The sequence below is a fragment of the Adiantum capillus-veneris genome, chromosome 13 (genome assembly GCF_014529385.1).
Source record: "Adiantum capillus-veneris isolate H3 chromosome 13, ASM1452938v2, whole genome shotgun sequence".
Classification (NCBI taxonomy): Eukaryota; Viridiplantae; Streptophyta; class Polypodiopsida; order Polypodiales; family Pteridaceae; genus Adiantum; species Adiantum capillus-veneris.
This window is the reverse complement of record NC_140943.1, coordinates 131,529,681-131,601,769: the sequence shown is the minus strand read 5'-3', so window position 1 is coordinate 131,601,769 and position 72,089 is coordinate 131,529,681. Positions and strand designations below refer to the sequence as shown.

Below are 72,089 nucleotides of genomic sequence, written 5' to 3'. Positions count from 1 at the left end.
CCAACTCCTCAGGAATAGGATCAACACGGATTGGTGGTTTACGGCCACGACTGGTTTTGGGTGCCATTGCTGTAGCTAAGAACCTCCAATTCGGAGAAGAGTGTTCCAGTCAAGAGCTTCAGCTCTAGCCACCGTGATTGCCAAAATGGAATTGGAGCTGATCTCTTGAGATAGCTAATTCTAGTGTTAGAAGCTTACAGCTACTGGTGATGTATTAGTTCAGACAATAGACTGGACAAAGGAACAAAAACTGAACAGGAATACATCTAATGGAATAAGAACCAGACTAAGTACTGAGAATGATATTCAGATTCAGACTAAGAGTCAAATTCAGAGTAATTGAGTACAGAGTAGGTATAACTGGAATATACTGCACTGCTGTAATTGGAATTACAGATGAAGGATTACAATGAAGATGATGTGGCTTATGGACCAAGAGATAAACAGAGTCATATTATTCCACAGCCACTTTCTGGCTGCCTTCCGGTCATAACAGAGTACAGCCGACAAATGATTTGATGCCCGTAACTATCGACCGGAAACAAAGATAAACAAAGTACAACCACATTTTCGCTGGAATATTATGACTGGAAGGCGGCCAAAAAGTGGTCGGAAAATGACCGGTCGGTTGGCCGATTAACCGGTGGCTGGTAGTCAATGGCCAGTGGCTAATGGTCAGAAGTCAATGGCCAGTGGCCAAATTCAAAAACGGACTTGTCTTCTCAAGGGCGGCCACACATGTGCGGATTGGAGGGTCCGATTTGGATCTGCACAAGGGTGGCTACACATGGTTGCCTCTCATGAGAGAGGGCATCCCTTTTGGCCTATAAAAGGAGGCCATTTCTACACACATTTCATAGTGTGAAGTTGATGCAACAAGGTGAGTGTGAGGTGGTGAGAGTGAAGCAAGGCGGGAGCTCTATTAAGGGTATAATCCCTTTGTAAACTACTTTTTGTTTTGAAGTACTAAAGCCATTGAGTGGTTGCTTTCCCGTGAACGTAGCCCACATTGGGTGAACCACGTATATTGAGTGTCCTCTCTCTCTCTCTCTCTACTCTATAATCTCTTGTGTGTGAAATATATCTCTCTCCATTAAGTAATCTACTCAAATATCTATTTAGCTACGTCTTATTTCCTAACAGAGGCACCCCAAGTATTCTATTCTATATACACAAGCCCCACCAAAGATCCACAAAGGATCAAACTCTTTTTCCGAGTGCCTAGAGTCAGAAGTTGGGGAAGCCATTAGCAGATCTTCATAGCATATTCTCAAGAAACATCCAACCTAGATTAACTACCCAGGCTCACTCCACCGAGAGGTCAACCAAATGAGGATTATATGCGAAAGACCCTAAGTGAATCAATGGACATCTTCAAGAAATACCAGATTTGGCGTGAATAATGTTTATCAAGGTTGCTAAAATGATGCTTACATGCATTCACACATTCCATCATGTGGAGAAAAATGATGCACCTTGGATGGCATTCTTGGAGGGAAAACAAGGGTTATGCTGCAACCTCTCTAGCTATCTCAGTGACAAATTTCTCTATGGACTCTTTGCAAGAGTCATGTTTCTCCCATGTATTATATGCATCCTTTGAAGAAGCTTTCTACACTAGCTTCTTCACTTTCTGCTCCTGCATTTTTGCTCCTTTGGTGGATAATCTGTGAGCGTGTTTTGTGGCATACATAGCCATGGAGCTCAGCCATCCCATCCACATGTAGTTCTTGACAAAAGCAGATAAGAAGTTGTGCAAAACTTATTATGAAGCCCTTGAGGCTCTAAAGAAACGACAAAAAGTACAAAAGCAGGACTACTTCTCGATTTCTTGAAGCTGTGCCACGGACAACCCAAGCTAGGAGGGGGGGAATGTTAGTTGTATAGCTAACAAAGAGGCTCTGAAGTCTAGCCAGGATGTAATATTTCACTTTTTCATCAATCTGGGCAAATATAGCCACAAGACTTTGTAAATTATTGATTCTTAAAACAAGGCAATGTAATTAAAAGTTGATTCTAACGGAGCTATAAGCTTCCAGATTGTAACAACTAATCTCTAGGTTGGCTGAGACTTGGTACCTCACTTTATTTTTGACCTAAAACCTTATGGCAAGGTATAAAATCCAACTTTTGAATTATTTGTAAAAGTTCACTTTGGATAATGAATCTACATGGGATTACAGAGAACACTCTGTATTCTCCCTCTTTCTTCTAAAGCATGTATCTCTCTTAGTTGTCTGTTTGGAGTTTCGTTACTTCCATTGCATTCTTAGGGTGAAAGCTCTTACACATTGTAAGTTTCTCGCAATGACTCTATGAATTTGCTGTGACTAAACTCCTTCTAAATTTTCTCAAAACTCACATTTCATGTATCAAAACCTATGCATTTTATGCATAGAAGGGGTGTTGGGGCATCATTGCTACGCTAATGGGTGCATTCGGGACCAAAAATAGTTAGGTCAAATATGCCTTGTAGCTAGTAATCACAATTTGGCCAATGGTCTTAAGAGGGATTTGAGAGATAGGGCTTGTACCTTTAGGTGTTTCCAACCCTACCTATAAATTTGGTTGTGTTTGGACTTCATTTTGCTTGGTGAAATGATGAGATTCCCTTGTGCTGTTGTAACTAGTTTTTGTTGTCTGACATGCAGTTGCATGTTACTCAAGTAAGTAGGGATTGAATGTGTTTTCCAAGAGAATAACAATCTCTTGAAGACTTCATGCACTAGCCGGATCAACTCTGTCGCACAATATGACATTTATGTCTGTGGTTCTTGCTATCTCTACAATAAGATGGTTTGGCTTGGCAAGCAAAGGGCCCAACACTTGCAAAGTGCATTTTTTATAGTGAAAAGGAATATTGATTGACCCTATTCTCACAATCTGACTCCATTTCAGTAGTCCAGACCTCTTTTAATGTCTATTTCAACTCTCTGTACTTTTCTTTCTGCTTGGTTTTAGTCATTGGAGGTTCTTTCCCCTTAGTCTTGTCAGGCTTGCTCAATTTTTGTTTTGTTTTGGTCCGTTGATCCGTGTTTTTCATGGCTGGATATCTTCCTGTTATTTTTTCCTTGATGCAATCCAATGCATCTATGATTGTGATCGTCAAGAATTGAGTTTTGCTTTTGATCGCTGATTTTTACTATTTTCTTTTCATTTTATTTTCTCATTTTCTGTGGAAAGTCTATGATACTGATTTGAAAACTAAAAAAAAAATTCTCCTCCTCCCCTCAGTAACAGCTTGGCACTTACATGTTCTTTTTCAAAGTCCCTTCCCTCCGTTGTGAGTGTCTCCTACTCTAATTCAATGTGGCATCATAATGATGATCCAAAATAACATGTTGCTCCTTGATCATTTCAATAGATACTACCTGAATGGAAACTATGTCGTAACACTCCTCATCACAAAAATAGGTGGGTGTGGATTTGTCAACGCATACGTCCATAGTAGCCAAAATTTGAGTGCACTCAAATGGTTCAATTAGATGTTCAGGAAAGGAATCATTATGTATTTTGTGTTGTTTACCTCTCGATATAATATGAAATCTTCTCTTTGTAAACTACATGCATCCAAATTGGAGTGTCTTTACGTATCCATGATGACATTTTAGTTTCCGTTGAGGTTTCGGAATCCAACTCCTGGACTGGTGTCCTCATAACATTCTTGTAAGAATGATCCTTCAAATTTACATAAGTAATTGTCCAAACTTGTTTCAAGTAAAGATAATCACTTCCCCAATCTTGGATCAATTGCATTTGTATCATGAAAGGTCTTTCTAGGATGATTTCATAATTAAGTTTCTTCCCAAAATCTACAATGGCAAAAGTGTGCTGGCAATGAATTCATTAGGAGAGGTGACTATCACATTTTCCAGTAATCCCATTAGTTTCTCAATATGCACATATGCCAATTGCAATTTCATGAATGTTTTTATAATTGCTTGTTTTCCCTAAGCTTCCCAAACAAACAACTTTTAGTTGCTATGGCTACACTTCTCCCACTATCCAAAACATCCATCGTCGTTACATCATTGTAATGTATCGGAAGGATCATGTTTTCTTTTTTCCCCTCACAGTAATCTCCTAGTTTGTTCATGGACATGCACTTGACAATTTCAACCCACAATTTCTCTTCTAGCAATTCTTCTAGGTTTCCTTGGGTTACCCATATTTTTCATAGTAACATGCAGATCCTTCCATAGATGTGGTCTTATCTTAAGCATCTCATCCAATGTGATTGTGCATTGGATAGGACTCAACATAAGTGGCTGTAAATTTTTCACATCTAAGGTTTGCTTTGGTCTATTCAATTTTGTCGTTTTACACACCAAGGAGTTTCCTTCGTTTTCACCTAGGTATGAAGGTAGTGTCTGTAGTGTTTGAGCTTTTAAAAGACTTGATCGTTTTGATCCCCAATCTCCATATAAATATTGTTCATCTAGTTCCATGGGTGGTTGATTTAGCCATACCTCTTCAATTGGAGCTAATTTTAGAGTCAAGCTATCGTCTTTCACTTCCCTGACTTGTTATCAGAGGTGGTTTGGCCATTCTTCCTCAACTAAGGGAACTCCATCTAGCCTCTCCTCACTATCAGAAACTATTAGTTTGGGTATATCAGTGTCTGTTAGAGTTTTCCTCAACTCTTCATCATCTTGTGTTTTTTCCTTAATGAATCTAGTTTCAATTTTTGCTAGTTTTTCTATGAATTTCAGCTGAGGCTTTTGTTTCTCCAGCATAGAATGTGTGATTTGCTCTAAGTTTTTGTAAGCTTCAAGTTTGGCGGCTTCCATGCCAGGTGTTGGGTAGTTTTTCCATTTTGTTTGTAATGTCTCTCTTGCTTTCAATCCTGCTTGGAAAGCTTTCAAGGCTACATTGATTGGTTTGTATATTTTGTATATTTTGGTAGGATCCATATCTATCACCATGGATCCTGCCGATCTTGGTTTTGATTCTTTAGATTTTGGACATTGTCTATGTCATTTCCTTTATCTTCTTTTGAACTTTCTCTTCAATCTCCCTTTGTTGCTTTTGTCTACTAAGATTGTATCGTTTGCGTCATTCTTTTCTGGAGTCTTTTGATGGTTTGATGGGTGTGTCTGACCTGCTTGTATTTTTTTTTTCTATTACCCTTAGCCTATGCCCTAGTAACCACACAAATCAAAATTGTGGGATCCCTCTCTGATGAGCTACTTGGCACAACTTGAACTACATTTCTGGCGGCCGTACCTTTGCTCGCTAGATGCCTTGGAAAATCATCTAGAAAATGTCCGCCCTTTCATGCCTACCCCTCTTATGACAAGACTTGATTACCAACACTTCAAACCGTATGTGATTTCACAATTGTGAACTTGAAGTCATAAAGTATCTGACAGTTCCTATCACTAATCATTCGATGCACTCAATGAGCCAAAACCTTGTTTAATTTTTGTGCAAGCTATCTTAGGCGTACCAAATATGTATACATCCCTTCTGAGAGATGAAATCTGACTTTGCTCACTTGAATGGGGTTTCTAGGATCAATGCAAGCTAACCCTGATGTCAAATTAACAAAAAATCACCCTTCTAGTAAAACTTCTATCTTCGGCAGGCCAACGATAAAATTTTATTATTTAAAGATATTTTTGTCCAATATGATTTTTTAGGGTTTTTACATGTAATTTCAAGTCTCTATCCTTAGTTTCACAAAGTTTGGATTGTATGTAAGTGTTTTACCACCCATTTCTGAAGGTTTCCAACGATTTTGATATTTCCAGCCTTTGCACAGCTTCAAAGTTGTTCAAACTTGCTAAAAGTCTCTATAATGTTCAAGTGAGGCTCTGTCGATGAAAATTTTGCCAAAATCACCTCTCCGGTAGACTCTTTGGTAGACTCTCTATCTTCAGCGTGCCGAAGATAAAATTCTCCAGAATCTAATCTTTTTGCAATTTTGTTTCTTAGTTTGATTTTCCCCATTGTTTAAAGCTTACCTATGCTCTGGTTTCAATGTTTGGCCACAATTTGACTTACTTTCCCCAATTTTCTTACAGATGGCAGTTTTTACCAAATTTGAGCACAACAAGGTTCTTAAATGGTTCAAAACATACCAAAATCAATACGGAGGGTTAAATAAAGTTGGTCTATCACCTTGCAAGTTCATTTTACCAAGTTCAACCCCAAATAGCCCTAGTTTATCTTTGGTGCACAAAAAATAACTTTGATAATTTTATGGTGTATTTTTAAAGCACCTCAGATGAGATGCACTACTAAAAATTTTCTACTTACCCTACTCCTATTGAACATAAAAAAGATTGTAGTATGTGGGAAAAACTCAACTTTCAGTACCTGTTAGCGGGTCGCCGCGACGGACGTCCGCAACATAGCTCTTTTGCACTAACATAATGTCAATATGCAAGGAAGCGACTCGGGGTGGGGCACGGAGACTTAATGAGAGTGTGAATCTCACCAAAGTGAACTCAAGGGCTACTCATTCTACGACAAAAGAAAATCAACCACTTCCTAGTGAGACAATCAGTATGCGTCCAATCTCAACACTCAACGTCATCACGCCTTTTCGGTATCCAAACGAATCCGGAATGTCACAAAACTTAAGGAGAGGTATCACAACACTTATGGACTCAATCCTACCAAGTTCTGTCACCCTCTGGGAAGGTACATAAATCACGATCCATCACAAAAAATGTGCAAAAAACTCAAATAGAAGTACTTGGAAAGATCTACCTTAAGAATAGAAACACTTATCCATGGTCAAAACATCAAAAAACAACCATTTTAACTCCCAAAATCAATTCATTTAGCTCACAAATGGTATGTCGTGAACCACTACATAATTGGAAATGATTACACTTAGATTGTAGAGCAAGAGACAAGGAATGCAATGTGCTATTCGAATACAATTCTGATTACCGTTTAGGAGAAAAGAGGATTACAAGTTGTAGTCACAAGAAGCCTCCACAGTGCACGTTTCTTTCTTCAGCTAATGATAATTTCTTCTTCAAAACTAAGGGTTTTGACTTTAAAAGTTATGGGGCTTTCCCATGGCCATCCGGCCTCTTACAAGGGTAGACTCAGAAAATAAAAAAGGGTATGGTCTAATCTCATCATGAGTAAAACTCATCTTAGGCTGAATTACAGGATTTTTTTTGAAAAAATAGAGTGTCCACCGGGTTTCGTGTGCATACGCCTGTATGCGCCCGTATCCACCAAACATTCCCCCCTTCCTATTCATTGCATGCCCTCGTGCAAGCTGTCTCTGAGGGAGTTCACTTTAGTGCCTTATTTCGAGCGTTGCACTGAGATTGCTGAACTTCTGAGCTCTGGCTTTGATCTCGACTTTCGTTGCCAACTGTTTGAAGGATTATTGCTGATGGTACTTTGGTAGGTGATGTCGCTGGCTGGCAGATCTTTCGTCATTGGATTGACTATGGAAGAGTCCACTTCAAAGAAACCTGTCATGAAAGCTTCTTTGAAGGTTTTCATATAATGAGAGGGCAGAAACATGACTCTTGCATATAATCCCATGATAAAATTTCTGCTAGGGATTTCGATCTCCATATTCCAGCAAATACCCCACGGTCCCTCAACAAAAACCTGCCATGGATGCTCTGCTGCTTCAATAGCTGTAATGCACGTGATGAGCATTTTGGCAATGTTTACCAGCATCTCACAAGCGAGATCTGGGATCTCTTTCATCATATTGATTACTCCTTTCAGAGTTTGCACCATGTAATGCTCTGATGGAGGGTTGTTATTAAGCGGCTTGGTAATTACCAAGTAGTTCAACACTGCCGGTCTTTTGCTTTGCCAACTATAAAAAATGTCCCAGGATCGTCGTATGTTGATGGGACAGTAAGTGGGGTCAATCTTGAGATGTTGGGGGGCATTCCTGTAATAGGTTTCGTCAGTTGGTTGTTGATCGAACCATTTTTTTCTCCAGAGTGGTTGATTGTCGAGGATGGTTTCAATTTGAACGGCCGTAATCGAAACCTCTCTGTAGTCCCCTCTGCTGTTTGGTTCAATTTCTGGGAGCATCTTTTGCTGCCATAATCGAACTTCTTGCCGCATCAATGGTAGTGCGGTCATTCGTGTCCATGATTTTTTGCTACCTCATCTGAAGTGATCATGAGGAGGGCAACTGATTCTAGCACTTTGAGTTCATATTGCATATACGCCTTGTGTGAAGGGTCTTTGACTTTTGAGATCTAGCACTGAATTTCATCTTTTGCCGACTCTGAGGTGGATGTCGTGGCTCGACCTGCAAATTCCTACGTGCCTTTTCCAGTGCTCGTAGTGGGAATTCTTGTTTGATGAGTTTCGAACGCTCATTGTTTGAATCCTTCACCCTGCTTAAATTCTCCTGGGTCCTGCTGATGCTTTATTTGATTTGATTTCAGATCCTCGACTTCCTTTCTTGCCTCAGCCAGTTGCCTCTTTAAGTCTTCAATTTCCTCATCCTTGGCTTGTTGTAGGGCCCTATGACTTGCTGTCATGATTTGTCTGTCATATTTTTCTTGTTTTAGGGCCTCCTTTAACTCTTTCATTTCCTTGCTCAAGGAAGTAGAGCCTGCATTCATAGTTGACGAGGAGGGTCTCTCCTCTATGGCCAGGAGATGAGTGAGAGACCTGCTAACCACTACATACGAGCCTTGTAGCTTCTTGTTCTTTCCTTTTCTCTGGTTAGCTCCTCCTCGAGGCATTGCTGTTCGATCTGTAATGCAGAGTTTGCCTCGTTGAATTGTTGCACTTCTTTATGATAGTATGTTGCATTTTCTCGTTCTCTCTGCAACTCCGATTGCACCTAGACTTGTGCATTCTTTAGTGCTTCGATTTGCTACTTTAACTGCCAGGATTCTGCTGCTGCTCTAGATGCCTCCTTTTTGTTATCTTCTAACTCCAGCTCCTTGAAGTTGTAAAGATCTCTTTGACATTGGAATTGTAGTTTGATCTGCTCTAAGTGACCCTCAATGTCAAATGAGATGACTATCTCCACTCCCTCTCTTATGGCTGCTTGTGTGCGCGGCATTCTTGGCCCATGCTGGTCCTTTCGGCTTTGATCCATTTGCTCAGCCACCTTAGCTTATTTTTCCTTTTGTTTCAAACCCTCTAATGCATAAGAGGTTGTGGCAAGCTTTGTCTGTGATTTTTTTTGTTGATCCATTTGCTGTTCCGTCTGCTTTTCGTCGACCCTTTGCTCTGACTGTCCTACACTTTCTCCTTTCTCTTGTTTTGACCTCTGTGAAATTGTCTCAGCATCCTTAGGAGAACCGAGGTCTTAATCTTGTTGGTCCTATGTGTCGTGTTGTCCCTCTCCTTGCGAGTGAATTTTCTCCTTTTTACTCTTTCCAGATTCGTCAGATGATTCTAGATCATCGACACATTGCTTCTTTGATTCTTCTTGCTGCCTCTGCTCCATCTTTCGCTTGAGCTCATTGTGAATTCCTTGCCACATGGCGCTAGCAATTTCTTGTTTTGTCTTCAGCTTCCTTCCTCTTTTGTTGGTTGATCCTTTCCAAGGCCTCTGTTTGCCTATGTATCAGCGGAGCATTCTCAACTTCGTCGTCTTCTTTCTCGTCATCCGCTTCTATTTCTTGGGTTTGTTGTTGATCTTTCTTTTGTTGGCGGAGCTTTTCCCTCAATGCCTGAGCCTCTTCCATTGTACTCTTGGCATGAGTAATGGGGAAATCTTCTGGCAAATGTGCAGCCTTTTTCTTCAACCGAGTATATCCCAGGGTGTATGGGCTATCCTTCTCTTCCTCCAAAGACTGGTACTCAGAAGGAGTATCTCATGGGTGGGATCCCTCTTCCTGGCTACTCCGAGCATGTAACTCGGTTTTCTCACTGTCAGAATCCCTTAGAGGTGCACTTTGCCTTGTTTGTTTGACTCCATGATTTGGCCTTGTAGAAGGTCCTGCCACTGGTCTCACAACTCTTTTGGACCGGTGGATTAGGTCTATCTGCGCTTTGGCAGGTGGTAGATCATCGATCATGACCAGTGCTTGATAGGCTATTCATGTGAGCATTGGTCCTCCGTTCATGTAAGCTTTACTTCTTTGACCGCCCTTTAGGTTTGCTGCCACAATCGTGTCAAGAAGATAGTTGTCAAGGTTGCAATTGACCACCCTGCCTTCATCTAAACCCATCACCATCACCATTGCCATATGCAACAAGGGTTCAATATATCTAGGCGGCTTCTGCACCTTGAAATGTTGTGATATAAGACGTAATGGCAGTTCTGTTTCTGAGTAGATCAGGTCTTGATATGTCAGCTTGTGGGCACATTGCTTCAAAAAGGCTTTATCATTATCGCCTGCCTTTGTTTTCTGCAATAGATTGTGCGTCCCCTGCGGCAGATGGAGGGCTTCATTGATGATTTCAGTTGTAATTTTTACCTTAAGAACTACCCCATCCTTGTCTGTCAAAGTTGCTTCCCCATTGTATTGAATTGTACTTATGAGCTCGTGAGGTCGTTTGAAATCTTTTCCCCAAGGAGGCAGTCTTAAGAAATTGTCGAGCTGTAGGCACCTGACCCCTACTTGCACTTCTAGTTTCTGGTGCAAAGTCTACATTTCCTGGGGGAAGATGGTGGTCTTTACAATTTCTCCATCTGCGGCTTGGAACCTTCCGATGAAAATGTTTGCCGGAATTGCTTCAAGTACTTGTTCGGTGAGGTGAGCTTTCTCATTTGATGAGATATCGGTTATCTCATAGGGTGCCGCAGTCCACTCCCTCAGCGCTTTCCTTTGAGGCATCCTATTGCCAATTTGCAAGTGAAATCAAGTTTTAGCCATTGATCAAAATTGTCGAAAAGTGTAAACTTGACCATAAAATAAAAAAGTAGCTTAACTCTGTCAAAACTACTCCAAATTTGATCAAATTTCACCAGTGTACCTAGGATTAATATAATCACAAAACTATAATGTAACAGATGGATTTTGGCAAAAAGGAACATGGATCACGATCCACGTTGGGAAGCATTTGAAAATTTTAACTTTGGGAAGTTGTATCTGGGATATAAGGGGATTCTACTGAGCAATTTTCTCTGGATTTAGAGCTTGAGGTACATGGATCGCGATCCATGTTGGGCAATATTTTGGAAATCTGATAATACCATCTGGTAGGGTTTATCTTGATTATGACTTGGTCCAAAAAGTTTAGGATTTGGATCAATGGTTTGACACTTGGGCTAAATTTTGGAAATTATGTACAGATTCAGAGATTTTGGCTTTTGGAAGTGGATTTTTGGGATTCAAATGGCTTGAAACTTCATGGCTTGGCTTTCTTGATCATACTAAATCAGATGGCATGGGTTTTACTTATTTTGGCCAAAAAGGTACATGGATCGCGATCCATGTTGGGAAGCATTTGAATGCAGTTCTTGTGCACATTGGTTCCTATAGGTTTTTGTCATAATAACCAATATCTAATTCTCCTAAATGATTTTCTCATATTAAACTGATCATTTAATGTGGGGAAGGCCAGGGGAGAAAAAGCTAGAATATTGGTTAAGCTAGCAGACCGGCCACAGTAGGGATCCAAAGGAGGGAAAATAGGGATCCAAAGGGGGGGCCATCTGCAAAAGAGCCATGTGCAACAATGGGCTAAAAAGACCCTAAGGTTCAGCCCATTAAGACTTCCAAAATGCTAAGGTTCCAAAATTCAAAGGTTGTGTCCAAAGGTCAACCCTAGGGAAAATTGGATGCTTTGTGTGTGCCCTAAAAGTCTTTGCACATCCCTACATGGGAGGGGGCGAGCCCTAAAGGTAGGGGATGAGAGAGAAAGCCACACACACACACACACACACAGGCTCCCTTTACACAAAGGGAATGAGGAACACATGTCAGCTCCCTAGGCCAGATGCCCACAAGGTGTGCCCAATTTCTATTGGATGACCCTTGAAGTGGACCAATGAAAATTAAGCTAGAGTAAATCTAGTTTAATTAATTTAAAAACATTTAATAAAAGAAACCAATGAGAATTAAGTCTCCTAGAAGACTATTGGGCAGTCTCCCAAGGGGTCCAATGAGCATTCCGGAGCCCCATGGCTTGCCTGATTCCTATTGGCCAGGAGGCAAAGGGGTCCAATGAGAGTTTAGTTTAATTATATAATTACCTAAATCTCTCACAAAAGGGGAAAGGGGGACACATGTCAGAAGGCTATCACTTATACTGCTTAATTGTAATTGGCTTGACTTGGGGAGGGCCAATGAGGCTTTAGGAAGAGCATTTAGCAAGAGGGCTCGCCCAAGAGAGAGAGGGGGCTGATTTTTGCAAGGCATTATCACACACACACTGACACAAGCTCATGTGTGAAGAAAGAGAAGACTATCTCTTCCCAAGCTTTAATGGAGAACTCATCACCTACTCCAAGCTTGTGAGATAGAAGCCTACATCAACACTCTCTTGGCATGTGGATGCAAATCCAACCAAGAGCCAAGCTTCAATGCATGCTCATCTCCCCTACCAAGCTAATTACTAAGCTAAGCTATGCTACATATGAGTGATTATGTGAGGAGATGTACATCTTTCTCGTAAGATACTCCTTCTTCCTCTCAATCTACTCTCATACCCTGCTAGCTCTCACCATCTTCGAAGGTGTGTGAGGTCTTGGGTCTGAGAACGGGGATAATTAAAGTTGTGTTTGTTAAGTGTTTTGCTTAGTGCATGAAGTTTCCATCTTCATTGCACTAGCTAGTCTTGAAGGAACACAAAGAATTGTATTGTACAATGTCTCTCTTGATGGGAGAAACCATAATACAAAGCCTTTTGGAGGGGGGACCGGCCCCATGAAAATCCGGTCCTCAACTGTTGTCAATAGCTTAATTTCTCTCTCTTTTGAAAGTATTGTCAATGCTATCTAACTAGGTGTTATGCTTTTTGTTGCTCTCTCCACCCAAGCACTCTTGTAATTCTAATTAGGAATCTACTCTAATGAAATGCCCACTATGTTCATGCTAATTTCCGCTACACATAAGTTATTAGGCCATTAAATGTTACATTGGTATCAGAGCTCAAGGTTTCTCTTTTCTTGCTCAAGAAGGGAGGTCCTCAAGCTAGCTACAAATGGTTGGTATTATTAATTGCCTGTGAGTAAGTAGAATAGGGATTATTCAGCCTTGCAGTGCGCCTGCCTTCGTGTAGTTAACGGGGCATCACTGTCGAGATCTATGATCTTAATAGTGGAGTCCTACGGGGCTTGCCTATGGCTTAACCACTATTGAGCTATTAGAAGCTTGACAGGAGCCGGTGCTGTTTTGGTGTCGAAAGACCCTCTCTTCTATTCCTTGCAATTAATGGTATTCGAGCCGCGGGTACAGTAGCTTGAGTGCTTTTTCTAAAGGGGTAAAGAGGAGTAGCAACTAGGGCTTGAAGTGCCAAAGTACACCTAAAAAGTTTACACCTAAAAGTTGTTAGAATGGCTGACAATAGTAAAGAGAGTGAAATTAATGTTGATAACTTTGATTTTGCTCATGAGCAAGCTACTAATGATGCTTCAATGCTTGTTAACTATCTTGTTTCTAGGCTTCAACAAGCCATGGGCAATCCATCTCTCCAAAGTGAAGTGCAACGGTAGCTCCGTGCTCACGGGATTCTCCAAGCTCATCACCATGACGAGAGAACACCTAGGAAGCCTCCTTCTGAGACTACCAAAAGAGGTCTCTCTCCAATTCGGGAAGAAGAAGAGAATCCATATGAAGGGCTCAAGAATTTACTTCTTGATGATGCATCTCCTTCCCAAAGGATAACTCAAGAGCCTCCACCGAAGGAACGAGAAAGAAGCGAGTCTCCCGCCACCTCAGCGAAGATGGCTCCACGAAGACGGCGGGCTAAACGCTCTCCATCACCACCAAAGCGGAGAAGACCATCACACTCTTCTCCATGCCATAATTCAAAGAGAGATGATAAAAAGCAAGAGAAGAAAAATGTGAGAAAGAGGACACCCTCTTCTCCATCTTCTTCATCCTCTTCCTCTTATGAAAGCTATGGTGAAGACGACAAAGATCAAGACAAGAAAAAGGAGAGAAAGAGGTCACCCTCTTCTCCACCTTCTTCAAATTTTTCACCTTCTGAAGAAAGTGATGGTGCAACCTTTGAACCATCAAAAAGAAGAGGTCATAGGAAATCCTATGCCGCATGGAAGAGGTCGTCCAAGTTGAAGAAATTCAAAGAGGGAGGGAAGAGCATCTCTTTCCTTACCTATGATGGTACCTTTGGTGCTACGGACAAAGTCTTGGCCTTTATCCAACAAATCGATGCGGCGTTTGGAGATGAGGGCTTCACGGAGTCCTCTAAGCTACGCCATGTAGCTATGCACTTTCAAAAGTCCGCCAGACAATGGTGGTCTAGCCTACGAGCCAACGGTGAAGCTCCACGAACATGGAAAGCTTTAAGAGCTTCCATTATGAAGCAGTTTTTGGCCACCGATGCCAAAGACAAAGTACTCACCGAATGGCGAAGCTTAAAGCTCTCTCCCAATGAATCCTATCCACAAATATGTAGACAAGTTTTGGGACCTACAACTCAAAGCCACTGTCTTCAAAAAGTTGGATTTTGGAGAGCAAAAGCAACAATTTTGTGCGGGCTTAACCGAAGAAATGGCGGAGTATGTCAACTCCCAAAGACCACGTACCATATCGGCGGTAATACACCACACTATGGTGGCCTCTCGAATCAATTTCCAAACGGGGGCAAAAAGAAATAATAAGCCCCCGGAAAACAAGGGTTCCAATGAGCCTAAGGGGAAGGACAATGTCCAAAAGTCTCCTAAGGGCAACTCCAACAAAGCTAAAGAGAAGGGAGTTTACAAAGGTAAGAATAAACTCTCTCCTGAAGAGCTTGAGCGTTATCGTAAGGATAACCGGTGTTTCAAGTGCGGCGAACAAGGGCATGCGTACCGTGCTTGTCCCCAAAAGAACAACCGCCAAGATCCTCCTAGAGCTTCCTTGGTTGAAATCCAAGAGGAGGAGACTCACCAAACTCACCACAAAGGATCTCCTCTATGCCATGCTTGGGGAAAGGTAAGAGAACATGATGATTTTATTCTCTTTGACTCTGGTTCTACTCACAATTTTATATCTATAGAGTTGGCCACCAAGCTAGGAATACAATCCTATGAGATGGGAGATGTCCTACCCGCAGACAGTGCCTTCAAGGGGCAAGAAGCTTCAGTCACTCCCTTAATTGGGAAATTGAGGCTTCATGTCCAAGGCTATGTGGACAAAGAGGACTTCTTTATCTCTCCTCTCAAGCAAGAGGATGTAATCCTAGGGGCACCATGGTTTGGCCGCCTGGCTGTCGATGTTAAATTTCCTGAAAGGAGAATCTCCTTTAAGTTCAGGGAAAAAGACATGTATATAGATGCTAAGGAAATGGGTAACACCATCCCCATTGTACATACACCAGCTTTCAACAAGTCAATAAAGAGCTCTATTTCCATGTACATGATTTTTGTTAAAGACTCTCAAAATGAACCTAATGCTTTAGCAAAAGAAAATAAAAGCAACCAAAAGGAATTAGAGTTATCCAATTTTCTCAAGGGGTTTCAAGATTTATTGACGACATCCCTTGTGAGCTACCTCCTAAACGAGGTAATGATGACCATGCAATTGAACTTCTTCTAGGAAGTTCACCGCCTAATAAAACTCCTTATAGAGTTTCTCAAGCTCAACAAGAGGAGATTATGCGGCAAGTGCATGAGTTAGTTGAGAAGGGTATGGTTAGGCCAAGCTCATCTCCATTTTGCTCACCTGTGCTATTAGTGCAAAAGAAAGACAGCACATATCGTATGTGTGTCGACTATAGAGCACTAAATAGGATCACTATCAAGAATAGGTTTCCCGTTCCACGGGTAGAAGACCTATTTGATAAGCTACAAGGATCGACCTACTTCAGTAGGGTTGACCTAAAAAGTGGCTATCATCAAATAAGGATAGTTGATCAAGACATTGTAAAGACCGCATTTCGTACTACATTTGGTCTTTACGAATACATTGTCATGCCTTTTGGCTTGACCAATGCACCAGCCACATTCAACCGCTTGATGGAGAAGCTGTTCAGGCCTCATCGAACCTTCACTGGAGTGTTCTTTGATGATATTATCATCTACTCTAATTCATTGGAGGAACACAAGAAACACCTCCAGGTAATATTTCAAGTTTTAAGAGAGAATAAACTTTATGTTAATCGAAAGAAAAGTGAATTTTTCTTGCAAGAGATTCAGTATTTAGGTCACATTATCTCTCAAGATGGCATCCAAATGGATCCATCCAAGTTAGAGGTAATAAAAGGATGGCCTAAACCAAGGAATCTGCATGAACTAAGAAGCTTCATAGGTATGTGTGCATACTATAGACGCTTCATAGAAAAGTTCTCACAAATTGCGGGACCATTACATGACCTAACAAAGAAAAGAGTTAGGTATACATGGTCTGCTAAGGAGAACAATGCTTTCGAAAAGCTTAAAGAAAAGCTTATCTCTCAACCTGTGCTTACACTACCGGATCTCTCAAAACCATTTGAGGTCCAATGCGATGCTTGTGGTGATTGCCTTGGAGCTGTTTTGCTCCAAGAAGGGCACGCCATAGGCTATGAGAGTCGAAGGCTCGACCCTGTTGAGCAAGCTCTAGGCATATATGTAAAAGAACTCCTTGCAGTTCTACATGCCTTAGACTCATGGAAGCACTATTTATTGGGGACTCCTTTCATTCTGCGAACGGATCACCAAAGTCTTAAGTACTTCATGACACAGACCAAGCTCTCCGACAAACAAATGAGGTGGGAAAATTTCCTTTTGCAATTTCATTTTCATATTGCTCACATTGCTGGCAAGCATAATCAAGTAGCTGATGCACTCTCAAGACGGCCGAGAGTGAATGCGGTTTCCATAGCAACTCACAATGATCTATCTTCAATGATAGACGAGTATGCTATTGATCCCGATTTTAGAGATGTGATTTCAGCCCTTGCATTAGGGAAGAAAGAAGAACCATTTACTTTACAAGATGGTTATCTTCTCTATGGCAATAGACTATGCGTTACTAACTCACTACGTGAGAAAGTAATGTATGAATCTCATGCTCCACCTTATGCGGGGCATAGAGGGATTTAGTCTACCTTAAAGGGAATTGAAACATATTTCTATTGGCCTACCATGAAAGTGAGCATACAAGAGTATGTTTCCAATGTGTGGTATGCCAAAAGACAAAATTTGATAGAGGGAAGCAACTTGGATTGCTTCAACCCTTGCCAATCCCTAATTCACCATGGGAGAGCATATCCATGGATTTTATCTTTGGATTGCCTAAGTCTATCCATGGGAATACGGGAATATGGACGATAGTAGACATGATTTGTAAACAAGCTCATTTTATACTTGTCAGAAAGACTATCAAAGCCCATCAAATGGCAACCCTCTTTATTTCACAAATTTTCAAGTACCATGGCTTGCCCATGTCCATAGTGTCGGATAGAGATCCTAGAATGACCAGTAATTTCTGGAAGGGTCTCTTTGAGAATTTAGGAACAAGGCTAAACTTCTCTTCAGCCTATCATCCACAAACTGATGGCCAAAGTGAAATAGCTAACCTAACCATTCTCGGTCTACTAAAAGCCTATGTAACGGAAGTAGATCAAAGATCCCAATGGGAGAAGTACTTACCCTTAGTGGAGTATGCTTACAATAACACTGTACATACTTCCACAGGAAAAGCACCTTTCGAGGTAATTGAGGGAAGATCAAAAAGTCCCTTGCTACTTAAGGTACATGGGAAGATCTTCGCTGCAGATGAGTATAGCCGAGACCTACAAGAATCTTTCCAAAAGATTAAGGATGCTATCTCTATCTCACAGCAAAGGCAAAAGACTGCTGCTGACAAGCACAGAAGAGCCCAAGCCTTTAAAGAAAAAGATTGGGTCTTGTTAAAGTTTCCCAAGGCTCGATTAAGGCACACAACGGGCAAGAATCCTACGGGTCACCAAAAGTACTATGCTAAACTAACAAAAAGGTACTATGGTCCCTTTCAGATTCTTAGGCCAATCAATGAGATGGCCTATCAACTCAAGTTGCCCAATTTATTGGCTCATACACAATGCTTTTCATGTGAGCCTATTAAAGCCTTACAAAGGAGAGCCACCTCAAGAACCAACTATTGAAGACCCACCGGAGATCGAGGACCAAGAAGAGGTGCTGCAGCCCGAGTCTATTCTCCGACATGAAGACAAGGTACTAAGAGGCGGTAAGACTATCCGACAATATCTTATTAAGTTTAAGAATTATCCTTTTGAAGATGCTAGATGATGCAAGGCATACAATTAAAGGATAACCTAAACCTTGTCAATGCTTACAATGCTTCCCAAGAGTAAGCAAATGTACAAAATGTTAAAAATGAACAAAATTTTTGTCTTATAAGACTCTCTTTTTCTTTATTTGTGCACAAAAATGAAGTAGTATGCATGCTTAGATCAAGTTTGCGGAGACGACGTCTCCCAAACACCAAGTAGAGCTTGTCACTCTACTATGGAAGATTGATAGGACTAATGTGCAGACATGCTTGCGGCAGCCTCAGACTCTCAAGCGCCAAATGAACTAGTCATCCATTGTGGAATGATGTCGTAGGGTAACATAGGGATCCTCTACCCGCTAAGAAAAGGACTCATGAACATGCTTTATCTTATCTACACCATAGTCGAGGACGACTATGATTTCAAGAGAGAGGTAATGTCATAATAATCAATATCTAATTCTCCTAAATGATTTCCTCATATTAAACTGATCAATTAATGTGGGGAAGGCTAGGGGAGAAAAAGCTAGAATATTGGTTAAGCTAGCAGACCGGCCACAGTAGGGATCCAAAGGAGGGAAAATAGGGATCCAAAGGGGGGGCCATCTGCAAAAGAGCCATGTGAAACAATGGGCTAAAAAGACCCTAAGGTTCAACCCATTAAGACTTCCAAAATGCTAAGGTTCCAAAATTCAAAGGTTGTGTCCAAAGGTCAAACCTAGGGAAAATTGGATGCTTTGTGTGTGCCCTAAAAGTCTTTGCGCATCCCTACATGGGAGGGGGCGAGCCCTAAAGGTAGGGGATGAGAGAGAAATCCACACACACACACACACACAGGCTCCCTTTACACAAAGGGAATGAGGGACACATGTCAGCTCCCTAGGCCAGATGCCCACAAGGTGTGCCCAATTTCTATTGGATGACCCCTGAAGTGGACCAATGAAAATCAAGCTAGAGTAAATCTAGTTTAATTAATTTAAAAACATTTAATAAAAGAAACCAATGAGAATTAAGTCTCCTAGAAGACTATTGGGCAATCTCCCAAGGGATCCAATGAGCATTCAGGAGCCCCATGACTTGCCTGATTCCTATTGGCCAGGAGGCAAAGGGGTTCAATGAGAGTTTAGTTTAATTATTTAATTACCTAAAGCTCTCACAAAAGGGGAAAGGGGGACACATGTCAGAAGGCTATCACTTATGCTGCTTAATTGTAATTGGCTTGACTTGGGGAGGGCCAATGAGGCTTCAGGAAGAGCATTTAGCAAGAGGGCTCGCCCAAGAGAGAGAGGGGGCTGATTTTTGCAAGGCATTATCACACACACACTGACACAAGCTCATGTGTGAAGAAAGAGAAGACTATCTCTTCCCAAGCTTTAATGGAGAACTCATCACCTACTCCAAGCTTGTGAGATAGAAGCCTACATCAACACTCTCTTGGCATGTGGATGCAAATCCAACCAAGAGCCAAGCTTCAATGCATGCTCATCTCCTCTACCAAGCTAATTACTAAGCTAAGCTATGCTACATATGAGTGATTATGTGAGGAGATGTACATCTTTCTCGTAAGATACTCCTTCTTCCTCTCAATCTACTCTCATACCCTGCTAGCTCTCACCATCTTCGAAGGTGTGTGAGGTCTTGGGTCTGAGAACGGGGATAATTCAAGTTGTATTTGTTAAGTGTTTTGCTTAGTGCATGAAGTTTCCATCTTCATTGCACTAGCTAGTCTTGAAGGAACACAAAGAATTGTATTGTACAATGTCTCTCTTGATGGGAGAAACCATAATACAAAGCCTTTTGGAGGGGGGACCGGCTCCATGAAAATCCGGTCCTCAACTGTTGTCAATAGCTTAATTGCTCTCTCTTTTGAAAGTATTGTCGATGCTATCTAACTAGGTGTTATGCTTTTTGTTGCTCTCTCCACCCAAGCACTCTTGTAATTCTCATTAGGAATCTACTCTAATGAAATGCCCACTATGTTCATGCTAATTTCCGCTACACATAAGTTATTAGGCCATTAAATGTTACAGGTTTTCCTAGTACACTGGTGAAATTTTTTCAACTTTGGACATGTTTCTCCATAGTTTGCCCCATTTTTTAGTTTATGGCCATATTTTTTCTGTTTTGACCAAATCTATTTCTGGCAACCACTTTTGGAGTCATGTTTTGCCTGAAATATCTCCTTGCTTTGATTTATGATGATTGAGGTTTGTAGTTCATAGCTTTGCTTGGTTCCTTGGCAATTTCCCCCAGACATTGAATTCTTTTAAGAAGGCAAATTGAATCCTGCAAGTTTCACCATTTTGCAAGTAAACTTTTGCTTGATTTTGATCCCATCACCATTCTTAGGTTACATTTTCTTGTTGATAGGCTTCGAGGAGAGTTTGAAATTTCCCAAAGTACTTTAGTAGTAATTTTGACCAAAAGACCATTTGCAAACTGAAAGTAGCAATCCGGGTGGGTTTGATGATCTGTAAAGCACTTTTTGTGATCATTTTGCAACACCAGTACTATTTGTACATTGTCCAACTAGTGAGCCACTTTTATCCTGATTTTGGCAAAAAGGTACATGGATCGCGATCCATGTTGGGATGCTTTTTGCAAAAGCAGTCATGGGGTTTTTTTCTTGAGCCTCTATTGTTGCTCCTGTAGAAATTTCTCTGTTCCAGCACCTTTTCCTACTATTTTTAGCTTGGCTGATTCTGCCAGGTAGTTGGGGTCTACTGATGAACTTTTTCTTGTTTTTGATGGGTTTTGGACTTCCTCATTGGCCCTGTTAGTTTGCCGATTTTGTGACCTTGTACTGCTTTGATTTGTTGTTTTGGCACTGTTGATGCAGTATGGGTCACACACACATGCTCTTGCAAGGTTAATGATCATACTTGTCAAATCTGGTGTAGTGAGATCCACCGAGGTGGTCGCAGCAAGCAGAAGCAACTCCGAAAACTCTATGCTCCTGTGGCTCTCTCTCTCTCTCTCTGAATGCAAATGAGCTTCTGTTGCCCTTTTTTGACTATATGATCCCAGCCTACCTAGAATGCCCCATTTATACTTACCTTCATTGCTCATATCTTGTTGGGCATATCACCTGCGGTTTAAACCGTTCGTCATTCTGACATTCGGTTTACAAATGGCGTTTGATCTACAGTTTTGATCCTTCAGAAGTTGGCTCAAAATTCATCCTGTGTTGAATTTTTCCATATCTGCCATGTTTGAAGTCCTTGCTTTGAAGTTTCAGCGTTTTCTTTCAAAAGTCAATTCTGACTTTCCTGGCTCGACTTATCAATTTTTTGTTGATTACCTATCGTTTTTTGCTTTTTTGTAAAAGAAAATTATTTACAATGATTATTAGTCGGCCAAAAATTAGCCAAAATTAGTGTCACCTCCCTTATATACATACTCTTATTCTGGTATTAAATGGTGACGATATGGCTCATGATTATGCCAACTAAGAGTCTGTCAGGCTCTGAAAAACTTGTGTTTTTTAAGGAAACGGGAAAGAAAGGAAACGAAAAGAAAAGAAAAGAAGTAGGATGATAATAATTGTATATACAAATGATACTCCAGCCGCATTTCCCTCCTTCCTAGAGTGAGTCATCCGCAACGAGCATGTGTCAGAGTGCATGGGAATAAAGCGCGTGTCAATGCATAGCCGTATAGTGTGGCTCTATGATGCTCATGGAGGAGGTGCATGGGAAAACAAATTGCTGTGCAAGAGATAGGTGCTGAACAATATGTTCAGGGGCTGTTGGTAGCGAGGTTCCTTGGAAGCTGCATGGTCCGAACAATAGTAATTGTAGAAGGCGTGCTCTGTGTTTGACTTTGACCTGCAAAAGTTTTGATGCTGCCGATGATGTCGGTTGTTGGCATTTTTTGGGTTGCCATCAAAATTTCTTAGTTATGGATCCACTAGAAGAGGCATCGTGAAGGTGATGTTGTTTTGGTTGCCATACCCATTTGAGTGTGGTTGGATGTTGAAGAGAGTGGTCCATCAGGTTAGGCCGTTTGACAACAACGGTGGGCAATTTGTGATGGCTTAATTTTTCTGTAGGCAATGTAGGTTTACGTGTATTGATTTGGCGTTTAGGTATCCACAATTGCCTAGGCTTGGTTTCCATGATTGATTTCTTAACCGATATTTTCGTGACCATGGTGGTGGATGATTGCTGAGCTGCCACATGTGGCAATGGTAGAGGTTTCCATTCATAGTCCGTTTGTACGAATGGCGTGGTGAAAGACACAATCTCAACAATTTTGATCCAATTTCAACTTTGAAAGAAGCACCTGGTTGTTATGGCCTAGCTCCTTGTGTGGTAAGATTTTGTCTCTGTTCAGAGGTACATGGATCGCGATCCATGTTGAGAAGCCAATTGAACATTGGTTGCTATCATGAGTTTTAACATGATTAAGAGGTCTTCTAGTACCAAATTTTTTTCAAATGAATCTCATGATTGGAGGCTAAGTTGATTTTGTCACTTGCCTGAGCTTCTGTCAGTTCTGAGCTGTTGGAATGGTTTCTTGCTTCCAATTTCAACTCTGGAAGGACCACTAGACTCTCTGTGATACCCTCTAGCTATGGTACTAGTTTGGTGTCAATTTGTGTTAGGGGAACATGGATCGTGATCCATGTTCCTTTGTGTCAAAATACACTAAATTTTGTCCCACATCTAGTCCTTGGCCTAGTGATGCTGACTATATGGTTTTTGAATGCCTTAAAGCTTTTTTGGAGAGATAAAAGTCAGCTTTAGGGTTTATGTCAATGCTTCCCCCCTTGATCTGATTTTTGCCACCTTTTGCCCTCTTTTTGAAATTTTCTGATAAGGGTCCTTGAGAATAAAGTGCTCCAATTGTTACCAATTCACTGCTTGTCCTTTATCAGCTTAAACTTCCAGAAAGGTACATGGATTGCGATCCATGTTTGGCAAGATTTTGGTATGACCCTTTGTGAGCTAATCACACAAGGTATGATGATGCTATTGTCTTTTTGGATTTGGTCAGTTTTTTCTAAGTGAGAAGCAGGGTTTTGTGTCTATTTTACGGTTTTTTGCAAACAACTCCTTTTTTGGTATTTTGACCAGCTTTTTTCACTTTTTGTCTATGGCCCCTTTTGGGAAAGTTGTTCAACTAGTATTTAGGAGTACTCTGGTCAAATCTCAATGTCAGATGGCTACCTAGAACATGGATCACGATCCATGTTGGGAAGCACCTGGACATGAAATTTGGTTCTGTGGATTCCTTGCTTCTAGTTGGTCCCAATTCTCATCCCTTTTGGATTTGGACAAATAAAAGTTCAGTCTTTTCTTGTTTTCCCTTTTTTCCAAGGTTTTGGTCTGCTCACTCCAATCTTTTGATTTTTATGACCTTCTAGCCCTCTTTTTCTCACCAAACTCAAGGTTCTGATGCCTGAGAGCCTGTCCTAAGCTAAGCAAATAATTTTAGCACATTTTGTCAAAAAGGTACATGGATCGCGATCCATGTTTGGCAAGATTTTTGACAGGTTTTTTCACAGTCTTTTCCGACAAGTTTTTTTATCCCCTTCTTGAAAGTTTTACTGGGTTTGGTCCAGTTTTGAAGCTGTGACCATCACTTCTTCAATTTTTCCGAGTTATGGTCTTCAACACCAAAATAAGGTTTTTGACACTTTTTCCCTCGATCCTTTGGGCCATAAATGATGGTGTAATTTTTTTCCTAACCTACTCCTATAACTGAAATGATTATGCAAACATAAGTGAACTCAACAGTACAGAAATAACAACAATGTGTGTGGTGGAACAGCCCTTTCTAAGCATGTGAAAAATCAAAGAACGAAATACTATCTTGTACTTCACTCACAGTTTTCTTTGTTCTTAAGGAATAGCACTGGCTAGTTTCAGACTCCAGTCTCTATTAAGCACTAAACCTACCTCTAGTTGCTTCACTGTCTATGGGTAAGCAGGACGGTTATCAAAAGCTTGAAGGGAGATTTTTTGTTTTTTTTGTACACTGAGTCACTCACCACCTAAGGATACATATATATACATACCCTCTCTCTCTCTCTACCCTCTCTCCCTCTCTCTCTCTCTCTCTCTCAAGAGAGGATATATATATATATATATATAAATTCACACAAAAAGTATATGTAACATAGCACGTGCATTCTCAACATAATGGATTTTGATTTCTTGTAAATTTTTAGATTCATGTGTACAAGAGGGGTAATTAAAATCCATTTTGGTGAGCGCACATGATATAAGAAAATTTTACTTAGTGAATGCCCCGGGCCTACTACCTATTGCTCTACACTCTTTGGCTCTCTTGCCTCCTCCCTTAGCTACACACCCATGCACACACCTCCTACTATCATCGACCAAACACCTTCATCCTCTGTCCATTATAGCTCATTTTACACCCATTCATTGGCATTCCCTTCCACTTTTTAGCTTGCCCTATGGGGGGTTTTCACCCCCGTACTATTCTTCCGAGAGAGAGAATGCAGAAGAGAGATAAAACAACTTCTCTTCTAGGCCTCTCACCTTGCTTGTTAACTAAGAAAGAGAGAGAGACACTAAATTTTTCTACATAGGTTTTCCCACCTATAAATTATTAATTAAGAGGTAGTTTTTACAATTTGTAAGTGCAATCACACTAAATTTAGGTTTTTTTAAGCACAGCTACGATTTGAGAGAGAGAGAGAGAGAGTGAGAGAGACGTGGGCTCCAAAACTTGAAGCGATCCATTGTACCATTAAAGTTGTCCCAGACTCTCTCTTGCTATCCATTAGGGCCACTTTGAAGCAAAAACTCGGAGAGGGGGGGGGGGGGGCACTATGTATAAATTATGTATATCACCTGCATTCAAAGACTATTTTCAAAACTCCTTATCTTTATATTTTAAAAAAATAAAATACACCCTTTTCCAATTCAATCTGTATTGTTTTTTTCCAATTCCATTTTACGGTTCCCTTCTATACGTAAAAATGTGAGAAAACATGAAATTTAATAACCCCTTCTGTTGTACTCATGTGATAGTTACATAATTTTTAAGTGACCCTCCCAAGAGTAAAAATGGGTTGCCTAAGGCTCTCAAACAGAGGATACCAATTATGGTGGTGAAAAATTTATTAAAGTGCTCACTTCTCAACATGAGTACTCTTTGGAAAGGTCTCATCTAGAGCTACCAAACACACCATTGAGCGCCCAATTTGGACCTTCCTTGTGAAATTTATGCCCAAAAGAGTGAAAAGGTTCTAGAGAGATAGACCAATAAGAAGGTGACATGTGTCCTAGAATGCCATGCTTTTGTACACAAGGCTCCATCTTATACTTTCTTGGGCCTCCTAGTGAGAGAAGAAACAACCCATTTTGGCCTCAAATTGGCCCTAATGTTCTTGGTGTGCAATCAACTTACAGTCTATTAGTGACTATGAGCCATTTTCATCAAAACCAAGTCCTCTTCCCTCTCTAGTCTCAATGTCCATTTCTTCTTCTTCTTATTCTTCTTGCGACATGACATGTGTGTGTGTGTGTGTGTGTGTGTGTGTGTGTGTGTGTGTGTGTGTGTGTGTGTGTGTGTGAGAGAGAGAGAGAGAGAGAGAGAGAGAGAGAGAGAATAATTACTGATAGACTAAAAAAGGATAGTACATGTCTACCCTATAATATTCTCTACCCCTCCCTCCTCCCCACCTCCCCTTGCCATATGAGAGAGAGAGAGAGAGAGAGAGAGAGAAATTACTGAGACACACGAGAAAAGGATAGCACATGTGTACCCTGTAGTATTCTCTACCCCTGCAACCATATGAGAGAGAGAGAGGGAGAGAGAATAATTACTAATAGATTATAAAAGGATAGCACATGTGTCCCCTATAGTATTCTCTACCCCCCCAAATGTACGGTATATGTATGAAAGTTTCAGGGGGCTGCCCCTATTGTATAGAATTATGCACACTTGCCAAAAAAAACCCCTATTGTACACTCACATGGTACTATATGGAATCGACTAGTGAATCCCCCGTGTTTAGTCCACACAATGCTTTACACAATCTACACACTAGTTTTGTCCTTGTAGGCTTTTTAGGTTTGAATTTAAAGCCCTCTAGTTGCTTCATGTAGACATCCTCATCAAGATCCCCATGAAGGAAAGCCCTCTTAACGTCCATTTGGACAAGTTCCATGTCCTCAATGGCTACTAGTCCAAGCAAAATATGCGATGTAGTCATTTTCACTATTGGAGAGAAAATCTCATCAAACTACATGCCTTTCTTTTTCTTAAATCCTTTAACAACCAATCTAACCTTATACTTAGGCTTGTAGTTCTCTACCATGTACTTCTTCTTATACACCTATTTGCAAGGCAATGCTTGTTTGACCTCTGGTAACTTTGTTAATTCCCAAGTTTCATTTTCCATAATTGAGCTATACTCAAATTGCATTGCATGCTCCCCTTCACACTATCTAGTTCAGACCAACTGGCCCAACACTCATCACACTGATTGTACCAACATTATTTATAGAACAATAAGGAGCTCTAGGGAGAAAAAGATCACACACAAAGTGTTGGTGGAGCTATCAGTGAGCATTCAAAATTTCCTCACTACTCGGTGTACTAGGAAACCTGTTGATTATATGTACGGTTGTCACAATAGCCTCTCCTCAAAACTCTTGAGGTAGATTTTCCATAGATAGCATAGAAGTGACTCTCTCTTGAATAGTCCTATTCATGTTCTTAGAAACTCCATTTTGAGCAAGTATGTATGTTGTACTGAACTACCTCCTAATGCCTCATTTTCTCTAAAAAAGTCCTTAAACTCAGTGGAAACATATTCTCCTCCATTGTCAGTGCACAAAGCCTTCAACTTCTTGCTTGACTGGCTCTCAACCATAGCTAGGAACTTCTAGAAGACATTAAAACTTCTTCTTTCCTCTTCAAGAAATAGACCCATACCTTTTGAGTAGAGTCATCTATGAAAGTCAAGAAATATAATGCCCCCCTCAAAACTTATGCAACATAGACGCACATAGATCGCTATAAACCAAATCTAGTGGATTCCCTAACTTTCTATCTATTGGTGATGAGCTAAGCCTAGTCTATTTTACGTATATGCAATGCTCACACAAACTAAAAGCAAAATAGTTTAACACAGCGATATAGCCAAAACACTACAATTGCTTCATTCTTTTTTGGTGCATATGTGTGCATATGCCAGCTACGCCACAACTCAGTAGAAGGTAGCTTGGCTACATGGATAGAGTTCTCTTTTATAGAAAAGACTAATAAAGAATATAATGAGCCAAATTCTTGGTCTTTGAGCATAACCAAGTTACACTTTTTGATAATCCACAAACTATTGCCAAACACTGTAGTGTATCCAAGATAATCAAGATGTCCTTCTAAAACTAGCTCTTACTTAGCTTTGGCATATGTCGTCGAACACCTCCCACTATGGACTCAATGCCATTACGCATGACAAATTCTCATCCCCAATGCCATACATCCCATGCTGATGATAAGAGTCACCTAGCTTAACTGAACCATGTGTAGAAGCATAACTAGAGAACCACTCCTTGTGAGGAGTAACATGAAATTGGCACTTGAGTCAATGATCCAATTCTGCACATAGCATTTTTCAAAAGCTAATAACGCCCGTGGACTCAAATCAAAAGTGAAGAGATTGTTAGGGTTCATATCACATTTGGCCAGATACCCATCACAATTGATTGTACTAACCTTATCTTTTCTATCGATCATAAAACAATAAGGAGAAGTGAGAAACTTTTGAATACTCATTGATATCTCCCCCAACACTCTACATGTGCTCTTCTTCTCCCTCACACTCTGCACACACCACACGCTCTTCAGTGAGAGGTGTTAAATTGCTTTTACTTTGACCCTAAACCATGGAAGCATGCTTCCACCTTGTCGTCATCATCAATTTTGACACCAATAGATGCAAGGGATTCACATATATGTTCTTAAAATTCAACACATAGTCCTTCATAAACTTATTGTGTTGAGCTCTATCTTTAACTATGTCTTCCTTGCCTTATTGTTAGTCACATGTATTGAGACCGAATTCTCCCATGCTTCCAGTGTAATTTATGTCATGTATATGCCCAATCATGGTATTCTCCACAATGGTAAATAACCAATATGTTGCCTTTCTCTACTCCAAGTTCCAATTTTGAAAAGCTTTCACCTCGTCAGGAGTAGGATTCTCCTCGAGCAGCACCGATGCATTGTTCACCTTCAATGTACATATAATAACCTTTACCTTTTAGAAAATTGTTCACTCTAAACTTAAATTTATGGAAGTTGTTCTTGTCGAGCTCCTCTCTCATAATGGCTTTGATTCCATAATTACTAGAAATGTTTGTAGAAAATAAAAAATCTACACAAAATTTATAGCATACCAAAAATAATATGTACCTCTTGCAACAAGTGACCACACTATGCATGCATGCACCCAAAACACTATTTCACACTACTATGTAGTAGTTGTGAAGATTGCAGCATCAATCGAGGTTCTTGCAACACCGAAATGGAAGATTTGCAAAAACTTTCTACATGCGATTGTAGTATAAGGTGTCATGTTACACTTAAACAAGCTTTATGTTCCATGGGCATATTACGCTTGTAAGAGCTCTACCCACTTACCATAGTTATTAAATCGTTAGAAAATACTCTATCTCAAGCTAAATGGAACGTTGGTATATGCGGTATATGAACATACTATTTTCGAGGGTGGAGTATTTAGGCTTACCAAAACAACATAATGAAAGATGAAAAACCTATTGCATACACAAAAATTAAATGATCAAAAGATCAAGACCAAAGGCCTCGCTGGATATAAAGACATCTGGGATCAAGCAACAAATAGTGGTGAATACAACTAGACTATTGCATATCCTTGAAAAAGTAGGAAAAGGTGCATACGCTTTATAAAATTAGTAGTATAGACGTCACATATTCCATTGCTCCTCTATACCCTATTGATTAAACAACTAGAACTTGAAATCTCAACAGTGTGCAATTGGATAGGGAGATTGTTAGAAGCAAGCCCAATGATAAGTGAAAAATGAGAGTATAAATTGGGAAGTGATGCAATGTGGGCTGCAAACTTTCAACACCATATTGTAGATGGATTAAAGTCACATGGACATTGATATGATCTTGTAAGCTTTATTAACTACTAAGGTAAATTTCTCCTATGAATTAGTTGTCAACAAATGCGAGAAGGAAACTTTTAATGTCCTTTTGTGTAAATTGAAAAGGAGACTTCGTAACTCGGGGGTTGGGGGGGGGGTAGTTAATGATTATATGACTATCATGTGAGTGCAGCAGAAGAGGTTATTAAATTTAAATTTTTCTCACATTTTTATGTACAAAAGCGTATCGTAAAATAAAATTAAAAAAATTACAAATTGAATTAAAAAAAGGGTGTATTTTATTTGTAAAAAATTTACAGATAAAGAGTTTTGAAAATAGTCCTTGAAAGCATGCGATAAGCGCAACAGAAGAGGTTAGTAAATTTAAATTTTTCTCACATTTTCATATACAAAAGGGTCGTAAAAAGAAACTGAGAAAAAAAAAGTACAGATTGAATAGAAAAAGGGTGTATTTTATTCATCAATAATTTACAGATAAAGAGTTTTAGACAGTCCTTAAAAGCACACGATATACATAATTTGTACATAACGACCCTCCAAGCTTCGTAACATGCATTATTAAAGTTCGAGGAGCTTCCCACTTTGTGGACTAGAGCAAGTAGCTATTGCTAGCAAAGTGAGGAGCTGCAAATAATATCATTTGCCTAATTATAGAAAGTAGAATAAATCCAACCATTACAGTTTGTGGCATGTCATCATACATTAGCGTCATTTGGGAGCATGAGAGCTACCAAAGGCTCACCATCTTGTTTGTGAATCAATCTTAAAGTCTAGAATACACTTAGTAATCACTTGCCAGCTAGCCATAAATATCGGCAATTGATTGAACCTTGAGCCTACAAATGAAAGACGTCCTTGCGAAGAAGCAATGAAATCTTAAGACGACGTAAACTTTGGGTGTGATACAGATTTTTGAGTGAACCCCCCAAGATCCTTTATATAATCTAGAAGAAATTTTTACAAGTCTCTCTCCTCAAGCACACCATATTCACACTTGTTAATTAGCTTCCTCCATTATACTTCTATGTTACTGAGCATGCCTAATGGTAGCTATATTAAATGAAGCAATGCTTTTGTCTCTTTTATGCTATGGCGTATAGTCTAGCTTTCCAAGCAATTCAAAGCCCATTGCAAAAGTCGTATAGCTCTCTCAAGTGTGCAAGGCTTCAACATTGGTGGCAACAAAAGCATAATATAAGTAATGAGTTGCTACTAAATTGCACACAAGGCAAAGGAGTCCTTGGAGAGTGCAATGTCATCAATTTGTCAATGTTAAGCTCTTTGTCTTCTTTTTCACAGACTTCTAAAGAGAAAATTCGGAGCAAATTTGAGGCATGCATAAGTTCTCCATTGGACAAAAAAATTAAATGTTTGAGCTCTTTGAATGAGTAAATTGAAGTTGTTAACAAAAGTGCAAGTATATTCTCAAAAATAGTGCATCACCTTTATGCTCTTTCTAGTATAGTATAGTGAGTATGAGGGAATATACACTTTTGAACAAATGAAGGCCAATTAGTTTAGACACAAAGGGCTGTGAGTTAAATGGTGATTACCAAAGTAGGGAGAGAAGAGGATTAGCAGGACCTTGACAGAGGGACCTTTTGGTGTTGAGATGCTTACAAAAATGGCTTATTTGACAGTAAAGAAAAAAGGGCAAAAGGAAAAAGTAAAAGTTAGGGGAGTGGAAAGGTTATCTAGAAAAGAAGAGGGGGCAGCGTGGAGATATCGGGCAAGGTTTGGTCCGAAAGCAAGCCAGCCCAGATATCGAGATCGCTGAAGCCATGGCGCTGCTGCATCTTCAAAGACTTCAAGCGGTCATGGTGATCGGCGCCGATTATGCCCAAATCAAGCTTATTCTGCAGGGAACGGCAGTACTCTTGATGATGATGATGATGATGATGAGCTTGATGGTGGTGGAATGAGGGATACATGGAATTATGGAAGCTACTACTACAGCAACAATGGCCAAGGGAGCCGTCAGCAGCAGCACCACACGCAGAGTTGAGAGAGCCGATGAGATCTTCGACAAGCTCGCAAGCACGCCGGTCCTCCGCCGCGCCGTCCTCAGGCTGCGCGGCGCCTGCTAGATTGCATAATTCTAGAGATGGACTTCTCATGAGGCTAGCGCTGGCGCTGTCGGCGCCAGACGTGTAGCTGTCGCTCCTCGTACTAGACGTACTGCTTTGCATGCCGGTCAGCTTCTGCACGAGAGACGGGAAGCTGAGAACGTCCGTCTGCACATACACAGGGTTGTGAATTTGCACCACCCTGATCGTGGGCTTCTTACCACTCTGCTCCCTTAATCCTTTGCTTGCCGTGTTGTTGAGTGCGTAGGTCATCTTCGTCTCCAAAAAAAAATTTAATAGGCCTTTGCACAACCTTAACCTTTGATTAAGTCCGTGTTCAACCCCTACCCCCCTTATATACCCTTTCTACCTTACCCTAACTCTTATACCGCCTTGTCCCAAACCACCGGCCCATCCCTCCCTTCTCCTTTGCGTGTCCTATCTTCCATTCTAATAGCATACCTCCCAATTGTTGTGTTCACAAAGAGCATACCTCCCAATTGTTGTGTTCACACCACCCCTCTCTTTCACACTTGCATGACGACGCAACTGTGTGTTCTCCGCTAGACACATGACCTTAGCCTCTGTCACCACCTCGTCATCAAATCAAAGCACAAAGTTGACCATGCCATCCTTTCTAGTAACCTAGATTGACAACAAACCACCTAGATTGACACCTAGGGTGCCAATGTCATGGAAGCCCACCATTGTGGTTAAGAAGATTGGTTTTTTGTTGTGGGTTTGGTTGCCACAACTAAGAACAAATCAAGTGAAAGAAGCTCATATTTGTCAACAATAGAACATTCTAGTAAATGAAGAAACCAAAACACTGTGAAGTCAAATAAAAATCAGTTGTGTTGGTAATAGCTAATTACCTTCATTGTCCAGCTCATTTGTTATTAGCAATGCTCATACAGAGGCATTGGCCGTAGTGAAAAATCATGATTTGTAATTTTTGTAATTATTTTTTTGCATTTCAACCCAAGCATGGAAAATTAAGTGATATTCTCTTTTCAACAACGTCGACTGTGACATTGAGCTTACGGAAGCATACAAGGGTGACACACAGGTAGCCCCAATGACCATAGTGATGACAAAGTGCAAGATTCGATAGAGGCATGCCAACTTTAGTAGTACGTTGATACAAAATAGAGGATGGTGTCTAAGTTGCCATAGGTCTTACCTCTATTATGTGTAAGTGTAGCAAGTGAGTTCATGGTTTTTTCAATTTCAAAAAATAAAAAAATTACATGTATAAGAGGAAAGAGAAGGGGTCATGTAATTGATGATGGAGAGAGAGAGAGAGAGAGAGAGAGAGAGAAAGAGAGAGTGGAGAAGGATTATGAAAATACCTCTGGAGCGCACCTGGTACATGTGATTTTTGGAAGGTGGACTCCTTGAGCTAAAGATGGATTAGCATTTCTTGCACACAAAGTCCTCCTTGACCCCCCCCATGAGACGTGGCTCATGAGCTTTGGTTGAAATGGATAGGTATTGAAATGGATGGTACAGTGTTGAAAATCTACCTCACAAAAATGCTATTAAAATAAAATACATCAAGCCTTCAACTCTCATTGTAATTGATTGCGTCTCTTGTCTCAACATCAAGCTCTTCACCTTTCAATATCTTTGAGAAAATCCAATTCTTTGATGCAATCATGAGCTAGGGATACATAAATGTAATTAGATCATCTCTCAAACTCTCCACTTAGTTGGGACCACCTTCCACTTTTGAGCTCAAGCACACCTTCTCAAACATACATTCTTTTACACATGTCAAGCTCCCAATCCTTGACTCACAAGAACTCTAGGTTTATTAGCAAAAGGGCTCCTTTATGCCCATAGAGAATATGTGATAGTGTAGTTATTGTACACTCTCACTCTTTCACGCAATCTTTTGACCCAAGGAACACTATTAACTATCGTATTTGGACGGGTTTTAAGCGTGGCAACGTTTACCTGCACCCACAACATCATGCTATCCTTAACCCCGAGCATTCCAAATTCACCAGTTTCAATAGAGTTAGGATTAGCATCTTTGCGCCCACTAGTTTCCTACCATTTTTGTTGTTGCAACTACCTATATTGCTAGCCTCAACCCTACCGCATATGAATGCTTTCCTAACCGGCTAGGGGCGTAGCCTAGAGACTAGGTATAGAGTACACAAGTTTTACTAACTATACTCTTTAAATAACTCTTTAATTGTTGAAATTGGTTGATGCAAAAGGCATGCTCCTCCCTATCTTTCAAGGTCAATTGTCACTTTCTCTCACGTTGTTAAAAGGGAAAACATGAGCATGATCATCGTGCCAAGATGGGCTGGTGGTTAACGGAAGGCAATTCGCATATCCTCATGAAGTAAACGGTATTGAGTTATATATACATGTATGCTGACGTCATTAGCCGCCTCCATTCACTATGAACTTAGCAACTAATGTCCAACTTCTATTTGCAAATTCTCCCTTTGTGTATGTGTTTGTGGGGGGTGGGGGCTATCAATGTTAGCTCAATTGGGAGCCTATCAAGCACCTACAATTCGGATGTCGAGAGTCCAATGCCCAAATTCATTGTGTGTGTGTGTGTGTGTGTGTGTGTGTGTGTGTGTGTGTGTGTGTGAGAGAGAGAGAGAGGGGCGGGGGCGACGGCGACGGGCGAGGCGGGGGGGGGGGGGGGTTCAATTGAGAGCTCAAGAACCTACAACTTCACGGTAGAGACCTTTAGTCTTGGGTTCATTGTGTATCCAAAGAAGAATGGTTGTAAGCCAGTTGACGAGGCCGAATAGCATGACATCACTAGAGAGAGAGAGAGAGAGAGAGAGAGAGAGAGGGAGGGATGAATTTCTTTTTCAGGAAGACATAAATTTTCAGATCCGGAGTTTTTCTTGCTTGACAAAAAGCAATCTAATCCTGAATATACCGAAAATTGAAACAAGGTGAAGGGTCATGTTGGCATTCTAAAACAATTTAGCACTAGTTGGCATTGGAAAAAATAATTTAACACCAGTCATGTAATTGGACATTCGAGTGTCCTCAGATACTAAAGTACTTTAGGTTTATTTTATGTAGATAGAAATAGAGTTTTGAGGTTTTGTTTATTGTGCATTTAGGTAATGACACGAAGAAATCTGAGATTTTTTTTGAATAAAAATAAATCGTATGCTAAGGGAATCATTAAAAGTTTCAAGGATAAAATCTCGCCAAAATTTTAAGTTGTTTTCTATAAAAGAAAGTTGTTTTCTTGAAAAAATAGTACAGGGCATATAACTGCCCTAAAAACCTTATTTTTCATGTTAATGAATTTTCTGATAGGTAATAACACTTGAAAAAGGAAAAAAAAAAATCATCAACGTGTAGTTTTCATGTCTACTACAAATATAAGTCAAAAAATTACAATTTTCAAAATGTTGAATGAAAGGTATTTTATGGTCTTACAAATTTCAATGTGGCTTTAGTACAAAACTATGATCTTAAAGTGATTCAATCAAATACATATTTTTGTGGGGATTCAATCTTGCACGTTAAATTGTCAAAACATTGGTAGAAAAAAATTGTCAAAACATTGCTCCAATTGGTTTTTCAAGAGGAATTTGTTATGATTTATTGATATGGACAAAAAAGGTATGAATTTATGTTTATTTTGATAGCTATTATCTCTCATGTGCAAAACAAGCATTTTCAATGTGTGCAGTTTTAGAATGTAGAAAAATCTCCTACTTGTAGTTTACACAAACATCATATTAAACAGCATACATGTTCACAAATCTCCTACTTATAGTTTATACAAACATCATATTAAATAGCATACATGTCTACAAACAAAGCATGATGCAACTCAAAGTTATATAAGTAAAAGTTTTTGTTTTTCGAACTCACGAAAGTGAATGATGTTATATTAAGCAAATCAAAAAATTACAAGACTAGCCATGCTCACAATCAGAGCCAGGGCATCCACAAAACCAAGTAGATACAAGAGGGGGCTCCAAATGCATGCAAATGACCCATACTATCCCTAGCTTACCAGCATCTCGTTGATGGGCCAATACCATTGATCAGGATCTTTGTTTTTACCAAATGAAGCAATCACTTCTTTACTTTCTTGTACGACCCTTGAGGAGCCGGCACATGATAGATCGTTCTCAAAGACCCGATAATTCTTTGCCTTCCATATTTTCTTAAAGTAGCAAAATCTGACAATTTGTGTGCAAATCAATAGCACTTGGGTTTTCATCCCCCTACCGCCCAGGATTAGGTCATTCTTATAGAACCCAATCTTCTAGGCCTTTTGTATCCATTTGCACGTCTTCCCTGCCAACCCACGTATAGTCGGGCACTCCTTGAAAAGGTGCACAAGGTCCTCACTTACCACTTTGCAACCAGAACACCTATTTGTTACCATATACATGTGGTAGTGATGTGTGTGAACACACTAGGACCGCCGGGGCATTCCCTCTTTAGGAGATTTTTTCCCACGAGCATTGTATATACGCCCATCACTCTAGGGCTATCTATCTTTCCATTGCACACTAGGTAACACACTCTCTATTGTGTGCCTTGAGCTTCCTTCGTCTTCTCCAAGCTGTGTGTGTTTCTCTGCAACCCTAATTCCAACAATTGGTATCAGAGCAGGTTGCGTCCTCCTGGGCTTAGTCGTCAGCTGCTCCAGCACACGCCTGCTCGCTTTCTCTGATTTCAGTGAGGTTTGGCGAGCGTCCGTAGGTCGACAAATTTTTTGGATACACTACAACATAACCCAAAGTTATCGACGTCCTATATATCGACGCCCGTGCCTTTCCACGTCCATATCGACGTTTTTATACTCCGTCGATATGTGCGTCGAAAACTGCGTCAATATGTCCGTGGATATATGTATAGAAAGGTAAAGTTTTTCACGCGTATATCGACGCAGTTATCGACGCACATATAGACGCTAAGAATTTGGGGGAGAAAAGCCGAACCCACGCGAAGGGGCCATTTTCGCCCTCAACGCGCGCGTTCTCAGATCTTGGCCGAAACCTCCGCAGCAGGTATTATGGCACTCTTTCCCCCCCCCCCCCCCCCCCCCCCCCCCCCAACCCCTCTCTCTCTCTCTCTCTCTCCACATCGTGTGTGTGTGTAGGAAAGAGAGAGAGAGAGATCTCTCTCTCTGAAACCATCCGTAGTCCACTAGGTAGTCTTAAAGCAATGTCAAGAGCGTGTATGGCAAGCAGTAGGTCAAACGGATAGAAGAAACGCCAAATACACAAGCTGTAGGTCAAATCCGGTTACGGTTTTGTATGAAAAACGCAAACGGACTTTGGAAATGGCTTCTATGCCTACTGAAACCATCCGTAGTTCATTAAGTAGTTTTAAAGCAATGTCAAGACCGTGTATGGCAAGCCGTAGGTCAATGGGTTTGAATTAACGCCAAATACACAAGCCGTACGTCAAATACCACTACAAGAGGTTGTGTGCTCTTGTGACGCTGTTAGCGACGGAAATACACTGGGTTTTTATAACCCCCGACGTCGCTAAAACCGTCGCTAATAGCGTCGCTACGAGAGCGTCACTATAGGCGTCGCTATAGGCGTCGCTACATGCGTCGCTATAAGTGTCGCTATATAGAGACGCTCATAGCGACGCTCATAGCGACGGTTATAGCGACGTTTACACTGAAGACTATAGCGACGCTCATAGCGACGCTACAGAGCCATAAATAGCGACACTCGAGAGAATTTTTTTTTGGTGACAGGGCATTGAATGCCCTGCCACCCATCAACCATATTGTACTTGATTCACTTTTTAAAAAAAGTGCAAGGGTAGATAATAGACGTAAAATAGTCACCCACAAGACGCATTGTTTGCAAAATTGACAAGCGTAAAATTGACAATTGTACACATCATAGGCAAAATGAATTGATTGGCAAATGTAATAATGACAATTGTACAACATCATAGGCATAAAGAATTGATTGGCAAAATGAACTACGGTGACAAATGTAATAATATACATGGTTCAAAAAGACGTATAAAATCCGTCTCATGATACATAAGCTATGAGAAACCCTAAACTAATGCTATCTAGCTACGGCTAAACTGACATCGTCTAGTGAGACGTCTCATCACGTCCAAGCGGCGTATCTGTCGGATTCTGCAAAAAAAGACAATAAGACAGCTTTCAGTAAGTCTAAACATATAACGACATTTATAAAACAATACAAAAATAGAAAAGAGTAAACCCTAATACTAACCATGCCGCCGCGAGAACTGAGAATGTCCATCAGGGCGTTTAAGCCCTTCTTGCCTGCGTACTCGCGCTCGTACGGTGTGGGATCACGTCCTGTCATCGACCACTGTCAAAACATACAAAGATTTCATTATGTTAGAATTAAAAAACTCATAAACCCTAAACTATCGAACATAATGAGCAATGCAAAAACACTTACAAAATCGGCCTCAAATGATGCCCATCCACCGCTCCCCAAGTGGTGCGAGCTCCCTGCCTCTACTCGCGCTCTGGCTGCATCCTTTTGTTGCTTCCACTTGTCGGGATTCTCGCGCGCTGCTTTCTTCGCATTCTTCCAATCTTCTTTGGCCAGCCAATCTGGCCTGTTCCACCTATGCTTGATTGCTTTTTGCACTTTGGAACGCTTGTGTTTGCAGTATTCGCGCATTCGAATCTTCATCAGGTCTTCATTGAAGCGCTGATCCCGTGTTGGAACGGGAAACTCATCATGAAGTATGCTGATGACTCTGTTTTCTAAATCACTTGGTACTTCACTCCATTTGTTTAGTATGTAGTGTCTAAACAGTTGAGAGCAAAGACCACGCATGCGCGAGATCACCTTCTTGCCGTCATCATCCATGATGATGCCGCCGCTGAAGTCGACGGAGTAAGGCAAGCCCTCTGGCCGGTGACGCGTGAACCTGGGTGTCCCGGCAGGGGTCTCTAGCGGCGTGTCGATGGGGGTACGGGCGCCAGGTGTCTCCACCGGCGTCTGGGCCCCGAAGCGAGGAGTGTCGAGTGGGGTGGCTCTTGGCAGAGTAGGTAGAGGTGTGTAGCTGCTAGGAACAGTCAGCCGCGCAAAACCTGGCATAGATGGCGATGTTGTGGCTGGTGTGGGGGCGGGCACATTTTATGCCAATCGTGTGACTTCAAACCGGTAAGCTTTCCTTCTTTAGTAAAACACGTTCGGAGCGAGTGCATTACGCCAGTGGGGGTCCGCAAAGATCGAATGGTCTCTTTTACTTTGCGTTCTTGGGCTCCTATGAAAATCCATGGTGCTTTAGGGAGTTTTATCGATCCATCAGACGCTGTTTGCGGCCAATATTGCTCCATACGATCCACATTTCTAAGGTCAACTCTGGCTCCCAAAGTATCTTTCTTGCCGGTCAGATGGTCCCATAGTAGATTACCCACATTCTTGAATATGTGCATTGGATCGAGCAAGTGATTGATCATGAGTCGGGTCCAGTATGGTAACTCGTACCATAGAGATAGTCTCTTCATCCCTGGAGGCAATCCGTCATCGCACATCTCCTTCTGCTCTAACCATGCTTGTGCAGACATCCTTGGTGGCTCTCTTCCCAAAAAGCCGTCACGTAACACATGATTCTCTGGAAGATACGCTTGATGACCTTCGTAGACTTGCTTCTTCAGTGAGGGCGCCCTACGTGCATTCAGTCTAGTTCCACATGTGACACATGCTCTGTATCCGCTTGTTTGAAGCCCTGCATGTATACACATGATAATAGATCAACTATGGGAAAAAACAAGATTTACAGTGTCTGAGTGAGGAGTGTCAATAGATCACATGAGCATTCTGTTAGCCCGGGATAGTCATGCATGGTCCACATTAGAATGCCTCTGATCAAAGCATTCCGTCGTCCTGTGTGTCGGCTCATATCCACCACCTCTATGCCAATCCACAATTGTTGTAGCTCTTCCAATAGTGGACGAAGATAGACATCCATATTCTCCACTTTATATCGCCCTGGCACAATCAAGATTAGCCATAGGTGCCCCTTCTTCGTAGTCAACCACGGGGTAATGTTGTAGTTGACGATGACAACGGGCCATACACTGTAAGATGTTGATCTTTGACCAAATGGATTTACGCCATCCATAGCCAGGCCTAAGCGCAAATTTCGAGCTTCCTTGGCAAAATCCGACCATGTTCCATCTATATGTTTCTAGGCTACGCAATCTGCAGGAATTCGTAGCACACCATCCGAAGATTTATTCTCCTCATGCCATGATGCTAGGGCGGCCATGGACTTACATTCAAAAAAATGCTTGATGCGAGGAAGCAGAGGAAAATGTCGCAAAACCTTTTGTGGAATTTTTGTCCCGTGGAGATCTACTCGATATCTTTCGGAATCACATTTCAGACACTTCTCCATGTCTATGTATTCCCCTCTGAAAAGAATGCAGTCATTAGGACAAGCGTGGATAGAATTGTAATCCATCCCCAAGTTTCGCAAAATCTTTCTTGCTTCATCTCGGGAATCTGGCATCACATTGTCAGCTGGTAGTATGTGCTCTTTAAGCAATCTACACAACATAAAAATACGATACAGTCGTGTAAAAATCTATCAGATCATTATACATTTAGAGTTTTATTAAAGTAAACTATTTGTAATAGATCACCTGAAAAGCGCTGTGACGCTAGTGTCACTCCATCCAAACTTTGCCTGCATGTTGAGAAGAACCAGGAGTGCTTTCAATCTAGACATACGTGCTCCATTATACAATGGCGTATCGGCTTCACTTTTCATATCATCATAGATAAGCCTTTCTGAATCCATGATCGTCTCAATCATTTCATCAATCTCGGGCTCAAACATTGCCTCGTTGGGAATGTGCTCTGCATGATCATCCCCCGAGCTATCAGAGGCTACATCTTGTGGCCTCACAGATGCTGCTTGACCAAAGCGCCTGCGAACACGTCTATTGGGTTGCAAGATTGCTGCTTGTTGGCCAGCGTCAGAGTCCGACGAGTTATAATTAGCAACAACTCGATCTATAATAGATGGATCGAACTCGCCAAATTCGCGAACGTGCTGCAAAGAAATGCGTCTTCTCCGTCGCACAGCATGCTTGCATTGATTACAAGGACATAAGACCCTCGTTGAGAGATAGGTGTTTCGGTTGGACGGTCCCACATCCTCGTCACTACTCATAATGAGGATAAAAATCTTATAACCTGGACAACAAATTTAATATTCTATTGGCATTCTTCGTCTTCTCTCTCTCTCTCTCTCTCTCTCTCTCTCTCTCTCTCTACCTCACATTCTCTAGTCATGTCCAATCCCCGCACACCTCGGTCTAGAGGTGCACGGAGATCAGAACCACCGGGTTATAATCTCGTCTTTATTGGTCAATACCTATATTTGTGGGTACAAGAAATCTACAGACCCACGTCTACATGATACTGCATGTAGTGGACAAAACCCCTTTGCCTCTTCTCTAGCTGTAGCACTTCAGAGCATCTTAACATCTTTTCACAGTAGATCTTTTCACTATTCGTCTAACTCTAAACCCTAAACCGTAAGTAATTCTAGCGTGGACTCGATCTAACGTAAATAAGCGTAAATCTAAATAAACGTAAATCTAACTAAAAATAAACCTAAATCTAATTTAACGTAAGTCTACATCTAACCTAATCTTTAACGTCTTTTGGGATAGTTTCCTACGACGTTAAAACTCTCTTCTTCTTGTGTGTGTGTGTGTGCGTGTGGGGGGGTAAACCTAAATAAACCTAAGTCTAATCTAATATAACATAAATCTAAATCTAACGTAAATTATGTTATATTAAAAACAAAGAACTAAACTAACAGGGATTATAAGAACCTTAAAACCGATTTAACACATAAGTTTTCACATAACTCGGCAAGAGTTGGCATTCTCATCACTAAAGATGTGAGAGTTAACTTCCGGCGGTGACGCTGCCTCATCTCCATCCACATCTGACGACAGCAATTGGCCCTTTGGACCGTTCTTGCTCTTGTTACTAACTTCGAAGTTGCTGTTGAATGACTAGAGGTTGTCTAGATGGTCATTGTCGGGGATGTAGTGACTCTTGCCGCCCTGAAGATCCACCTTCTTCCCTATCTTCTGAAGACATTTCACCAGTACTTTTGGATCGACGGACCCACCATGAGTGAAGCAGCAATACCCTATATTCCATTGAGGGCTTTCTTCACCTGCTTCATGCAGGCATCGCAGTCTATGGAGACCTAAATCTAATCTAATATAACGAAAATCTAAATCTAGCGTAAATAAACGTAAATCTAACTAAAAATAAACCTAAATCTAATCTAATTTAACTTAAATAAACCTAAATCTAATTTAACGTAAGTCTACATCTAACCTAATCTTTAACGTCTTTTAGGATAGTTTCCTACGACGTTATAATTCTCTTCTTCTTGTGTGTGTGCGCGTGTGTGGATGTGTGTGCCAATAAAAAGAGATAAATGGTATAACCTTTCTATCACCCATGCCAAGTATGATGGATTGGTTATGCCATTTCCCTCTTGAATAATAGGTCTTGAGTTCAACTCCTCGTCGGCTAGATCTTTAGGTCTTTTAATTTTAATTAGTTTCCTACGACGTTAAATTAATTTCTCTCTCTTTCTCTCTCAATGTGTGTGTGTTTTTTTGTTTATGCATGTTTTCTCTCTCTTTTCCTCTCTCAATGTTCGGTTTTTTGTTTATGCATGTTCTCTCTCTCTTTTCCTCTCTCAATGTGTGCGTTTTTTGTTTATGCATGCTCTCTCTCTCTCTTTTTCTCTCTCAATGTGTGTGTGCATTCTTTGTTTATGTATGTGTGTGTGCGTTTTTGTTTATGTTTGTACTCTTTCTCTCTCTCTCTCTCTCTCTCTCTCTCAAAAACACTATGTGTGTGTGTGTGTGTGTGTGTGAGAGAGAGAGAGAGAGAGAGAGAGGGAGAGAGAAAGAGGGGAAGGGAACATGAGAGTGAGGAGAGGGAAGGAGCATACCTGGCTCTCCTTCCTCTCCTCGTGTGTGTGTGTGTGTGTGTGTGTGTGTGTGTGTGGAGAAGAAAGAGAGAGAGAGAGAGAGAGAGAGAGAGAGAGAGAGAGGGGGAGAGCGTTACCTGCTCCTTGCTTGAGGGCGCCGAAAAACTCAGATCTGAGATCTGAGTTTTTGGGCGCTCTCTGTTATTTTTTTTAGCCCAGCGGGCGTCGCTATGAGCGTCGCAAATTTACTTGTAAATTTGAGACGCTTATAGCGACGCTCATAGCGACGCCATGATTTTTTTTTTTGAGCGTCGCTAATATGAATAGCCTCTTGTAGTGTACGATTGCGTTTTTCTACGGAAAAACGCAAACGGACTTCGGAAATGACTTCTATACCTATTGAAACCATCCATAGTCCATTAGGTAGTCTTAAAGCAATGTCAAGAGCGCATATGGCAAGCCGTAGGTCAAACAGATAGAAGAAACGCCAAATACATGTTGGAATTAGGGTTGCAAAGAAACACACACAGCTTGGAGAAGACGAAGGAAGCTCAAGGCATACAATAGAGAGTGTATTACTTGGTGTGCAATGGAAAGATAGATAGCCCTAGAGTGATGGGCATATATACGATGCAAGGGGGAAAAAACCTCCTAAAGAGGGAAAAAATGCCCCGGCGGTCCTAGTGTGCTCACACACATCACTACCACATGTATATGGTAATAAATCCCCCCTGGAGTGATGCGGTGAACGAGAGCTGGAACATGAGTAAAGGGAAGTGCCATGCGCTGAGGACAGGATCAGTCCACAAAGGGGAGTAAGCCCAAAGCTTTGCGGAAAGCTTCAAGCTTCTCACGAGACAATGCCTTTGTGAAAAGATCTGCAAGGTTGTCCTGTGTTGGCACATAAGCCAAGCTGATCTCTTCTGCTGAGAGCCTCTCTCTGACATAGTGCGAGCATGAAAAACTGGGTTCCTCGCAACTGCCAATGCGCTCTGACTGTCAGTGTAGATAGTGTTGGCAGTGTCCTGTCCAACACCCAAATCATCCATAAGGCGTCTGAGCCATAAACACTCAACCGTAGCTGTGAAGACTGCCCTGTACTCAGCCTCACAACTCGAAGTGGCCACAGTAGGTTTCTTCTTGCTCAACCATGATATACATGAACTGCCAAGCATGAAACAAAAACCACTTGTGGACACTCACGTGTCAAAACAACCAGCCCAATCTGAGTCCGAAAAAGCATGTAAGTCTAGCGGCAATGATCCCCCCTTGGGATAAAACAAGCCAAGATGTAAAGTGCCACTAAGGTAGCGGAAAATCCTCTTGACAGCCTGCCAATGCTTAGACCTTGGGCTATGCATAAATCTGTTGACCTGTGAGACTGCAAACTGAATATCCAACCTCGTGTTGCATACATAAATGAGGTAGCCAACAGCAGTTTGGTAAAGAGTGACATCAGCAGGATCACTAGCATCATGTAGAGTCAACTTCAAACTTGTTTCCATGGGAGTGGCAATAGGTTTGCAATCCTCAAGTCCAAACTTACATAGCAACGTCTCTATGTAATTTTTCTGACACAAGGCAATACCACCATCACACTGCTTAAACTGTATACCCAAATAATGATGCAACAGCCCCAAATCTTTCATCTTGAAAGTAGCATTCAAATCAGCCTTAAATTCAGCAATATGTCTCTCATTTGGTCCCGTGATCAGCAAATCATCAACATAAAGAACCACAATGAGAAGTACATCACCCTCACGCTTTACATACAATGTGCTTTCTGTTGGACTATTACGAAAGCCTTGTTTGAACAAATGAGTGTGAGCTTTCTCATACCAAGCACGAGGATATTGCTTCAACCCATACAAAGCCTTGTTGCATTTGCACACTTTTTCCTCTTGTCCTTTTATGACAAAACCGCCAGGTTGCATTACATAAACTTCCTCAAATATGTCACCATTCAAGAAAGCAGTAACAATGTCTGATTGATGTACATCCCAACCAAAATGAGCTGCCAATGCACATAGAAAACGCACAGTAGTCATACGACAAGTGGGAGCAAAAGTCTCTTCATAATCTATGCCTTTTTGTTGTGCATAACCCTTTGCAACAAGTCGAGCCTTATGGCGATCGATCTCACCATCCAGCTTGCGTTTCAACTTGTAAACCCACTTCGTATCAATGGCCTTTTTGCCAGGAGGCAAATCACATAAAGTCCATGTGTCATTTTCTATAAGTGCATCATATTCTGATTGCATGGCAGCCATCCAATTTTTTGAATTTTGTGCTTCATCAAAAGTCAGAGGCTCCTCAACATCATGTAAGCTAGACACAGCCAAAGCATAACAATATGATGCATAAGATGCATGGAGAGAGCCTGAACGAGTACGACTAGACAAAGGTGCATACAATTTACTGTCACGCAAAGTGTGCACCAGCCATTTTGGCATACCTCTAGCCTGCTCATTTTTTGCCCTTTCCTCATCAAGTACATCATGTACATCTACATCAGTAATAGGCTGATCTAGAACATTTTCAGAAACCCCCATAGGCTGTATATTTTTCTCATTGGAACTTACATTCGTATTTCCACCACTGAAAAGAGACAACAAAGTGTCATAAATGTCCTGTGAGCTTACATTACTGTCTCTAGTACATGACAACAAGGGCTGAACAGAATCTTCCACAAACACTACATCCCGAGAAACCAGAATACGTTTTGTTTGCGGATGATACAACCTGTAACCTTTGCTTTCAGCACTATAACCAACAAAAATACATTTGACAGCCTTATCATCCAATTTTCTGCGCTGCACTTGTGGCACCAAAGCATATGCCAAACAACCAAAAACACGCATGTGCTCAATAGAAGGTTTTCTATGATGCCATGCTTCATATGGAGTAATAGACTACAAAGCTTTCGTAGGACACCTGTTAAGTACATAAGTGGCACACATAATGGCCTCAAGCCAAAAAGAATGCGGCAAAGCTTGACTTTTGACCATACATCGTGCCATTTTCGTCAATGACCTGTTTTTCCTCTCAGCAACACCATTTTGCTGAGGTGTATAAGGCACTGTACATTGGTGTTTTATCCCACGACTAGCCATAAATGCATTAAATTCATGAGACATATACTCCCCCCCTCGATCGGAACGGAGGGTGCCCATAGTACATTTCGAGACATTTTCAGCCATAGTCAGAAATTGTTTGAAGCACATAAAAACTTCGGACTTCTCTTAAGCGGAAATACCCATGCATGCCTGGAGTAATCATCTATGAATGTCACGAAGTACAGGTAATTGCCCAAGGACGGAGTTTGCATGGGCCCACAAAAATCACTACGTACAAGCTGCAACCTGCATGTGGCCCGAACTGAACCATCCTTTGGAAATTTAGAACACTGCATCTTACCCAAAATACAGCCTTCACAAACATGTTTGATAGGTGCTTCAAGAGGCGGCAAAGAAGCAACCATATCAGATTTCTGCAAACGCAGCAAACTGGCAAAATTCAGATGACCAAAACGTGCATGCCAAAGTTTTGCATCTGAAATAGCCCTTGAATCTGCAACAGCATTTGCAAAATTTTGTCCACACTTGTCATACAAAGTAAGCTTATACAGCCCACGGCACAAAAGGCCAGATGCAACAATTTCATCACCAAAATTGAGATCATGAACTGTACATCTGTCATCCACAAATTTGACTACAAGTCCAAGTCTAGCAAGTGTGGATACAAACAAGAGATTCTTCTTGATCCCAGGTACATAAAGTGCATCAACAAGTGTAAAGGAACTGCCATTAGCAGCAGTGAGCACAATCTTTCCAACTCCATGAACTGGATAAGAGGCATTGTTGGCACAAGTGACTGAATTCCCATGAGGGACAGACTCGAGAGAGGTAAACAATTCACTATGTGAGGTAATGTGCTTTGTAGCACCACTGTCAAAATACCACACATGTGAATCTGCAGCAACTGACAAGCATGCATCATGGACAGCAAGATTGTAAGTGCACTCTGCGCTAAACGCCCATTCTGCATCAACATCAGCAACACAGTCTCCTTTCACAGAAGACTCAACAATGGTTGCATTTGTAGTGGAACCAGCATTTGCAGTGGAACCACCCTCTTTCTTCTTAGCCTCTTTGGCCTTCAACTTAGGACACGACTTGATCAAGTGATCATTGGCTTTACAATAATGGCAACGCATCTTCTTTTTGCCCTTATCACCAGAATTTCCAGACAAAGTGCTGCCAGTAGAAACATTAGGAACAGAATTTTTGCCACTCGCAGCAGAACCATAAGAAGTGGCTGCATTATTGTTACCACCCTTTCTTTGAGAAGCAATAAAAGCGTGTTCAACTGCACGCTGCCTAGTCCTGTTTTTTTTGGAAAGTGACTCTTGCAACAGCAATGTGCATAATGCATCAAACTTGACAACTTCAGGATTTCCTTGGGTCATAAGTCTCCAAGTACTAGCAAAAGTCTGGTAGGAATCTGGTAAGGCATCAAGAACAGTCTGCACAAGGGAACTATCTGAAATGACTTCACCTGCAGAAATAAGCTACTCATTGATATCCTTGACACTAGCAAGGAAAGTGTCCATATCATCTTCCTCATGCATAATCTTTGACTCCAGCTCTTTACGCAGCAAAGCAATTTTAGCCTCATTGCGCCTTGCATAAAGACCTGCTAGAATATCCCAAGCCTGTTTTGCAGATTTTGCTGAACGGATGTGAGGAACAATGGTGCACTTCACAGACAACACAATCAATGCATGAGCCTTCACATCCTTAACATCCCAAGGAGCTTGTTCTGCCGTAGGCAAAACAACTCTAATAGCTGCAATCCTTGCAGCAAGACCTGCAACATCCTCAACATCGCCTACATCCTCAGAACCAGGACGTACATCAATGCCTTGCACAATGTTCCAGACACCCTTTGACACAAGAACATGTTGCATCATATAAGTCCACATAGGGTAGTTGTCCCCATCCAACCTGTCCTCAGCAGCAAACATCTTGAACACATCTGTGTTGTTGTTGTCAGCCATGGTAAATGCTGCACCTGATGTGAAAATTGCCCGAAAATAGGAGAAACATAGCGGGAAAAACCTGTGCTATATAGCACAAACCGTAGAAGACTATAAGGCACCTGTTATGCAGAAAACGGCATTGACAGAAATTCTGCACAAAATGACGAAATAGCCTATGCAGTACTGCTTGTAGTGGAAACGGAGGCCGAAATGAGCCCAAATCAAAATTCTGAGCAGACCAAGCTCTTCGAGCTTGCCCAAAATTGTTGTCAACCTGCGAACGCTCACCAAAGCTCACTGAAATCGGAGAAAGTGAGCAGGCGTGTGCTCGAGCAGCTGGCGACTAAGCCCGGGAGGACGTGACCTGCTCTGATACCAATTGTTGGAATTAGGATTGCAGAGAAACACACACAGCTTGGAGAAGATGAAGGAAGCTCAAGGCACACAATAGAGAGTGTATTACTTGGTGTGCAATGGAAAGATAGATAGTCCTAGAGTGATGGGCGTATATACGATGCAAGGGGGAAAAAACCTCCTAAAGAGGGAAAAAATGCCCCGGCGGTCCTAGTGTGTTCACACACATCACTACCACATGTATATGGTAACAATACACAAGCCGTAGGTCAAATCCGGTTGCATTTTTCTACGAAAAAACGCAAACGGACTTCGAAAATGGCTTCTATGCCTACCAAAACCATCCGTAGTTCATTAAGTAGTCTTAAAGCAATGTCAAGAGCGTGTATGGAAAGCCGTAGGCCAATGGGTTTGAATTAACGCCAAATACACAAGCCATAGGTCAAATTCGGTTGCGTTTTTGTACGAAAAAACACAAAAGGACTTCGAAAATGGCATCTACGTCTAGTGAAACAATTTGTAGATGATTAGGTAGTCTTTAGGCAATGTCAAGAGCGCGTATGACAAGCCGTAGGTCAAACGGATAGAAGAAACGCCAAATACACAAGCCGTAGGTCAAATCCGGTTGCGTTTTTCTACGGAAAAACACAAACGGACTTCGGAAATGGCTTCTATGCCTACCGAAACCATCCGTAGTTCACTAAGTAGTTTTAAAGCAATGTCAAAAGCATGTATGGCAAGACATAGGTCAATGGGTTTGAATTAATGCCAAATACACAGACGTAGGTCAAATCCAGTTGCGTTTTTGTACGGAAAAACGCAAACAGACTTCGGAAATGGCGTCTATGTCTACTGAAACCATCCGTAGTCCATTAGGTACTCTTAAAGAAATTTCAAAAGCGCGTATAGAAAGCCGTAGGTGAAACGGATAGAAGAAACACCAAATAGACAAGCCATAGGTCAAATCCGGTTGAGTTTTTCTACGGAAAAACGCAAACGGACTTCGGAAATGGCGTCTATGCCTATCAAAACTATCCGTAGTTCATTAAGTAGTCTTAAAGCAATGTCAAGACCGTGTATGGCAAGCCGTAGATCAATGGGTTTGAATTAACGCCAAATACACAAGCCGTAGGTCAAATCCGTTTGCGTTTTTCTACGGAAAAACGCAAACGGATTTCGGAAATGACCTCTATGCCTACAGAAACCATCTGTAGTCCATTAGGTAGTCTTAAAGCAATTTCAAGAGCATGTATGGCAAGCCGTAGGTCAAATGGATAGAAGGAACGTCAAATACACAAGCCGTAGGTCAAATCCGATTGCGTTTTTCTATGGAAAAATGCAGACGGACTTCGAAAAATGATTCTACGCCTATCAAAACCATCGGTAGTCCATTAAGTAGTCTTAAGGCAATGTCAAGGCCGTGTATGGCAAGCAGTAGGTTAAACGAACAGAAGAAAAGTCAAATACATAAGCCGTAGGTCAAATCCGATTGTGTTTTTCTACGAAAAAACGCAAACGGACTTCGGAAATGGATTCTATGCCTACTGAAACCTTTCGTAGACGATTAGGTAGTCTTTAGGAAATGTCAAGAGCGCGTATGGCAAGCCGTAGGTCAAACAGATAGAAGAAATGCCAAATACACAAGCCGTAGGTCAAATCCGGTTGCGTTTTTCTACGGGGGTAGCCGTTGGATGTTGAAGAAACTATGGAACTAAAAGAGGCAAAGAGATTTTTCTTGCTACGTGCATTGCCATGTACACCTGGGAGTGCACGCATGTGTCTACCCATATAGGATTTGACCAATAAAGACGAGATTTTGACCCGGTGGTCCAGATCTCCGTACACCTCTGGACCGAGGTGTACGGAGATTGGGCAAGACTAAAGAATGCGAGGTAGTTTACATTGTGAGGAGTATATATATTAAAACAACATTCATAATCATTGTAGATGGCAACGTCGTCAACTAACATGGAGGAAAAGATTGCATGCTCGTGCACGCTCTACAAGTATCAAATCCTGCGCAAGCGTAGGATATGTAATGAGCACGTACACAAGTACGGAGAGTTTGCTAAAGAAACCTTACAGAATTTACGATACGACTCCTACGGAACGGATTTTTGCGACATAGCACCTACATTTGAGAGAGAGAGAGAGAGAGAGAGAGAGAGAGAGAGAGAGAGAGAGAGAGAGAGAGAGAGAGAGAGAGAGAGAGAGAGAGAGAGAGAGAGAAAGGATTATGCGTGAAGGTCCGACCAATATAGAGCCAAGGATGGAAGCAGAAAAGGACTTACAACCTCCCGCCGTGGCTTGCCATCAAGAAGGGTCATTTGATATTAAGCTTGATTGTACCTGGTAAGTTCAAGGCAAAAAACATGGATGTTTATCTATCTCTACTAGTTGACGAGCTTCAAGAGTTATGGCATGGGATCGACATAGCAGACGCGGTTGAATTAGTAGGACAACAGCATGCAAGGATTCATGGACTTCTTATGTGGACTATGCATGATTGGCCAGGATACGGAGAATCTTCTGGTAATGGTTCTTGATTTACCAAATTCTCGCTATTCGCAAGCACTTTGCCTTGGCCTGATTCATGCTTTAATATATGCAGGGCTAACAACTTCGGGATACAATGCATGTCCAATTTGCGGGCAGTCTTTGGATATGCGCTATTCTGCCTCTCTTCGAAAGACAATTTATCAAGGCCACCACCATTATCTTCCAGATGTCCATCACTTGCGCAAAGGTCAGCTTGGTCGCATCGAATGTTGTCCTTGCATGTACAAGAGTGCCGTCGCCGATGGGAGCAACATGAGCGGCAACCTGTTCCAGGAATGAAACGTTTGTCCATTCTCCATACGTGCCGTACTGGGGTGATCTACTAATTAACCATTTGCTGGATCCAATGCATATATTCAAGAATGTGGGAGAGCTCCTCTAGAAGACAATCATGGGAATGAAAGACAATCGAGCTTCACGAGATGATTTGTAGTCAGTTGAAAAGATGCCAGAGCTGTGGCCTTTTACCAATGCAGCTGGCCAAACAAAACTTCCAAGAGCGCCATGGGTATTGCTAAAAAATGAAGAGCGACAAGTTAAAAGGGTGATTTCAGAGTTCATGTTGAAAGGACGCCCTTTCAACAACGTTTCCACAAAGATTCCACATGAAGATGGTGATGAAGTAATGAAGATGAAGATGGATGCTGCAACATGAAGATACGAGTTCATGGACGTCATCGAATATCCCGTTATTATTATTTTGAGCCATTACGGCCACTTTTGTAATGTTTACAGGAACCTCATATTTTCAGTCGGCACTTGTATTTTGGCCACATATGCTTGTATAATGAGTAAAGCCAACTCAGTTTCTTGTAATTAAGCTGTGTAGAAGCCTAGGGACAATTCAGGTCATTTGGCCGGACATTAGGTTTGAAGGCTTTGTATATAAGCTGAAACCTAAGGCTTTGTAAAACACATTACGTTATCTCAATTAATATACAGTCGTGGGTTCTGCAGCACACAGTAGTGAGCTTCACGCACACACACCGTCGCGCACACTAATCACATATCAGATATGAGAGTAGAAGCATGTTAGCATCGAGGAGCTCTCCGCGTCGACGCAAACAATGCAAGCCGAGGACCACATCGCGAGCCCACCTGGTACGAGCTATATTTGGTCGTAAGTACCTCAAATGACATCCGTTCTGAATGATCGAGTAGTCGTTAGAATCAGGGCGAGAAGCTCTTCGTGTTGATGTCTTTGTAGATCAATTCCGGACACTTTGAAAATTGTTGTTTTGAGTCTATCGCGATAGCGATTAGAGGTCTTACAGTTATGGTTTTCAGGGTTTAGCTTTTTGGCCACATAGGATATGTCCTTGTGAGTCTTACCCTCCGATTTCGAGTCATTCCGATATGATTTGAGACTGTTTCGAGCTTGTAGTGTTTCATAGGATGCGTTGTCTGTTTCTTTGCTTTATGGTAGTGTTGTGGTAGGATTAGTGACTGTAGAGTGTTGTTCATGTTTAGCTCAGGGTTGACAACCCAGAGATTGCCTCCATGCCCTAGTCGGGTCAGCTACGTCCTCGGATTGACAGTTTGTTGGTCTGTGTTCTCGCTGTGCTCCATCGTCCGTCGCGGCGTACCCGCTAACATTGGCGCCGTTGCCGGGGACGAAGCGCCTAAACTAGCGTAGACCGCATCACTCGTGTTTGATAGTATAGCATTTCTCTAGAGTTTTCTAGAGTGTTGTCACCATTTGCCTTCTTAGTGGGAAGTGAGAGAGCGGATCTCTTGACTAAGGGATAGCCAGGGAGCCTGCGTCTCGCCGAGGTGGTCCACCATGAGGTTAAGGTATGGTTATATTATTTTTTTGTGTGTTTAGATTAGTTTTTATGGTTTGTGTGTTTGGTTGTGACTTATGGTTGTGAAGAACTCAAAAAAAAGAAAAAAAAACGCAAAGAAAAACGCAAAAGGTAAGCCGGAGGCTGTTTGCTTGCCAGAAAGCGAAAACAACCATTCAACAATCCAAAGTAGGACTTTAGGTAGTGTAGGACATTTGATGTTGATCTAGAGCAATTTTGACATGAAAATGTGCTTGAAAACACAAAAGGCGGAATTGTGCTGATTATGGTAAAAGTGCTCTAAAATGGTCGTTTGAAAGCCGATTTGAGTGCTTGTTTTTGCATTGGAGACCTTAAGGTAGGGGGAAAACACAGATTTGGTCCAATCCAAAAAAAAAACTCTAAAAAACCCAAAAAACAAAAATCTGAAACCAAATCTGCAATTAAAAAAAAAAAAAGTTTGACCGCAAGACCTTGTTTTGCATATGCTCTAGAGCTTGTATGTGAAATTTCAAAGCATTTGCATCAGTGCTGTGCATCTAAGTGGGAATTTGCTTTTTCTGAGTGTAAGGAAGTGAACTGTGAAAAGATTGAATCCAAAGGAAAAGAAGTCCAAATTGAATGAAACTTTGGGGATAAGCTTCTAAGGGCATTGGGAACCAAACTGTCCAAAAACAGAGAAAAAAATCACTTCCCAGTGGCTCTCTGCTTAGTCTATCGCGATAGACTGGTGAATTGGAGATAGACTCACAAACAGGCAAAACCCCTCACACCACAGGTAAAACACATGAATACAAGGCTGCTCCCAAAAATTGAGTGTACTTGGACACCTGCTTGACCACCAAACCTTAAGTCTGGTGTTTAGAGTCTAAGTTCAGAGACACAGTGGTAAAAAGACCTTGACCAATAGTCCAAACACTGCACAACTTTGTGTATTCACTATACAGAGGATAAGGAAACTAGTTGTGAAGAGAACTTTGTAAAAAGACCAAAACTGGGAAACTTTATGAGCCTATCGCGATAGGTTGGGGATATTTAGCTGTGGACCTTATTTTGCAAATCCCTCCTAGGGATAGCTTAAGCAGAGCCTACATAGCATACACACCAAATTTCAAGGTGTTTGGATCACTAGAAGTGAATCTAAAGCCCAGATAGAGATTGAGGTTCTGACCAAAATACTAAAAATGGCCCGAAACACAAACCAAGTGTCCAAATTGCATGAAATTTGAGGGATAGACACAAGAGAGTAAGGGGAATCTAAAAGTGAAGTCACAATTTTGAGTTGACTTTTCCTGCACAATCTGTTGTGTCTATCGCGATAGACTCATGACATTTTGAGTGGGACACTTCTTGGAAATTGTGACTAGATAGCTTGAATCCACTCCTCACCTAGACCTTAACCATCATTTCAAATTTGAAATTGGACATCAAGAAGACCACTAAACCTCAAGTCTGGTGTTTTGAGTCAGACTTCAGAGACAAATTGGGTAAAGGGACTTGACCAAATTTCCAAACCTTGTGAAACTTGGTATACATGATCTACAGAGGGTAGGGAACACATCTGTGAAGAGAAAATTTGAAAAAAGTGTCATGTTAGCATACTTGATGAGTCTATCGCGATAGACTAAGAACCTAGTGATAGAAACTGAATTTTTCAAAAACCTCTGTGGCATAGCTTGGAAAGGTGCTATCAAGGACACATAAAAAATTTGAAGTCATTTGGACATCAGAAAGTGGGTCTAAGACCATTTGAGAGGATTCAACTTGTAGAAAACACCAGATCTGGTCTAACTGACAAAGTAAAAGTCCAAACCACTTGAAAATTGGTAGGAGGACTAAGGAGAGGTGTTGGAACACAATGGTATAGTCAAAGTCCAAGTTTGACCTATAAAAGGAGTACTTGCTGAGTCTATCGCGATAGACTCAAAGCAGAGTCAAAGAAATTGAAATTTTCAAAACCCTCTGGAGCATAGCTTGTTTAGCCTCTCAAGAGCTTACACAAAAAATTTGGTGGATTTTGGACATTGGGAAGTCATCCTAAGTCTATTTTCTAGTGATCAGATAGACTCAGAATTCTAGAGTTGGAGTTAGAGACCTAAGAAAAACTCCAAAATAAGTGGAAATTGGTGAGCAAGGTGTACAAAGCATAGGGAACACACTGGTGAAGAGAAATCTGGAAAATTTTCAAAATTGAAGAATCTGTTGAGTCTATCGCGATAGACTAGGGTTTTTTCACAAAAATTAAATTTTTTGAAAACTGACCTTAGGGCCTTGTTCTACATGTTGTTGTGAGCCTATGGTTAAATTTTGAGTAAATTTGGAGTATTGTAAGTGCATCTAAGAGGATTACTTCACAAGATCAGAAAAGAGATTGTTGTTTGATGCAAGTTACAAAGGAAAAGTATTCCAAATTGGTTGAAACTTGGTGAGTAGTATCTCAAGAGAAGGGGGAACTCAAAGCTATAAAAACAGTTGAAAAACTGTATCCCAGTAACACTCTGGTGAGTCTATCATGATAGACTCAGAAATTCACTGTAGAAAATCAAAATTCAAATCTGACTTTATATTTGGGTTCAGAAGGCCCATTATACCCTGTACACAAAGTTTGAGTGCATTTGAACAGTTGCAAGGGGTACTTGGTGAGTCTATCGCGATAGACAAGTGAGGAATTTTTTTTTGAAACCAAGTATACCACTGGGTATATCATTGCCTAAGGAGTGCACACACCAATTTTGGGCTCAAACTGATCACTTGCAAAAACATCAGATAGAGCAACTTTCCAAATTACATCTCATTGTTTTGGTCATAACTTTCACATACGGACTCCGATTCCAAAACTTTTTTTATGAAAACGTAGCTTGAGAGCAACACTACAGATCGTAGAGCAAATTGACCAAAATAGTTGCCAACGGCATACATTTTGGTCAATTTTGAAAAAAAAACACTGTTTAAGGCCTCAAAATGCATCCGGAAGTCAGGGGTGTCTAAAACCGATAATTTGAGAGAATTGTGAGAAAACGCTCACGGTTTTGGACATAGTTTTGGATTTTCCCTGACCAAAACACTTGAACACACTGAGAGAGGTATTACTACAGCAAGCTAGAGCTATTAAGCCTAGAAGTCATGTCTACATCAGACTCAGACTCAGCTTATACAAGCACATGGATTGCAGGGATAGATGAGCACCCGCCCAGAATAGATCTTCCAAACCTACAATACATAAAGACCAACTTTGTGGAGAGAGTTTGGACGTACAACCATGAGAGTGAAGGACTATATAGGTATATTAATGGAGATCAATTCAACCTTTACGGTTGCTTAGAGCCTTACCCAGATGAGCTGACAGAGTACAAGCTCTTATATGTCTATACATACGAGGTTGACCGACAATGGACATCTTTATTTGTTGACAAGTATGGATGAGAATATAGAGCTGTAGAAAGCACAAATCCGTGAACCAAATTAGAGATGAGTGGATATTTGGTCAATGAAGGACCTCAGATACACCCACCAAACACAGGAACCTCTAAGAGAATTCCAAAGAGGGGACCACCACCTGGATTTGCTCCTAGAGCGATAACGAGAGATGAAACGATACCAGAGAGGAGTATGGTTCCATACTTTGCACCCCAAAGTATAAGACCATCTCAGCTAAGAAAATGGGTAAATATAAAGTACAATGGCAGAGGAGACCCATACGCCCATGTCTCGGCTTTCAAGCAAGTCCTACGAGCAGAACGAGTAGAGGATTTCCACACGCAGTATGAGGGTTTTGGACTTACATTGGAGGACAATGCACAAGCATGGTTTGAACTATTGAACCGGAGAGAGTTCACAACCATTGAGAAAATGTTGGATGAATTTGTTCAAGAATTCACCAAGAGGGGCATAAAACATAACACCCTTCCTAAGATTCAGGAATTTAAACAAGGCGAAACAGAAACATTGCGACATGCAATACTGCGTTTCAAGCAATATGTTGCTAGATGTCCTACCCAAGAGTTACCCACGCCAGAACGTCAGATCCTATGCTTCATCAGAGGACTTAGGAATGAGAATCTCCAAAAGGATTTATACGTGAAAAGATACCAAACCTTGGAAGAAGTGACCAAAGTGGCAGTTGACCTAGTTGACAATTTCGAATTCTATGACGATGGTCAAAAGAAGATGAATGATGCAAGTGAGAAAAAGAAAACCGCTGATCTTGAGGATCAAAGAGGGAATCTAGGACAAAACCAAGTAAATGTTGAGGAGCAAATCATAGAGAATGTGATGCAACGCATCAACCACTCTAATAGAGTACCAGCCTATAGAATTTCTCAACAACGAAGGTGCATGACATGTGGAGGGGACCATCCGACACAACATTGTCCTGACTATAGACCTAAGACTCCACCAGGGTTTGAGCATGTTATGTCTCAACTGCCTAGATATCATCATGTAGCGGAACAAGTGTTCTTAAGTGAAAGACCCATAGCTGCTAGAAATGCATGTGTGAGTCATGAGCTTCAAATAGAAAGATATGTGGTAGATCAGAGGCCACTTCAAAGTCAATATCAAGTATTGCCACACCAACCAATACGTCCATGTGACAGATGTGGTAGTAGTGATCACTTGATTAAGGATTGTCCACACCATGATATCATGATAAATGTATATTGTAATGAGTGTGCAATCACACATATGATTTTGGATTGTCCTAAGAATCCAAGAAAGAAAGGTAAAATGCAACCACATGTTACCTTTCCTTCTACCAGCAAATCAAAGAAAGAACGAGCCGCAACAAAAGGAGAGACGACAACAACAACAGAGCAAGAAACAATTGCAAAAGAACAAGTGCTTAAACAACAAGAAGATGAAAGTAAGCAAGTTGCTCCAGTAAATGTTGTCACAAGAGCACAAGCAAAAGTGCAAGAGCAGAAGCCTATAGATGGAGAGACTAGTAAGAGTTACAAAGGCCGTAGAAACTCTAGACGAGTAAGAAGGACTAGAATGAAAGCGAGACTAGAAAGGGAAAAAGGGGAAGAAAAGGCTGTTGCAGCTGAGTTGGAAACAACTCAAGAGAAATAGACACAGCAAAGGGAAGTTGAAACCCTTAAACCAGTTGAAGCACCCAAGAGTGCTAGTTCAGGAGGATCTGTCCTAGTGGACAAAGTGAATGAGCCTTTAGAAGCGATTTTACAGGCTTATGAGGCTAGATTGGCAAATAGACAGACCTTAGAACAAAGATGGATGACCCATCCTTATCCCGAACTAGAGAAGCAAAGGCTAGAAATGTGTAAGCAGCTCATTGAAACTGCTCAAGCATTGCTAGAACCACCTCCACCAGAAGTGAAGGATAGGATAGTCACCCCAATGCACAAAGACGAGAGCATTAAAGTAGACGAATTTCCTAGAGAAGAGGTGGATCCTAGAGAAGAACCACTGCCAAGGTCGCAAGACTCGAGGGTAGTCCAAAATACAACAGATGAATCAATGAGGGATTTCCCACCCTATGTTCCTATAGTTGAGGAGCAGTGGCCAGAGGAGTTATGGAAGGTTGTCCGAGATGCCCAAAAAAGACAAGAGGATGCTGGACTAGCACCATTTCCTGAAATCACATTAGATAGACCACAAATGAGTGTTGATGCGAGGTCATATTATGGTGATGTAGGATCGATAGCCTCCGAAGACAGTAGACCTGCATTGTTAAGAACTTTGCCACAGTACATGGGAGATTTTGAGGCAAAGTCTGAGATTGTGAGAGTTCCATCATAGAGGCTAGGAGGGACAAAATAATTGGACACAAAAACTTTGACTGACTTGCTATCCACGCCAGTGAAGTGCACAATTACGTTTGCAGAACTTTTGAAAATCAGGCCAAGTATGTGGACCGATATAGGAAAATTCTTGGAAAGAATTGGGATCAAAAGCCCGTTAAGGTTCCTGGAAAAAGAGCTAGATGATATCGAGAAGCCTAGATCAAATGTAAGACCGGTACCTCTGAACAAAGTAGGAGAGTACTGTGAAGGAGAAGATGGTAATGCCACTTTGCCTATCAAGTATAATGGGATTGAAACGAAAGCTACACTTGACAGCGGAGCAGGAATTGCCATAGCAACAAAACGAATATGGGAGAAATGGGCTAGGCCCGCCTTTAGAACAACTAGAATAAAATTAAAGTTAGCGGATGGGCATGTGGAAAGACCCATGGGATTGCTAGAAGCAATAGTGGTGTCTTCTTGTGGTATAGAGTATGCGCATACTTTTGCCATAGTTGACTTTGGCAAGAAAAATAACTATGAAATCATCCTTGGAAGACCATTCATGAGGCAACTCAAGATGGTACAAGATTGGGGTTATGATTATCTATACTTGAGACATGCTGAAACCACAACACGTGTAAATATGAGAAATCATAGTTACCAATATGTCACTAGAACGCCTGTGGAAGATTTTGATTCTGCAACACAAAGTGGATCAACAGACCATCCGTGGATGGGCAAAAAGAAAGAAATCTGGATGTGCGGAGCATCGGAGTGTAGTGACTTTGGGAGAAATGAGGATTCGCTAGAGAGGGTCTTAGAAGATGATGCTTACATGAGAGAACCTTTATCCGGAAGAGGCGTTAGAACCGCTAGAGTGGACTCACATATTGGCTACTTTGGATGTCTGTGTTAATGAGACCACACCAACAAAATTTTGCGATGAGAATGGGTATGACATAGTCCCCTACTACATGCTAAGGGTTATGGGTGAGACAGATGAAAAATCTGAGTGTGAGTTTGGAACAGGGTTATCAGCTATGGGGATAACACAAAACCAGATACCCAGCCCGAATACTGGTCATATAGAAATAGGTGCTCTTTGCGATCAGTGTGCAATAACAAACTTGATTACAAACTGTCCAACTCGGATGCATAGTACAAAGGAGGAGCCACAAGTCAACGAAGCAAAGTTGCAGGAAGAAGGGCTAAGATCCAAAGAAGATGCTTCAGGTCCAACGCCTACAAACGTGCAATATGAAGACTTGGAATCAATCAAAGAAGAGGTGCAGCAAGTGACAAGAAATTCAAACACTATTGGTGACATTTCAACAACTAAAATCGAGGAAGAAGAGCCTATGACTCTACAGGAACCAAATGTTGATTTTGTCTCTCCAAAAGACATATCACAGGAAATGGTGGTCAAGCAGGAGCTAGAACACACAGATGAACTCAAAAGTGTGACCAATGAAGAAGAAGATGACAAGGAGTCCAGGCCAAAGATTGCTCAAGTCACTCAAGAGAACACAGGCAATCTAGTACCAAAGAAGATCAACTTTTTGCTAAGTGCACAAGATGGAGTCAAGATGAATTTTATGGCAGAAATTGATACAAATTCCACGACTAATTTCATGTCATATGGCATGTGGTTACTTCTAGGTAAGCCAAAGCTTTATGATGTTCAGATAAAGGTAAATCTCTCACCTGAAGTGGATGTTATAAGTATGGGGATTGCAGAAGCTACTGTCCAACTACACTCACAGAATGTCAAAGAAAAATTCTTGGTGGTAGATTCTCGACAAATGGGAACACACTTGATTTTTTCCAAGCCATGGGCACAAGTCTTTGAAAACAAGCCTGAATCTTCAACAATGGTCATCACGACAAGCTATCAAGTGGCAGCAGAGGTCAAGCCTACAACAGTTCAAAGATTCTTGGCTATTGAAAAAGGCAAAGATAAAGTAAGCCCACAGTCTCTAGCACAGCCAATGCAAGTGCAAGACAAAGCCTCTACATCAAAAGCCAAACCATCAACAAAACAATGGAAACCCAAGCAAAAGTCTATCAACCGAAGTTTCCATCGCCCGAAAGTCTCCAAAGGAAGTCAAAACAGGTCAACCAAGTGCTAGTATCCAAGGCACATATTAAAGTTAATGATCCAATTTGGATACAATCACAGGAACAACCTCAACAAGCAAAGGTAACAGGATGGATCACATCAAGCGCGTCAATTATTGCACAAGGCTACAAGAAAGGAAATTCACATGTTTGGGTCAACAAGCCCAAGATGAAAACCTGGCGATATAAATCCCATGACAACCACTCAGTCAGGAATCAACAAAGCCGTCAACGTCAATCACATAACTCAACCAAGAGAAAGAACAGGTACAAAAAGCAAAAGAGAAGGTCTTCCATTGGACAAACCATACGACAAGTTTGGGTAATGAAATCCGAATTCTACCAGACTACCCAACAAAGTCAAGTGAAGATCACCTCCAAGCAAGTCCAAAGATTCATTCCAATCGAGTTACTCGAAGCACAAGGATTCTATGAGGGTAACTTTCAAATCTGGTTACCTAAGATAGTAGCTTATCAAGGAATCACCAAGGAAAAGCAAGAAACATCAAGAAATGAAGAGCAGCCACCCGCTACACCCAAGAGTACTACAACCTATAGATGGATCCGTCGTCAATTACTACAAGAGCAAGGCTTTTACAAAAGTAACAGCCATATTTGGAAATTAAAGACAAGGTACCATCAAGTCAAAGAAGAAACAAGTCAAGTGGCAAAGGAGATCACACCAGGCCCAAGAACAATGTGGGTTCCAAAATCCGCGATTGAGGCTCAACAACAAGAAAGATACACAACTCCTTTACAGCCTCTTAACAACAAAAAGAAAGCAACAGTAAATGCGGAGGTCACAGTTTTGAAGAACACTATCTGGAAGAAGAAGACTTCATCAACCATTGCTTCAACATCAATACCTGTATCATCAAGCGACGACAATTTGCTACTAAGGAATGAAGAGAAGATATATGCCAATGTATTGGACAACATGGCATCTCAAACAGAAACTAACGAGAAAGGCCTAAACATCAAAAGCATATGGAATTGGATTTCAGACCGCGATCAGGTAAGCCCAAGTCGCCATTAAACTTACATGGCATAAGAGTCTAGAGTCGGGCAGCTAAGCCACTAAATGAGCAAAGTGTCAGACCCAAGCTTCAAGTTAATATTTTTATGTGGTTTATGAGTCTAGCTAATAGGTATAAGCTCAAGCTAGAGAGTTGAGCATACATAAAGTCCTGTCGCTCATGCTGGAAGAGGTGAGCATAAGAGTCAAATTCAATATAATATATAAGGTGGAGAAGGCGGAGTAGTCCAAAAAAAAAAAAACACACACACACACACACACACACTCACGCACTTGACACAGTGAGGAAGAGTGGAGAAACCTCGACAGCAAAAACCATTCTTCTGAGTAGTGAAAGCTTTTGAAGCACTCATGCTATATGTTTTGCTCGCTGCACTAACTCCATGAAAAACCCATCAATATTCTTCCTTCGCACCGCATCTTGTTTAACATGCATAACTCTGTGCAAGCATATAGATGTCCCATCATTGGACATATACATTAGGCACTCTTTTTTATTCCACCCATGCACTTATACAAACAAATGACGATGACCAAGCGGAAAAAGGTTTTATGAGCCTTTGCTTAACAAAAATGACTCTGACTTCAAGCTACTAACACTTATCCATGTATATCAAGTCCATACTAGTAGCCATATGGCCATATGTACTTTAACTCAGCATAACTCTATAACATCAGAACCTAAGTACATATAGCATCGCATTTAATTATGACTAAAGAAATTTTTTCCCACTGGGTTTTTTCCTTTAGTCTTATCCAGGTATCCAAGACCTTCATTTTGTATATACGCTATATTTTACTTTTACTCTTTTATTTTTTATAACAACAAAAACAAGAAGAACCACGATATCTCCACACTACTAATTGCAAATCTACTGACAAGTCAAAAGGGAGAGGCCAAAAAATAGTTTGACAAAGCTTCAAGTTAACTTACAGGTACGACTTCCAGATAACAACCACAGGAAAAGCATACTAGAGCTACAATGACAACGACCTGCTGCACCAACAAGTCGATACAACCTCATGCAATTCAAGATACTACAACCAATCGGAGGGGAGAGTTTCAGGCTTCAGATACACTCCAGGTACAACTTCAAGGCAGCTTTAATATCACGCAAACCAACCAACTGCAGAAGAGGCTGCCACAAAAACTTCAATCAACACCAAGACATCAAGAACTCGTCAAGGCCAGCAAAGACATAGGGTCTTGTCGGGGACGACAAGAATTCGGAGGGGGAGAGTGTTGAAAGGACGCCCTTTCAACAACGTTTCCACAAAGATTCCTCAAAGATTCTAAAGATTCCACATGAAGATGGTGATGAAGTAATGAAGATGAAGATGGATGCTGCAATATGAAGATACGAGTTCATGGACGTCATTGAATATCCCGTTATTATTATTTTGAGCCATTACGGTCACTTTTGTAATGTTAACGGGAACCTCATATTTTAAGTCGGCACTTGTATTTTGGCCACAGATGCTTGTATAATGAGTAAAGCCAACTCAGTTTCTTGTAATTAAGCTCTGTAGAAGCCTAGGGACAATTCAAGTCATTTGGCCGGACATTAGGTTTGAAGGCTTTGTATATAAGTTGAAACCTAAGGCTTTGTAAAACACATTACGTTATCTCAATTAATATACAGTCGTGGGTTCTGCAGCACACAGTAGTGAGCTTCACGCACACACATCGTCGCGCACACTAATCACATATCAGATATGAGAGTAGGAGCGTGTTAGCATCGAGGAGCTCTCCGCGTCGACACAAGCAATGCAAGCCGAGGACCACATCGCGAGCCCACCTGGTACGAGCTATATTTGGTCGTAAGTACCTCAAACGACATCCGTTCTGAATGATCGAGTAGTCATTAGAATCAGGGCGAGAAGCTCTTCGTGTTGACGTCTTTGTAGATCAGTTCCGGACACTTTGGAAATTGTTGTTTTGAGTCTATCGCGATAGCAATTAGAGGTCTTACAGTTATGGTTTTCAGGGTTTAGGTGTTTGGCCACATAGGATATGTCCTTGTGAGTCTTACCCTCCGATTTCGAGTCATTCCCATATGATTTGAGACTGTTTCGAGCTTGTAGTGTTTCGTAGGATGCGTTGTCTATTTCTTGCTTTATGGTAGTGTTGTGGTAGGATTAGTGACCTCATCTACTAGAGGTTTACCCTTGCCAGACTATCTCACTCCTCTACCTGAATTCCCTACAATGGCATGGTTGGACAAGACAGTGAGAGCAGCTCGACAGATCGGAGAACCCATATCTCTAGAAGAGAAGAGCTGGCTATTGGATGTGACTAGAAGTATCATACATACTGATAGCCGTTTTTCGGCTCTTTGTAATTGCCACAGTGAGTTACCTCACCCTACCAAAATCACCCAAACACTGTGGCTATCCCTACCATTTCACTGTACATAGGCGTGCGTGAGTCACGGGACTTTTCCCATATCTTCTTAGAAAACCCTCAATTAGCTAGACATTGGGCTAGTTGAGCCAAAAAAATAAAAATAATAAAAAATATAAGTATATTATGGCCCATTTGTGTGTAAATATTGCATTGTATATAGGGCCTAAATAAAAAGATTTTTCGTAATTATTTTGGTATTTATTTAAATATTTCTACGTAGGATGTGTTATTATGCTATGTACATTGACTCACCATTACCATATTTTTCCTTACCATTTTGCATACTCTTTATTCCATATTAAAATAATCTCATGCAAGCTTCTCTTATTTTTGGTGTAACTCCATCCCAACAAAAAACCAAAAAAACTAGTTCTATTTATGTGTATATTTTTTCACTATTGTGATTTTTTTCCTTCCTACATCTATTCTCTATTACTCTCATAAATTAGACCATCAAAAATATTCATTTTTTTATGGTAGACTTATAATGAGAGAGATTTATTTTGACCCCTTTATATTTTTTCAACTTATATTATTTATATTTGACATGTACATATTTTTTAGACCCCTCAATATTTGATTTTCTTAGTTGTACTATTCACTTATATCATGATCTCAACAATATCTTCAATTATAGACCTACCAAATAAGGTCAAGGGCAGGTGGCATGCATACATGCACTATGGAGGGCTCACTCTTGGAGGTATTCAAAAGAATCATCCAAAGAAGGACCCCACAAGGACCTTGTGCAGTGGAAACAAAGGGTCAGTTTTGCTGAATTTTTAAAGTTCACTTGCTCTCCGAATTTGAAAAGGTGATACAAACAAAAATTGTAGCTCGTGGGTTGAACTTTTGCCTCAAATTTTTTCATATTTTTTTGAGCTACGAGCTGTGAGCTATGATTTTATTAGTGGACCCCGGTTTTCCCATGCTATGCAGCCACACTCTCTCTTCCACTTTATCATTTTCCTCTTTCACACACACTTCTCCACTCATCATCCCCACCTCTCTCACCACTCCTCTCTGCACCCTACTCACCTTCTCCTCAACCTTGAAGAATAAGAGAAACCATGGTGAACTCATACCTCCCACACACAATTCCATTCCAAAATTGACCACCTAGTCTCATTTTTTCCACCTCCAATTTACCCATATCTATCAAAAAAACCACAAAATTCAGCCTCTTCTCTTAAAAGACAGCATCATGGTGGTTGATTACTCAACTTCAATTACCTTGTCTCTCAAGGAAGGTCAAGAGTGGAGAAAAAATGTACCGTCAAAGATAGTGGACCGTCAACAAGCGTCAAAATCGGCCCTACTCAAGACACTTGGAGCATCAACCTTGTAAGAAATCCACCTTTTCTTACCTCTTAAGAGTTTTTCTTCCTTATTTGTATCCTACATGGATACTCCCATTGTAAATATCCAATTCCATTTGTAAATTAATACTAACTCTACTAACACTAACCCACTATGAAAAGTCCTATCACCTCCATTTCTCTCCTCTCTCTTTCCCCACCAACTTCTTGATAATTCCAAGCAAAAGAAATTAGATAAATTGCTGAAAATCTAACCCAACCATGGTTAGAGGAGTAACCCTAGCCTTCAAAATTGCTATAAAAGGAGGGTGTAGCTAGCACAAAAGGGGGGAGAAGAAAGAGCACTATGCTATAGCTTGAGAAGCCAAGCTCAACCTCTTGAGAAGGAGCTCTTGAGTGGAATCTCATTGGCATTAGGCATATGTATGTGTTGTATTAGGGGTGATTAGCAAGGGAACTCTATGCCATTGTAAGAGAGAGTGATCATTAAATTGAGAGTAGGAAATCTACCATTTCTCCTACTAGAGTAAGCCCAACATTTGCTGAATCAAGGAGGGTGAATTTGGACTAAGCATGGATACCTTGTCTCCCTTCCAACGTGAAGTCATGGACAATAATGATGTGTAAGTGTCTTGGTGTTTTATGTAAGTTCTTGATAGCTTGTCTCCGGGTACTGTTATCAATTTAGCCATAAATCCCACATGTTGTAAGAGGGCGACAGGGTGGAGAGGACTCCCCTGGCCTTAAGACAGTGATTGGGGTGGCTTTTTTCTTGTGATGTGTTGTGGTGTAATTTACTCAGGCTATGTTGAACAAATACTAATCTCACTTTGATTGGTCATGACAGATTTGTAAGAAGGCATTAGTGCAACAAGCACCCCCTTCCCCCTTCTCTCTCTTTCTTACATATATATATTTATGTTTGCTTGATCATTAACGATACACTTCAAAGCAGCCCAAGCACCATCTCTCTCTCTCTCTCTCTCTCTCTCTCTCTCTCTCTCTCTCTCTCTCTCTCTCTCTCTCTCTCTCTCTCTCTCTCTCTCTCTCGTGTTTTAGTGTGTGAGAGTGTTCCATTGGTGTTAGGGTTAGTGTAAATTCCTTGCTTGTTTGTGGGTTGCTCTAACGATTCTCCTCTTTTGCGTCCTAGTTCGCTCTTAAACTAGGTGGTGCCCCTTGTGTAGTTGGGATTTGGCCGGGGGTTTGTTTTTTTGGTTTGTGTTGTGTTGTGCCCCAGCCCCATTGAGCAGCACGGGAGCCTTGAAGGGTGTCTAGAGGTTGCTCTTCTTGTTGCCCGCCCCGAACCGCCTCAATACATGGCACTGTGGTCGCATGGAAATCATTTCAGAACACAACAAATTGATAGCAGAAGAAACACGTTTGATAGTGGGGTAATGGTTAGTTTCATGCAAAAGAATAGGGCCAGTGCCAGAGACACGAATAAGAGCACTAGCAACCTAGATTACTATGGTCTGGTGTCAAATATCCTGAAAGTAAGCTTCAGGCAGTTTGAGATGTTTTTGTTGGATGTGAAGTGGTTCAAGGTGATTACTTCTGGTCGCAATGCAACGGTACGCAGAGATGGAAACAAACTTGTACAAATAGATTCTACAAAGGTTTGGACAGATGCGAGCGACACATTTGCTCTCCCTGAACATTGTGAGCAAGTGGTATTTGTACCGGACCCTCGAGAGCGACAATGGTGGTTTGTGGTTCAAGTTGCTCCAAGAAATAAACAAGTATTTGAAGGGCAAGATCTTCTGGAGGAAAGTCAGTCAGAGGATGTCCATACTACTGTGACATTAGATGAGATGGATGAAGGTATGGCAGAGGAAGCTGACAGATATACGAGGGATGATGCAGACGAGCCAGAATTGACACTTGTAGATGAAGATGCAATGGATGAAGACAATCTTCCAGAACGAGTTGGGGCAGAGTTATGTTTGCAATTAGAGATAGACGATGATACGGTGCAAGATCTTATCGATGATGCCTCACTTGTCGAGGCCTAGGCCTGTAAGTGTTTGTGTGAAGACGTTGATTTAAAATTAAGCTTAAAGTTAATTTAAGCAATTGTGTTCTGACGCTTTATTTTACTTTCTTTGTGCAGGACTTTAGTATGGCAGACTAGTTTCCAGATCCTGCTTCTATGAGTGCAGATGCATTCATGGGCTTCGTTACATGGATGACGCCTGCTTAGATGGCAGAGGCTTCTCAGTATTGGGTAGCCAGAGGCACGGGTACTATGCCTCCCGGCTTCACACCCAAGGGTCCGACGCCTAGGGGGGGACGCCTATGGGTACGACGCCTGCTTCTCCCATCACGACCGCTTAGACACCTAGGGGTGGGGCAGAGGCGGGTACGTCCTTATCTTCACAGCAAAGGCGCACCTAGGCACACCTCTCGACACACCTCTTGGCACAGCTCGGACACCTTGGGGGACACACGATCCTAGTGCCTCCAAGCTCTATATTGTACGGGCACATGGTTCTGTTGACATGGATAGAGTCGGGACTGAGATGAGACAGCGGATTCGCAAGCTCGCGGAGCTACACTTTTTGACCAGCATTCTGACGTCTTGGCGTGAGAAGGAAAAGGACAAAGTCACTTACATAGTGGAGACCATCCTGAGAGAGTACCAGCCTGCTCTGGATTCTGACGTTGTTTCGAGGAGGTAGATCAAGGGTGTTGCACGGGACACCGTGAAACATCGACGAGATGCAGCTCGGAGGTCTTTCAGGACCGGCTCCCCGAAGTCTTCGGGCATCCCACACGAGACGTGGCGGTAGATCAGGGACGACGAGTGGAGAGCGGCCATGCGGTTCAGACAGCAGCGTGAGACCGCACAGATACGACAGATGACCAAGGGGACATCTCATCTTGGCAGCGGAGGCTTCGACACCTTTCGCTATGAGTTTGTGAGTTTCTAATCCAATCTTAACTATGGCATTTTTTAAAACGCGATGAATCGTGTATTCTTATTACTTTTATTTTTGTATAAACGTAGAATCTTGCGATGCATCGAGCCCCGACACGTCAGGAGGAGTCAGATGGATATCGCAGAGGTATCTATGAAGTATTGAATGATCTTGATGCTTCAGGAGAGCCTGTAGACTGGGAGGCCTTACAGTCTCGCTGATCGCTTGAGGTGAGACATTAATATGTGTGAGTTGATTCAATTAAGTAAGTATATGTGAAGTAATATCAATACTAATTTTGTGAGTTGTCCTATGTGCAAGTTGTGATGCCTAATCATCAGTGGACCGGATTTCATATATATGCTTTGTGAGATACAGACATGCTTCTGTGTCTCCTTTTGTATAGACATATATGTATGGTTATGATTATTGTTCAGACAGTTATTGTTTTCCTTATGGTTATGGCTGTTGTCATTGTCATTGTATAGACATGGTTATTTCTCCTATTCTTGTATAGACATAGTTATGGTTCAGGTTTTTTTTATGGTTATGTTTAACTTTCTGGTTATGCTTATGGTTATTGTTAATTTTGTTTCTGGTTATGATCAAAGTGGTTATGGTCGGTTATGGTTTTAAGTTATGGTTATGGTTCATTATGGTTATGATTATGGTTCGTTATGGTCATTGGCCTTAAATCTCATGTGAGATGCTACATGGATAGCATGTAGGAGGCGTATACATGATTTTTTTTTTTGAAAAGTTTATGTAAAAACGAAGGGAACTCTGCCGAAATTTCTGCGGGAGCACGGTTGATTTTGGTGCTGCTCGCTTTCTTGGGCAGAGGGCAGGAAGTTTGGTTGTGGTGGCTGTGTCCATCTTTTCACTTGGCGCAGGCCAGGCTACCTGCCCTCTGTTCAAGAAAAAATTTTCTGTTATGGTCGTTGATATCCACATCGCTATCTGCGTCTATATCATCGTCTATATACGCGTCGCCAATAAACCCTTTCGACGCCTATAGCGACGCTCTTTGCAACAGTTTCACAGGGACGCGTATAGCGAGTTAAGCATGACTATATACGTCCATAACACCTTTTTTTGTTGTAGTGATACACTCCTAGAGCTCAGTCTGCTCAGATTTATGATTCGGGCTCATTTCGGCCTCCGTTTCCACTACAGGCAGGTCTGCACAGGCAATTTCGTCATTTTGTGCAAAATTTCTATCAGTGCCGATTTCTGCATAACAGGCATTTTACAATCTTCTACGGTTTGTTCTATATAGAACGTGTTGTTTCCGCTCCGTTTCTCCTATTTTCGAGCAGTGTTCACATCAGGTGCAGCATTTACCATGGCTGACAACAAGACAGATGTGTTCAAGATGTTTGCTGCTAAGGACAGGTTAGATGGGGACAACAACCCTATGTGGTCTTATATGATGCAACATGTTCTTGTGTCAAAGGGCGTCTGGAGTATTGTGTAGGGCATTGATGTACGTCCTAGTTCTGAGGATGTAGGCAATGTTGCAGGTCTTGCTGTAAGGATTGCTGCTATTAGAGTTGTTTTGCCTAGGGCAGAACAAGCCCGTTGGGATGTAAAGGATGCGCAGGCTCATGCATGGATTGTGTTGTTTGTGAAGCGCACCATTGTTCCTCACATTCGTTCAACAAAATCTGCAAAACAGGCTTGGGATATTCTAGCACGTCTTTATGCAAGCCGCAATGAGGCTAAAATTACTTTGCTGCGTAAAGAGCTAGATTCGAAGATTATGCATGAGGAAGATGATATTGACACTTTTCTTGCTGGTGTCAAGGATATCAATGAGCAACTTATTTCTGCAGGTGAAGCCATTTCAGACAGTTCCCTTGTGCAGACTGTTCTTGATGCCTTACCAGATTCTTACCAAACTTTTTCTAGTACTTGGAGACTTATGACCCAAGGAAATCCTGAAGTTGTCAAGTTTGATGCTGACGGGAGCAAAGCGAACCCCAAACCTCGACGGCCTCTAAAACACCGGGGACTGAATGGCGCGCCTCGAGCCTGTCATGGTAAAGCAAACAGGGGGCACCACCTAGCTTCAGCGGCTAGGACGCAAACAACACACCACCATAACAAAGTTTTCATCCAAGAGAGATGGATGCTTGGGAGTGATTATGAAGAGGAAAGGGAACGAGATCAAGTGAGAGAGAGAGAGAGAGAGAGAGAGAGAGAGAGAGTGAGGGAGGGGGTATAGTGGCTTAGTACTTACGCACCACAAAAGGATGGCGAATCCGCACACCCTTCACACATACACAAGCTCACTCCAAAACACAAGACTAGGTGGCGATTCCGCACACCTCACATGGGAAAAACATTGCAAGAAAACATACTCACAAAACCTAAAGCTTTATTTAGAGAATTAGGCGATGAAATGGGGAGCATAGGGTAGGGGAATGACAAGGGAGAGAGTGGTAGAGCACATGGCGGATAGGTGGGAGTTGATGGTGAAGACTCGCACGAGGATTATGGCCATCATCCTTCATTTAGTTGCCCTTCATCTTCCATAGCCAAGGGTGTAGAGGTCATGCTCAAGACAAACATGGTGATTGCGGTGATGGTGATGGTGTGGGTGTGTGTGTGTGCACTAGGCACACACAGTGCATAGTGTGTTCTTTTGGTGATGTTGTGTGTTTTTGTGTGATGGTGACCCCTCTTTATATAGAGGAGGAGGAGGGAGAAATTCTAGAATTTAGAAATGAAGAAATCATTATCTACATAGGCCATGTGACTGTGGGCCCCACTTGTCTGGCTGTGTGTATATGTGCCAGAACAGCAATCTCATGAGAGAGAGATGGGTTGATGAAAAAAAGTGAGAGGTGACATGGAGAATAAAGTAATTACAAGAGGGGAGAGAGAGAGGAGTGTGTTCAGAGGTGAATCTGTGTGCAGATGTGTGTGAACACAAGAAAAATCAGGTAACCACCGGGTGGGGATGGGTCTGTGGGCACCTTTTTTAGTGAAACTGAGTGTGTGTGAGTGTGGGGGAGGTTATTTAGCTACAAGACAAGAGACAGGGCGCCCTTTAGAGAGAGGGGGGGGTATTTGGGTCATGGGATATGATAGGAGAGAGAAAGGGGAGGTGGGGTATACTATTTTGGAAGATAGGGTTAGTTGCATGTGAGTTAGGGTGCATTATTGTTGAGTTAGAATGCATTATTGGTGAGAGGTGGGGTAGCTTGAGGGGAGAGAGAAAAGAGAAAGGACAAGGGGAAGAGAGAGGGGGTTGACCTTTTGAGTGGAAGAGAGGAAAAGGGACACACGGCGGGGCAACAGTGAAGAAAAAGGAGGCAAGGTGGGGATGGGCTGCCCCGCAGGCATGAGGTGGCCTATTTTACCTTTCTCATATATTTACATAATCATACTTTATTTTTTTCTTACTTTTTCCAATGTCTTTCATCACTCCCTCCCTAAGAGGGGGTTTCCATGGGGTGGGGACGAGAGAAGAGGGGTATGGGAGCTTGGCTTGTGAAAAGCCCCCACTCATTAGCCCTCCCCTTTTGGCTAGAGGCATTCATGTCTCTAGCTCATCTGTTTGATCATTATCGTCGGAGGTGGCGGCTAATGGTGTGTCCTCATCTGGAATGTCAATAGGTGGAGCCTGGTCAAATCGAAGAAAATAAGGTTTAAGTCGCCAACCATTTACCCTGGTTTTATGAAGTTTTCCATCAGCCTCCATAAGTTGGTAGCTTCCATTGGCATACTTTTTCTTGACGATGAAAGGACCTTCCCATCGGAGTAGGAGTTTCTTATCCTTGCGCATGTCGAAGCGATTGTCGTAGCGGAGCACCAATATTCCTTTCTTCAATTCTTTTTTTCGGAGATACTCGTTAAAGCTAAGCCGTCTATGCTCTGCTTGTGCTGCATAATAATTTATTGCTTCTTCTCTATCCAGCTGCAGTCTTTCCAAGTTGATGATGTGATCTCTCAAAGTTGATGATGTGATCTCTCAAATGCATGTAGGGCTGTTGAAGCTGGCTTGTCATTACTCTGAGACTTTGTAGTTGCACTTCAATGGGCAAGATTGCTTCCTTACCAAATACTAGATGATACGGTGTGAATCCCAAGGATGTACGAAATGAAGTTCTGTAGGCCCATAAACCTGGTAGTAGATACTTATGCCAGTCTCCAGGATGATTGTTTACCTTCTTGGTAATAATTTTAGAAACCATTCCATTTACCTTTTCAACTAGGCCATTACATTGAGGGTAATATGGTGAAGAGTGCCTCCTTGTAATGCCCAGTTTCTGCATTAATTCTCCTACCAAGTCTGCTCTGAAACCTGGCCCTCTATCAGAGATGATCTCTAAAGGTGTGCCAAACCTACAGCATATGTGCTCGTAG

General features: G+C 41.5%; 1 protein-coding gene across 1 annotated transcript; it reads right to left on the bottom strand.

Moving 5' to 3' along the window:
* Positions 1 to 30,833: 30,833 nt before the first annotated feature.
* Positions 30,834 to 31,987, bottom strand: LOC147444884 (uncharacterized). Its single transcript, XM_086527955.1, has one exon. It carries the CDS (start codon positions 31,750 to 31,752, stop codon positions 31,108 to 31,110), a length of 645 nt encoding a protein of 214 aa, XP_086384081.1. The 5' UTR covers positions 31,753 to 31,987; the 3' UTR covers positions 30,834 to 31,107.
* Positions 31,988 to 72,089: the final 40,102 nt, after the last annotated feature.

What these genes read in the sequence shown, in the direction of transcription:
- LOC147444884 (XM_086527955.1), bottom strand. Translation starts at nt 31,752, where the DNA reads ATGACCTACGCACTCAACAACACGGCAAGCAAAGGATTAAGGGAGCAG.